The 72,089-nt window shown below is 38.5% G+C and overlaps 1 protein-coding gene and 3 pseudogenes across 3 annotated transcripts in view; 3 read left to right on the top strand and 1 right to left on the bottom strand.

Moving 5' to 3' along the window:
- LOC149011417 (AP-4 complex subunit sigma-like) overlaps positions 1–3,568 on the bottom strand; it is a 10,037-nt gene extending 6,469 nt beyond the window's left edge. Inside the window, exons 1-2 of one of the 2 annotated variants that reach the window (XM_089162892.1) lie at positions 3,335–3,568; positions 2,986–3,072 (exon numbers count right to left, since the gene is read on the bottom strand). In XM_089162892.1, the coding sequence (XP_089019018.1) occupies positions 2,986–3,072; positions 3,335–3,475 (228 nt within the window). In that variant the 5' untranslated portion in view covers positions 3,476–3,568. The remainder of the gene's footprint in view (positions 1–2,985; positions 3,073–3,334) is intronic. The other variant, XM_089162893.1, reaches the window with a different exon arrangement.
- A 21,903-nt stretch (positions 3,569–25,471) lies between these two features.
- On the top strand, positions 25,472–27,622 carry LOC149011416 (F-box/kelch-repeat protein At5g60570-like; annotated as a pseudogene).
- A 20,909-nt stretch (positions 27,623–48,531) lies between these two features.
- Positions 48,532–50,899, top strand: LOC149011415 (protein HOTHEAD-like; annotated as a pseudogene). The gene is made up of 4 exons (XR_016174561.1): positions 48,532–48,883; positions 49,015–49,596; positions 49,695–50,077; positions 50,165–50,899. The product of XR_016174561.1 is annotated as a protein HOTHEAD-like (transcript).
- Positions 50,900–52,344: 1,445 nt separating this feature from the next.
- On the top strand, positions 52,345–53,838 carry LOC149011414 (F-box/kelch-repeat protein At5g60570-like; annotated as a pseudogene).
- The last annotated feature ends 18,251 nt before the right edge of the window (positions 53,839–72,089 follow it).

Below are 72,089 nucleotides of genomic sequence, written 5' to 3'. Positions count from 1 at the left end.
ACTATTCCTATCCCCTTTCTTCTACAGACCCCCTTGTTATACTTATATGCTCTTTTTTCCTCGCCTGCCCCCTCCCCAAAAAAAAAAAACCCCGAAAAAGCAGTTATTAAATTTGTTCATCCTTATTGTGTTGAAACTGGCTGCAATTGGTCTCCCAATAGCTTCCCTTGTTTGAAGAATTATCATTACCATAGATCAAACTCTGGGACCAGTTAGTCCCTTGGATGGTCTTACTAAGATAAAATTATCAAGGCATTTAAGGGCCTTCCTAACTCCTAAGTGCATTAGTGTAGGGATGCCACAAGGCATTGTCACAGTGAAGAACACATTGTCACATTCTCTTCTTTATAGAACTATTTTATTTGGTACAAGTAGCAAATTTATAACTTTAATTAGATTCTAAATAAATATTGAAGACTCATAACAATGCAAGATATTCATCAAAAGAAATCAATGAAGTATATTACCATATTTTCAAAATCAATAAGGAACAACAACAATAAGACTTGTCCCAACTAAATGGGGTCGGCTACATGGATTATTGCCTTCCAATCAGTTCTATTCGAGGCCATGCTAGAAACAAGGCCTAAGCTATACATATTCAAAAGCAATAAGGAACATAAATAAATATATTCATCTCTAAAAGATTGAAAGGTTAGATGATTTTATCTTTCAATAAGACTTTTTGCATTACATGAAGCACAAAAGCAGCTTTCCAACAAATCCAAGATTGATTAGAATTGATTATATTAAGGGAGCTATGTTTCTGTTGAACTTCATCTGGTGTGCATGAAATCATGAATGCTTGCCAATACCGCTTTGAAAGAAAATATTATCCAGGATATCAAAAGAAATGAATATGTGACCACACTTTTGATTTTTAGCAATGTTTTAACCATATTAAGATTTATTCAACTTTTAGATTTAAGAAAAAAATGCAGCTTAAATTTGATTATATCAATGGAGCTATGATCTGGTCAAACCCTATTTGGTGTATGCAAATGTTTACCAATAGCACTTTGAATGAAATATATTTTCGATATCAAAACAAATTAAAGTTTTGCACACTTTTGACATTTAGCAGTGTTTTAACATATTATTAGCCTCATTGAATTTTCAGATTTGAGAAAGACAACAGCATCAGAAAACTGATAATTTCACCCATCAATGGAAGTCCAGTTTTTTCCCTTATACTGGGGGTTTTACATTTTATTCTTTTGAATCTTTTCTTTTTAACCTTTTATATATTGAATCCCAAAAGGGGGTGCAGATAAGTTGCTAAATGCTTCTTTTAGTGGAAGTACGCTTTGGGTTGCGTCATACACACATATATGTATGGGGTGTTCAATCCCATGGTTTATGTTGTAATTGGACAATTTAAAGACCTAAAATATAGGCAGTAAGAAGGAAAAAAAAGGGAGTAGAATTTGTACTGCCCATACTTCTTTTATTTTTAAGTTGTTTTGTGCTAGGTCCATTTTTTAAGTTGTTTTGAGATAGTTCACTTGAACCAGTTCAATGCGGCTCAATTTAAGTGCAAGTAATTGTTAGTAAGTGCTTTTCTTTAGGGGGGTGAAGTCGTTAGTAAGTGTTTTCATGGGCCTAGATTAGGATTTTAAAAATCCAGTTGTAATTTGAGTCTAATTTAGTTTCTAAACAACTCAAGTTTCCTAATAAGTTAAGGATTGGGTTAGGCCTTTCCTTTTAGCATAGAAGTCTTACATTTGAGTATTTGTATAAGGCCGTAAAGGGTGCATTATTGAACATGAATTTGACTAATGCAATTGCTCTGCAAGTTGTTATTACCTTCTTCCTCTATGTGAGAACTTAGTTTAGTGTGTGACCTAAATTAGATGGCATTAGTGTTGATCCAGTGTGGAGCCTGGAAGGTTCATTAGTGGGGATGATGTGGATACCCACTCGACTCTTTGGTGGTGTGAAGCCTATGAGCTCCTCAATCAAGCTCCCTCTTCATTAGGTTGAAGATAACCACATTTTAAAGATCAGATTTGGTTTAAATCAATCCAATCCTTGATTTTCCTACTGTCTAGTCTTAAGTTAAATAATCAGCAAGAGATATTCATCCCCCATCCCCAGTTCTACTTCTAAACTGCCTAAAAATCCCAGCCCTACAGTTCCCCTTTTCTTTTTCTGAAAACCCTAGCCTATCAAAACCCCTCTGCAGCCCCAATTCACCATTAGAGTCAACCCAGAGCACTGCCACCATACAACCTAGTCTTGATCCACTTTGCTGCCTCATCCAACCATCATAAAACCTAATTTTCTAGTTCATCCCTAGGGTTTCCAATTCAGTGATTTTTCAATTATATCACATCTAACCAACAAATCCTTTCATATTTGAACCCCTACATTAGTACACAAGCCTTCCCACTCAATCCAAGTCCCATCCCCATCAAACAGTTGAAACCATAGAATTGAATCTTAATTGTTTTAAACTGGAAGACCCAGTTTTCAAATCTCGCAATCCAACTACCATGTGCAATATTTGGATCAAACAACCCTCGATACCCATCTAGAACTTGACCCAAACCCCAGCCTAAAATTCTTTTTTTTCGGGGGAAAAAACACCCCAAAACACACCCTAATTTGCAGGACCTTCAAATTCAGCATTCAAGCCACTTCTGCAAGATCCCTATCCTTCAGTGAAAGATTCTCTATCATCTTACCCTTGGTTAGTGCAATATGGAATGTTTCTGGTTCAGAGATAAGTTGAATTGTTATGGATTGAATAAAATAAAGCCTTGATGAGAAGGTCTCATCTCAACGGAGCTTTGCCAATGCCACAGATATCCATGTGCTATCAACGTCTAGCATGTCATGCCAACCATGTAAAAGTATCAGAAGATGCATGCAACATCAGGCAACAACTACTTGAATCTCTTTTCTAGGGCAACCGTTTTTACAAATCACAAATCAACAGTGTAGTTTTGTCATCCTTTTTTGAGAAGGGTTTGGGGAATGTACCTCACCGTTGTCGACCCCAACCAAGAAAAACAATGATGCATATCGCCTATAGACAATCTTGTAATTCCGATGCTCAACAAATGAACACTGAAAACCACATGGTTTGATATTAGTAGCAGAAAGAGGAACACATCAGCAATGACAATGAAATAATCAAAATCCATCAAATTGAGGCACAGCTCTTAATGCCCACGACGAAGCAATGCAAACAACAAAATTCTACAACCCAAACTTGTAAAGGAACATCAACAAGTTGAAGGAAAAAAAGAAAGAAAAAAGAAACCCAGAAAGTAAAGGAGAGATCAAGAACATGGCAGAAAAAGAAAAGAAAAGAAAAGAAAAAGGGTACCTGGTTTTCGTTACGGGCAAGGCATTTCCTGACAATTTCACCCTCGAGAGCTCTTCTCTGTTCGACACTGAGGTACTCGTAGTACTGGGCAAGGCGGGTCTGCCCTTGCTTATTCACCAGCAGTACGAATCTGATTCCCATCTTCTTCCCCTGTTTCGGAGCTTTTTCTTGAACTGGCAAAGTAGCTATCTTGCTGTCTTGCTGGAAGGTTGTTCATAAAACACAGGCTTAAATGAGAACGTGTCTAATGAGATCCATCCAACGAATCTATATCGCAAGATCAGATTTAGGCCAACTACCTGGGCCGGCGGCTGCCCGATTCGCGCCCATTTAATTACTTCACATTTTGCCGCGCCCATTTAATTAATTCACATTTACGTAAGTTTCAGCAATTTGCATCTAGAGGTCGTCTTTCCATTAAATAAATTAAACTCTTTCTAAAAAAAAAAAATGCAGAGGTGCAGATTTAAATCTGGATTAGCAGTGAATCTGGGTTGTCCTTTTCTCAAACAAAATCCTTTTGCCAAGGGATAAAGGTTTGCTAGGCAATAGATGACAGTTTGGGTGTGTATGGTGCAGGCACCAACATTTGAGTGATAAACTCAATCCGCATTAATTAATTTAAGGGTGAAAGTTTGGCCCTGATAGCTCCGGATATGCCTGAGCTCAAGATTGTGTTTTTTAGGGCGAATGAGGCCAAGGGCAAACTCTTGATTATTATTTTTCCTAATCAACTTTTTCTGGGTCATTTTTTATTTTGGCCATAATCTTGATTTTGATCTTGATTCAAACCTTGATCTTGACTCTAATTTGATTTAACCTTAATATTGATCATCATATTAATTTTGATTCCGGACGAATTTGACCCTGAAACATTTCAACCGCATGACTTTTGATTTTTATGTATAATTATTTATTATTATTTTTTGTTGTCATTGTCATAGTAAAAATAGATGATTTATTGTTTTTTTTTAATATTTAATAGATCTTTTTTATGTGTGCACCTAAAAAAGACCCTAAACTTTTATTGGGTCTCTTTAGTGCAATAGTGTTTTCAAATATCAAACCTAAAGGAACCAAAATACCCCCCTCAAGTTATTTAATTTAATATTATATGATTAAAACACCATTTAATTATTTATAGTAAATTTTTTTTAAATAGATATTAGTTAAAGCTTAATAATCAAAATACCCCCGAATTTTCAAGCAATATTTCCACTCCAAGGAGTTCACTCGTTCAACCTAGAATTGCAGGTGGACTCTTCAAGTAGCTAAGAATAGTTAACCAAATTCAATATCAACTCCATGTAATCCCATCTGCTTTCCTCAGTGGACCTTATTCCTTTGATGACATTTGAAAGAGTAAGATTTTGCAATTCGAGATAAAAACAGGAAAATCTCCTGTTAATGATCCTTATCTATTAGAATCGCTTCACTCTGGAAGTGATATTCTATTTTGGCATTCATATAGAGCTTAACCTCCTTGGAGGTAAGGAAGGATAATCAAATGCCTGTCTTTGTTCTTGATCAACAGAGGACAAACGATCCTATGAATGTTTACTCCATCATTTCTTGTTTCTTTTTTTTTTTTTTTTTTTTTTTTTTTTTTTTTAAATATGGATCTTTACCAGTCAACCAATCTTATATTGGCATTTCCTGTTCCATTTTACCTAGATACTCTAGCACCAAGGAACTTGTCATAGACTGTTTGGGTGGGATCAAGGTGTAAGATGATGTAGTTGTATTTTTTGCCAACAAAAAGGTTTGCAAATTTGTGTCTTCAATTGGGTGTCAATTGCTTGGGAATTAAAAGCCACGAGTTTGGTTAGGTATTAGGATTTGTGACATAAGAATGGAAATATGATAAGTAGAGGGGGCTATTTTGGTTATTAAATATCCTAAGGGGTATTTTGGTCCCCAAGTTTGAAATTTGAAAATGCTTAATGGTGAATAACAGTGTTAATCTAGTTGAGACCCAGACATAATATATCGCACTAAGGGGACCAAACATTAGTTTAGGATCTACAAAGAAGAATCACACATAAAAAACTCTTTTTAATATGTTGAAGGGAAAATTACATGGAACCCTCCGATTTGCAATCAATTATATCTATTACCCTTAAAATGAAATCAATTACAAATACCCCATACTATTAATATCATCATTTAACTTTACTACTTAACAATAAAAGAGTATTTGTAATTAATCTCTTTTCAAAGGTAGTAGATGTATTGATTGTGGATCTAGGGGTTTATATGTAATTTTTCCTTTTTTGAATACAATTGTACATGAAATTTCTTGAAACCTTAAAGTTAAACTTGATCAGTCATATTCTATTTGCAATGGAAGAAGAACCATTGCTCTTTTTGTTGTCATCTCTTATTGTTACTAAAGATGGGTCAATGAAAGTCAATCATAATTGTATTAATTTTCTTTCTTTTTGAAATTTGAAATAGCTTTTAGTGCATGTTGCATATAAACAACTATTTAAGTTGTTCTTTTGCTTAGTGAATTGTTTTGAATTATCTAGATTCTTCAATTAGTTTAATATGTCTTGAAAGTAGTTTGTTCCATCTTATCAAAAAAATAGCAGTTTGTTTCACAATGGATGTGATTATTGATTACTTGAATGATTTAAGGGTTTCATTATGCTTAGTTTTGTTTGGATTGAATTTGTGAGTTATAGTTGTCTATTGCTTGTGTAGTGTAATAGGGGTACAATGCACATTTATAATTTTGGGGTTATTGCTTGGGTATTTGTCCAAAATTTCATGCTACATTGTATGATGATTAGATGTGAGCTATTCAAATGGAAGCCACAAAGGTGAATTTTAAGGGAATAATGCAATTGTGACGAATATATTGATGAACGCGTAAGTACACAAAGAATCTTTTTATATTTGTCTGTCCAGTTGTATTACTCATGATACTTCAGTCCTTGTTAGAAGTAAGCTACGTAAAATTATAGATATGATCATCTCAAGGATACGGTAGTTGTATTAATAGAATCATGGTATCAAACTAGTTTTTATAATTGTTTAAAATCAAACAAGTCGTGTTTGGAGATGTCCGGAATGAAGGTAAGACCTCCCCCATGTGTTGATTAGGGTTAGGTTGTGTTTGGGTTTCAACCCCTTGAGCAAAGCACCCTTGTATAGCAATGTACTAGGGGGCAGTTGCTTGAGGCGGTTGATTGAACCAAGTGATCACCCCAAGCAACTGTCAAGTTTTGCTTGCAGGAAAATAACATAATTTGCCCACTGTTCGTTATAAATAGCAACCCTTGCCCTATTAACACATTATAATATTCGGATGGCTATTTTGGGCGATTAGGCGGCAGTGGAGACATGCTGGAAGATAGGCGAAGTGCTTTTAGTGATCTGAAACCTCTCCCCCTCTGTTTTTGCTGTTCTGATTGAGGTAAGTGTATTCCCCTCTCACCCATTCTCTTCTTTCAGCTTTGGTTGGTGTTGATTTCATCTCCATCATGTTGGGGTGGCTTATTTATGATTAACTGGTTACCCTAATCAATGTGTTTGAGAAGATCCTGTCCGAAAACAAATCCCTGCATTCGTAAAATGGATGGATCTAATCAAGGGAAGGATTTTGGGCGATAGTTCTGTGTTAATTTTTGGGTTCTATGTTACCCCTTTATTATAGACCTATTATAATGAAATTCGGACTAAGATCATCCCAAAACGGATTGAAATCGGATGATCAAATGTCTGAATTTTGGAGCTGAAAACTGTCTGTAACAGGGGTGGTCACTTGACCCAAGCAACCGCCAGAAGCAACCGGCTGGTTTCCAGTGACTCTGTAGATTTGATTTTGGCTTTGATTTGACTCTTGACTCTTATACATTCTTGTAACCCTGTATATAGGTGTCCTCTATTTTTACTTAAAGTTTTATAATTGTGTTTGGATTGCAATTTAAAGGACTTCTACTAAATTACAAGGTAAGACATGTATTCTTTCTTATATGCAACTACATATACATGATGATTCAGCTGTTCTATTTACTATTCTTTGATCATGTAACTTGCTGTAATTGTATAAAGCATGTGAATCTTATTGTATACTTGCTGTTTGTGGTGTTCCTTGATGTACTTCATCTTTTATGATATTGCACAATTGTTTTGGTATGATGATGAGTGATGTAGTGTAGTTGTGATGGAAGGGGTATTCCATTGGGATATCTTGGTTGGAGATATCAGAGGGCTGTGGTATGGGACACATGCTCACTAATGCCTCTAGCACTATCATGATTACTGAATGACATACCTAGGAGAGTCTAGAATTGTATGGCTAGGTACCCCACATGCTATTACCCTTTCGGTAGGGGAATTGAAGCCGGGTGACCCGTGACAATGGTAACGTGACTCTGTTTCATCCTACAGCAAGAACCAGTCCCGTACGGAGACTCAGTGTTCTACTGTTGGTCATGCAATGGTAGGGTTGCATATGTTAGGGTGTGGCTCATGGATGTCCAAGGAGTGGACCGGGTGTCGTGAGGAGTCATGAGAGCATTCCGCCCCAACAATATGTGGATGACCATAGGGTTAAGGAGTGGAGTTCAACAACGGTAGCCAGTCCGTGAGGGTTCTCACTCCTAGGTTGCGAAGGATACTGAACCGAGTTGGTTGGTGCCATAGGGGAAGTATCTGGACTCCATATAGTATGTTACTAGTATGACTTGCATTGGATTAGAAACCTCGACATGCGCCAGTGCTCATGCCAATGGTCGTGGTAAGAGAGTGTTGACTTAAACCCCAGCCATGTTTGTGAGCCAGGTGTGGACTTACCCCTTTACCCAGGATCCCAACAGAGGTAACCAGTCCTTGCGGGATCAGAGTGACTAGACCTACCTAGAGGAGGGCTGGTGTTATATTTTAAAGCATGTCAACTGTTAGAGACTTGCACAGTTAGATCTTAGTAGGATTCATATTTCTGCATACCATCCATATCATTTCATATGTGCATTCGTGGATTGTATTGACATATATATGAATTGCCTGTTCCTTACAGAGTTTGTCAGAACTCATTCCTTTCATTGTATATATTATATGAGTTGTACAGATGGTGGCACAACATCGGAAGTTGGAGATGATTCGTATGAAAGAGCCTTCTCGTATGAAGCTGATGTGGCACAGACAGCGGTAAATGAACTTGTAAAGCATGAAGCCTCCTGCAGATGCTTGAAGTGTGCTTATAGCACCCTTTGATGGCCGACGGAGACAGATTGCCAGGATTTCGTTGATCGTATGGAGAAAGATTGGAGGACCCCTTTGCTTGCTAATTTAGAAAACCAGTTTTTAGATTTAGAAAAGAAAACCGGAAAGAAGATTATTTAGTTTATTTATTTTGCTTCCGCTGAACTCGATATTACATTTGATTCTTGATTCTTTCTTGGATATTGATTGGGGTATTTGGACTCTTGTAACCTTTTTATTAATTATTGAATTTATTCTTGTTCATGATTTTCTATACTTGCATTTATTATTATTGATGGGTAAGACCATGGATCCTGTGACAGATCGCACCTTGGGTTGTCGGGCGGGTAACCGAGACCGGCGGGTGGGGTGTGACACTCTACCTCTGCAACTTCTCATCCCCTTCTCCGGCTACCTCTACAACAATTTCCCTTCTTAGCCTTCATCTGCAATAGCAAGCCTCCTTCATCTCAGCCTTCATCTGCAACTGTCAGGGCACTGGAGTGATTTTTGCTTCAATCTGAAACTGCAAATCGCTAAGCATTTAAAAGAGATCCAGTTTGGGTAGTGGCAATGTTAAGATTTCTAAGAAGAAAAAGTTTTCATGGATGATACTCGTATTAGCTTTGCTTCTTCAGTTGCTCCTAGTACCTTAGAATGAAACATTTTAGCTTGAACAAGCAAGAATCAAGCTTAACTCGTTTAAACTTAGACTAAATTTTTGTAAACTTAGACCATCGTTGTCACTTCGAGAGAACCCTAAAAATTTAGGGTTTTTAACTTGCAGAACAAAACAAAGCAGGCAAATTAGAGTTGCAGAAACCCTAACTCATTTGAACATTAAAATCGCCATTAACCCTAAATATTTAGGGTTTTCTGTTGGCATATCATGAATCTCACATCTTTTGAACATTAAAATCACCCTTAACCCTAAATATCTAGGGTTTTTTCTGTCAGTATATCATGAATCTCGCATCTTTGGTTGGATTTGTACAGAGAAAGAGGCAATAAGAAGCTTGAGAAGAAAAATGACATAGAAAGAGTTGTTGTCATTTCTTAAAAGATTGGATCAATTCATGGCTTTGTTTCATACTATTCATCGTCTATGAACTCAAAAAGAGTTTGGATTTGTTTCACAATCGGTTAAATAATTGGTTGACTACATTTTCATTGTTGGCATTGTTGGCAAAGTTTCTTATATGATATTTATTGCTGACCAAGACAAACCTAAATAGTTTCTACTACTTGTACATGATTTTTTTTTTGTTGGTACAAAGGTGATCTTTCTATTGGGGAATTGGGGATGAAGATATTACATATGCCATCAGTAAGGATTGAACCCATTACCCATGACCTCTCCACTAAGAAATGAGGTTCTCAACCATTCCACTAATCCTCCATTGGCTACTTGTACAGGATATTCTCTGCAATGGAGCTCTCTTCCTTTTCACGCTTTAAAAATATTTCTGCATTTAAAGCCTTGGAAAGAATTCTAGAAGAAAGTAGTAACTAGAAAGTGCGAAAGGATATCATGGGGTGCATCCACCAGTCATTAGGGGAAAACAAAATATGTGGATCTACTTGAATTTTAGAAAATTTTGATTTATTTAGACCATAATTGATTAGTTAGACTTCAGCCTAGAGGTATGATAAAATATCAATAGTCAAGATTTAATCTCCCGAATATGTTTTTTTCCTAATCCAAGTTGTGATGCAAATGATTATTGTGATTTTGATTGCTCATGAGAAGAAATTTGAGGCCATGTTTCATCCGATACTTCTTTGAGTTTATTGGAATCGTCATCAATAGAGAAATGAAGGTTTTGGCAAAGAAAACCCTAATTCTGATTGGAGTTACCAACCTCCATATACAAATTGCAACACTTTGACAAACTAGAATCGTAGCTCTAAGCATTGTATCTTTCATGGCGACGACCAAATTGAGCTCTTCACAAATCACATCGAAGAAGTGGAGAAGGAAGGAAAGCAGTGATGGAGATGATGAAGAAATTAATGGAGGAAAAAAGAGATTTTGTTACAGGTGAAATCAGCCAAACAAACATTCAGATCCAACTACAGATTCATTGGATGAACAAGGAGTATTTTCTGTAAATTTGAAAAAATTAAAAGGTTTTGTAAAATAAACAAAAAAATTATCTCTCTCTAATGGGCAAAATGGTCATTTCAATTTTAAATTAGCAAAAAAAGTAACGGTGGGTAACTTGTAATTTCGAAAAAGGTCCAGTGTGGAAAGCATGTAATTTTTGCCGCTTAAGTGGACAAACAAGAGTTTTGGCCCATCTTAAGTGGACAACATGGAAAAAATTCTTTGTTTTTTCATTGTTATTGAAGTAATTCATATGGTAGTGGCAATTGTTTAACATTTGATGAAAACATTGGAGATCCATTCTTGTTTAAGTTTAGGAGCTTTCTATTTTATTTTTTGGACACAAATGTATGCTGAAGTTTCTTGGAACCTTACAATAAAACTTTGGTCATATTTGAGTTGTAGTGGAAGAACAAACAATGGTTGACGGGTGATGCTTTGACTTGCCAATTGCCCCTTTTGATGTTGTCCATTCTTGCTCTGAAGGATGGGTTATTGGAGGTCAAATCATAATTGTGTCAATTTTCTTTACTTTTGAAGTTTAAAACCATATACTGTATAACTTTTAGTGTTGCGGATAAACAAGTCTTAAGTTGTTCATTCTCTTAGTGAGTTGTTTTGGATTGTCTAGATTCTTCAATTAGTTTAATGTCTTTGAAATACTTTGTTCAACATTAGTTTTGATTGTCTATTGCTTGAATGATTTATGGGTTTCATTATTCTTGGTTTTCTCCAATAATTGGTATCAAAGTCATACCCATACAAGATTGGGATTGATATTTTATATATTTTTGCAATAAAAAGATCAGCATTATTAAAAGAGGAAAAAAATATATATTTCAAAGGAACCAAACACTCTCAAGCCCGCAACAGCAATTGGACTCAATACAGTCAACGTTCACCAATTCCTTATCAAATGGAAAATTTAGTCAAGAAAGCCCTTCCCAACTAGGGTCCCTCTTTAAGAAAACTGATGTAAATTTCACAATAGTAAAAGCATTAAAAAAAATGACTAATCAATATGAAATTGTGGTTGTTGCATTGCATCTCAACCAAGCTCTATATTGATATGGGCTGGCCAATCCAACACTTTATCCGACACTCTTTCATTTGCTACTGACTTCACCAAATATTTGCTATTGGATTGATCTCACAATCTTTCTATTGTTACTTGTAATCATGTCTAGATCTTACTTTGTTATTCTATAGAGACATTGGATTATAGAAATGATATCCACATGAATTGTCCAATACAATTTATGGGAAAATCATGAAAGGGGGGATGATACCTACTAAAGTCATAGATTCAAGTCTATCATGGTTTTACCAGCATAGTAAAACTAAATCTTAGAATAAAGTCTCTCATTTTAATGGTGTTTAGTCTGAAATGGGTTGGGTTGTGGTGCAACATCCAAGGTTATGCTTCTTCTAGTGTTGTTGTTTATTGTGTATTCTTTGAGTTGCTTCCTAGTAATAAATTAGTGTTATTTTATGCTTGTGAGTCAGTTTACTTAAAAAGGTCCATAGTAGGGAGATGCTCTCTCGACTAATTCTACCACTTAATAAGGAATTGGCAAGCGATGGGTGTATTAGGGGCAACTGTTGCAAGTTTGATTGTTAACATTCCTTATAACTCTTTTCCCCCTTCTTTTAATAAAGCTTATCCTTTTAATCATGACATTTTAGTTGTTTTTAATCATAGAGAAGAGTTCATAAATGTGACTAAAACAAGAAATGTTAGAAGATAATAATTGAAAATGAATAAAACATATATTTTTTTATATATTTTCTTTTTGGATGAATAAAACCTATTTTGCTAATGAGCATAACTTTTGTAAGTATTGGTACCTAGTATACCCAAATGGGAAAGCATGAAGCAAGACTGAGAAGTGGAAAGACAAGGTCTAGGCCATTGATAGCTACATATGAGGCATACTGGGCCCTATGCCAAAGAAATTGAAATTGGGAAGCCTGTATGGGAATCCTCAAGACTCAGACAAATGCCACTTGTGTGGATTAGACCAGGGCCGGATCCCCCCCCCCCCCGGATTTTTTTAAAATTTGTTATAAATTCCTTAATTTTCTGGTTTTTATGCTAATTCCTTTATTTTTCTTCAGCTTTTTCTCTTTCTACATGTGAAATGTCACTATTTGCCCCCCCCCCCCAATATTGAGAACCATTTTTAAAGGAAATATAATGGATATAAATGTCATTCCAAATTAAAAACTAGTTCTTCAATCCCTATTTATTCTCCCCTTTCTTCTCTCTCATGTTTTCTTCCTATTTATTCTCTTATCTTTTTATAAACGTGGGTTAAGGAAAATTTTTGAAAAAAAATCTTATTAGGTATTCAAAATTTCATTCCTAATTAAAAATTAACTCCTCAATCCGTATTTATTCTCTTCTCTCTCATATTCTCTTTCTATTTATTCTCTTCCCTTTCTATAAGTATGGATTAAGGAAAAATTGGAAAAAAAATCTTCTCCACAATTAGGTATTCTTTCTCTTTCTCAATTTATTTATCATTTCTATTTTTTTATTATTTTTATTTGATTTTATACTATTTGTTTCTTTATTTCTTCTACAATTTTTGTTATTTGATTTTATACTGTGAATAAAATGTCTATAGTTAGTAAGGTAAAACTACCATTGGTTTGCATTTACTAACAAAAAAAATTTTGGTTTGCATATGACTTTCTAGGGTTGAATTCATGTTTTTTTTGGCTTTAATTTATCTATATTTGTCAAAAAAAATTATTACTAATAATGAGCCCTACAAAATAAGCATTAGTGCTTCCCAACGGGAAGGTTATCTGGATTTTTATTCTTCGCCCCCCCCCCCACTTTTGAATCCTGGGTCTGCCCCTGGATTAGACTGAGGTATCCTCTATATAAGTGAAGCTCGGGTCTAAGATTTAAGAGTGAATGAAAGTAAATGAATCGAAAAGAAAAACTATTATGACAAATTGAAGTTTTTACTATAGAGAAAGATGAAATGAGTTGGTTGTTTAGTACATCACATTGTATGCACATTATGCATATTGCTTCATGGGCATGTGAAGCTCATTTACTTTTAGTGTCAACAAAAGCCTAGGTTCTGAAAAAAGGCAACAGGGTTGACATGAAGGTGATAGTTTCTTGTTTGGTTCAGTAGAATATAAGCTTATCTTGTGATGTAGGTATATATCCATCTCTAAGGAAAGTACAAGTATAATTGTAATTTAAGCTAGTAGTTTAGCACTATATATATATTGTAAAAGAGAAGGGTAGGTACCATCAGTTAGGGTGTTCCAATTTCCTCCTTTCTACCAACATTTTTTGCATTTTTATGGTAATACTTTGATGATAGGTTTAATAGGTAAGGTGAACTACCACGAGCCTTGGAAGGTTTTGGTGTTGTGGACCACACCTATCCCTGGAAACTTGGGTCGAGACAACCATTTAAGCAAGGTTGTAGTTCGGAGGAGTCCAATTATCAAGCTAGAAGAGAGTGTTTTCACCACCACCAATAGACACGCTACTGTTAGAGACAACACCTAGTGCAACCTAACATAAGGCTTTCCACAATGGGAAGTTCGAGCAAATTCCGTGGCTCTACAATGTCAAAAGGACGTTCAAGGATGACTTGATCAAGAGCTACACAATCTTCTGGCACCAGAGGAGAAATATAATTCTACCTGCATTACACAAATTCAAGTCGAGACTCCATGTAGGAGGAAGTGTGTGACATCCTCCACAAAACTCTAACTTGGTTGTGTTGTATGGTAGGGACTCAAGAGAGCTAGCACTGCTATGTTGTGGGCATTGAATATAAGTCCCACAATTTCGCTGTAGATATGGATGTGGATGACCCGGACCATGCAAGAGTGTGGGAAGAAGACCGCAGAAGAAGCACACGTTTTGATGGAATTGGGAGGTAGATAGTATGATTTTAGGAACTATAGATATGAGATGCTTTGTTAGGAAAATCTCACCTCCCTATAATAGTCTTTTATCTCCTCTACATACTCAAAATTATTGTAGAGACCTTGGGTCCAATCTCGCTTTCCTAGAGGGCCACCACCAAGTTACCGACCGATGCTATCAACTACCGCCTATGTTAGCTAGACAGTGTTTAATGCAGGGTAGAATGGTAAATGGCACCTAAAACCCTAAAGAGACCTACACTACGAGGTTGGGGCCTCATTTCATGAAAACACAGTAAGAGACTTGAGAGAGGAGAAGAGAAGGAGAAGAGGCTAAGGGAGGTGGATTGGTTGCCAAGTTTGGGAATCCAACGTGTGGAATTGGCAAGAAGGTATAGGAATACAGTACATCTCACTTCCCCCCCCCCCCACTTTTTTCATGTTGATTTCTTCAAATTTGGCCATAGATGGATTCATGGATGAAGCCATTAGTGTGGGATTGTGGGAAAACAAAGGGTTTTTCCCCATCAATGATTTCGTTGTGTTTCAAGGCCCTAGATTAGGCTACTACAATGATTGGAGAAATAGTTCAGTTAGGAAAAAGATTTGGGTTTGGAACCCAATTTTTAAGTGAATGAAACCCAATCTAAAATATGGAATGGAGGATTAATTGGTAAATTGGTTTAGGCAAAAAAGGGGTCTTTGAGTGAGGAACACTCCTTGGGAAGCCCACTAGAAATGGGGAAGAACAAGCCCCACATTCTGGGGTGGTATTCTTTTTGTTGGCACACTAGTTAATACAATCGGCCAAGGCTGTAACGACTAGCTGGTATCCCATGTATCAATTGGGTGTCTTGCAGGGGTCCAACCAAGCTGAATTTGGGAAAATTTTTGTTGGAAAAACTAATTGGATCAGGAAGCACCTATAAAAAAGGTGAGGAGGAAATGGATGCTAGACATAGGATGTAATTTCAATTCTTCCTTATGTTATAAATGTTATCAATGCTATGATATGAATATGAAACCATGTATGACATGCAACATGCACCCATAATATAATGCTTGGGTCCCACACTCAACCCACACACACACACACATTATGCTATATGTAATGTCTTATTTATCATTGGCACAATGCTTACATGAATGTGATCATGGGTAAAATGCCGGGGATGATGGCTATGGCCATTGCTTCCGAATGCTCATGCATCTTACATTATCATGCATGTTTACATATGCACACATGGGTTAGGATCTATCCTGGAGTGCAACCACCCTATCAATAGGGGTATTGAAGTTTGAATTGTGGTTTGGAGTAGTGGTACTAGTGGGAGCCCAACAGAAGGAATGAGAGCCATGAGGGAAAACTGATTACCCTGGTATACGATTCATGCCACTACCAAGATATTGGGCTTGAGGTGGTGGCATATAGTTGTTGGGGTGTATGTCCAAGATGGCAGGTGCCAGAGGCTATACACTCCAAGAGTGCGAGGGGAAATAGACCAAGATAGTGGGTTACTTGAGGGTGGTACCCCCAAGTCATGGAATGCAAACAGAATAGAAAAGTTGCATTGGGCTAGGTGAGTCTTGACACACACCAGTCTACTTCAATGGTCGTTATGAGTGGATGGGTGATGTTCATGAGAGATGTCGACCAGGTGTGACCTAATATCCCTTGACCCTGTTTGTTGTACAGAGTGTGGCCCTTATCCTATTTCCCTAGTTGTGTACGTTCTTTTCGTGGACTGAGAGACCATCCTTAAGGATTGGCATTTACTAAAGCATGTTACCAAAGATAGAGACTTGCATAACTTATATGTAATGGATGTAATGTAGGACAATATCATGTGCATTTGAATGTGCTTGTTTTTTCCTCACAAGTTTGGTAGAACTCACCCCTCAGGATTTCTTCTTTTATATGGAATCATAGATTTGGGATGTCACCTAAGGAGACAAGGAATAGACCAAAAGGTGGTTGAATTTAACATTCTGCCTAATTGTTATTAGTAATAGAGTTGGTCAATTGTAATAAATTAAACACCTTATGAACAAAGGAACTGATGTATCTTTCCCTTTTATATCTTACTGTACTTTTGCCGGTTATCTCTGTTGCATACACTACTTATGGTACTGCATTGGCCGATCTAAGGGGGGTCATGCTTGTGAATCCTGTGTTGGCTAGCTAATTTGAATAGCCCCTTGGTCAGAATTTTACAAAGTGTGATATGAATGTCAGATGATTTGTCAGGAAAATAACTCTAAACACAAATAGACCACCCAATGACGTGAAGTGAAGGAAGGGATATCCGATGTGACACCTCATCCTTTGCACGGGTGCAAAGTCATTAAATTTGTTTTAATGCACAAATTATTTCAATTGTCTTTTGCATTGTAACAACCAATCACAATACTTTGTCTTTGATTTGGGGAAATGCACCGTTTATTGGTTTGCACACACTCTACTACCACATCCTTCAAAATATAGGTTTAATTCCCTTCAAACTTAAAAAATGTTTTTCTTATAGTAATATAAAATTAATTAATATTTCTTTGATATAGCATTAAATTTGAAGTAATATGCGAATTTATTTCCACTTTTGCTTTTATTGTATCAACCAATCACTCTCATTGCTTTTTTTGGGAGACCGTGCCTTCTATCGGTTTCCATAATTTCAAGATTTTAACACTCACATCGATTGGGTTCTCTATATATACCAAGCCTTCTCCATTAACCCCCATGAGCACTTTGGATTTCAACAGAGATATCTTGCTATCAAGATTCATTGGGAGGTAACCATCCATCTCTTCCATGCCCTCACTTTTCTTTTTACCTCTTGTGTTTGATCTCATTTGTTTCCAGTTACCATTTTGTTGTTTTATTTTTGAAGCGATTAAATTCAAACTGACGATTCTAATTAGAACAATATTATATAGTTATTACATCATGATCATTGATTATTAATTTTATAATATTATTTTTGTTTTTCATTTTGGCAGTACTTTTTGCAGGAATTTACTATAAGAGTATGTATATATATGTTCCGAAACATGGGAAGTTCATCACATGAGAAGAAATGGAGGGTAACTTTCTTTGAGTGTTTAAAAAGCCAAGATATAATGAAGAAAAATTCTACAATCAGATCAATGATTTACCAGGTGTTTTATATAATTTCGCTCTTTCTTATAACCCATTCCTACACCAATTGTTGTTACTCCTGCTATGACTATTGTTATAGAAAACTATGTTGTTGATGTTGTAATTGTTGTTTTTGTTGGAGTAATTACTACCAATTCATGTCTATAATACCTAGAAATATGTGTTACCCACATATTTATGTGCTCCTTGTAAATTAGACCAACGCTTTGCATTGTATAGGGTCTATCTGGGCCAATGATACCAAATACTGTTGTCTCCAATATGGGAATTTTCAGTGCAGAGGCTCCCATGCACCCAAATGGGGTCTGTAAATGGTCATAATGTATGCTACTTTAACTCAAGTTTCTAGACTTCAACATTTGACCACTTAGTTACAATGTAGAAACCCTAACCATTGCACTGAGGCACGCCCTTATGATGCTCTTTCCTAGACTCACATTTTTGGCTTCTAATGGTTGGGCACTTGAAGTTTGTTAAGGTAAAAAGATTTTGGCTTTAGAACTATTCGTGACACCAATAGGCAATATCCCAACTCTGTTATCTTTGCCTCAAGCTCTCGTGCCCAATTTGTAGATTTACCCACTAGACTAATTTTGGTGGTGAGTCGAATGGACCATTTTTTGAGATTCATGATGAATGCAGAAGACTTGGGCCACTGTAATATTCTTTTGTTTTACTCAGTGAAATTTTTTTCCAGCTTGGCTTGTGGAATGTAGCACATCTCATTGGTTTGTCAAACACGTTACACCTTTGGTCTTCTTTGAACTAGTTCCATTTCTAACATTAATTATTTGGTGTCGATTCTAACACCCACTATACTTTTGTAGGGATCCCAGGAGGGGGAGTAATTATGCCGGCTACAGATGAAAGATCGTATGGTACCACGATCTTTAATTTTGATCATTAGTCATCTGTTAGCTAAAAGGTCTGGGTTTCAAGGACTTGTAGCTGCTAGAGTTTGATTTTATGTGTCGTAGAAGCTGTTCTGGTGATAGTATTGAGAGTGAGACAAAGACTATGATAAAGTTTAGGAATTGAGTCAACATCAGCGATGCAAGTTTATGACTCTTAAGAAAGTCCATTACACTATTAGATCTTTAGAAAGTCCTTTATATTTTATAGCAAAGAGCCACTCCAAACTCTTGTACATGACTTCGAAGATGGACGCTCACTGCTATTTTTTAGTGGATGACCCAAATGGTCAACCTGTTTACTCGATTAATATCTATAAATATGTACCTTTGTTCTCCTATTAGGTCATTGTAAGATTTTGATATTTCATCTTAGGCTTTGTGTGAGAGTTTTAATAACACCATTTTGGCGATTGGCTGTGAAATCTCCATTGTAAATTTCTTCCTACATAGTAAAAATTCTTCTTTGCCTGTGGACATAGTATACCGCTTTGTGTGTGAGCCATGTTAAATCTCTGTCTTCCTTCGATTGTCTTCAGTTTTTGTTCATGATTTCTTAATGTTGTTCAAGCAGTAACTTTGAAAAACATCCATATCTTTCTTCCTGCCATTCTTTTATACCAAACAAGCAATAAATAGGTCAATAGCAATTTGAAACAAAAGGCTTCTACCTTGCCAATTCATTGCCACTAAGAGATTCAACTAGACCTACCTCATGGACATAACCAATCCGTTTAGTCGTGTTGTTTGATGAAATAAATGAAAAAAATAAAAATAAAAATAGCAAACACTTGCAAGACCTTAGGGTTGGCACTTCCCTTCAAATGAAATGAATGCAATGAGTGGTCAGAATCAACTCTCCAAACTCTACCTTGAGATCAACACTATTACCATCTTTAGGAGGAGGGAATGAATCTCCAAAGGGATTTGGATATTAGGGAGGTTAAAAGGATATAATGATGATACAACAATGAGGGTTTACTCCTTGGAATCCGTATCTTTAATTGTCATAATGACCTCTATTTATAGCCAAAAGTTTTCGCCAAAATGGTTTGGACGAAAAAATAAAATGTTCAAATTTTGGACTCATGGTCAACCTTGGGGATCTCCCATCGATCAACTCATTCTAGTTGTTAGAAAGCCATCTTTCTCCACAATCAATTAATGGTCGATCTTGACCACCAACCGTGGGGCTCGGTGGTCTATTGGTTGATCGAAGGGCTTTCACGGTATGTACCACTCACAATGCTAGTAGTTGATCAAGCTTATTTAGATCATGGTTGACCAACATATAGACCATGGGACTTTTTAGGGCTTTTGAAAAATACTTTTGAAATTCCATTTACATCCCTAGAGACAGACCAAAGAGTCCCTTTTGCACATACGATTAGTTTCTAAGTGCCACGTTCCTAATCTACATGCATAGTCTTCAAGAGGTCTTTTCATCGTTCTTAAGCCTTGAACTTGCACTTCCACATGGGGATGGCCATTTTTTAGTCTTTCACACTTGAAAATCCATCTTTTCATAGTGCTTGGACAACTTTTGTGCTTTTATGTACGTTCTCTGCTTGGGTGTTCGGCTTTGTATATTAACATTTCTATATTAAACAGACAAGTAGATCGATCAAATCACATTAGATCTCAATTTTATGTGTTTGTGAACAACAAAACATTTCAAGGGTAGTTTGGTACTTTTCCTAACAATCTCCATGAGGATAGTTTGGTCATTTTCCAAATAGACAATTTTGTCAGACATTAAAAAAGTATGGTATATGGTGGCTGATCAAGAACATAGGATGATTGGTAGTGGGGGGAAGATTCAATTTTTGTCTAATCATTGGTTTGGCCAAGTCATTGTAGCAGGATGTAGAGGACTACAACAAGATTTTTTTATTTACATAATATGGTGGCTGGATTTATTGAAATGGGGACTGAAGAGTTCCTCAAGATCATGCTCTGAGTCTAAAAGGGGTGATTGAGGTGGCCCACCAGATTCGATTGTGATCAAATGATGAAGTGGATGTATGCCACTAAAAGAGATCTTTTGGTGGGGCTTGTTCCTCTAAATCGGTGTGAAATGTAATTTGAAGAAAGCATCCAAAGACAGAGCGGGTGAAGCTTTTTGGGGTATGAAGGTGCAGCCTCAGCAGAGTATATTTGGGTGGAAATTTCTACTTGGTAGAATTTCAGTGAAGAGTTTGGTTAAAGATAGGGGATTTCACTAATTTCAAGATGTGTATGTGCAAAGCAAAGGAAGAAAGGGTGAAACATTTGTTTATTGGTTGTCTATTCATGGAGAATGCTTGGGTTTCAGTTTTGCAATTGGTTGTGAACTACTTGGGAACAACCCTAGAGTCACCTTGAGTTAGCAAATTGGTGGAAAAGAAAAGAAAAGTCAATGTAGCTGTGGCCAATTTGGTGTAAAGGGTGTGTTTCTGTTTAAATTAAACCTTGTTAGAAAGGAGTTCAGGGTGCAATGGAGTGGTGGAATCGCAAGCAAGTAGGGTGTTTCAAGTAGATACAGAAGGACTAGCAGCAGCAACAATATGGTTGTTTGAAAGGCCTATCATTAGCGACCTAGTGTGTCATAAGAGCACTAGGAGTGTAGGTGTATGTTAACACTAGGGCACTACATCAGAGGTGTTTGACAGAGACCTTTGGAAGTCTAGTATAAATTGAATCTTGGTGGTTACTCATTAGGCAATCTAGGGTTGGCTGGCGTAGGGTGAATAATAAGGAACGACATCAAACAGTGGTGGTGTTCAAATCTTTTTTATGGATCAAGACAAATTCTAAGCACAATTTGAGGCATTAATGACAGGGTTTTGAAAAAGCTAGAGAGATCATAATTGATAAATATGGGTTGAGTGTGACTAGATGGCACTGGTTTGCTTGGTCAATAAAGAACAGCTCCTGTGGTGCGTTTTGCAATGATGGAGTATGAGGAGCTGTTTAGGGATGGTTACCTGGAGGATATACCATTGTTTTAGAGAGATTAATCCAATTTTAGATTATTTAGTAGGGTTGGCAGAAAAAGAACAATCCTTAGATGTGATCAAAAGATTGCTAAGGGTAACTTATGGGAGATGGAAAGGGATGCAAATGGGTGCCCTCAATACAGGTTTGGATAGGATCTTTAGGAGAGTTGTTCTAGTTTTTTTGGGTGGAATTAGTAGTCCACTTTATATAAGTTGTTTTTTTGGTATTGTATTTGCTTTTCATCATTAACACAAATGAACTTCTGCTAGAAAAAGAAAAAGCCTCTTTGATAAAGAAAATTTAAGTAGTGAACCTGATAAATCTGGACACAAATACACCGCCCTTAATGACATGAAGCCAAGGGAAGGGATCATCGGTGTGATACCTCATCCTTTGCATGGGGTCGGTTGAAGCACTCACACCTTAATTTTTGTAGCTTTTTCTCCTTTATTTCAATAATTAGCTTATTAGAATAATATAAAACATACACTTTAAGTTAAATCTAAGTATTGGACAATAAATCAAAGTGAAGCCAAACAAATACCCATCCTTTAATTGTTTCTTTTCTAATTTATTTTCTATGTTAGTATCTTAGCTAAGAGAATATTTGTGCACTCTCTCTTTTGAAGACCATTCAACTTCTACGGGAGATGGTTTCTCCTAGATATTCTACAAGGACAAGATCCACTACATTCATCCTTAAAGTGGTAAGATATTTATTTATAGTAATAGAAAATGATTCATTTTTCTTTTTCTTTCTTTTTAAAATAGCGTTCCGCAAATCATTAAATTTGTTTTAATCTGCAAATTATTTCGATCATCCTTTCCATTGTAACAACCAATCACTATACTTTGTTTTCGATTTGGGGGAATACACCATTTATTTATTTGCACATACTCTACTTCCACATCCTTCAATATGTAGGTTTAATACCCTTCAAACTTTAAAAATGTTTTTCTCATAGTAATATAAAATTAATTAATATTTCTTTAATATACTATTCAATAGGCCATTAAAGTTGAGGTAATATGCCAATTTATTTCCACTTTTGCTTTTATTGCATCGACCAATCACCATCAATGCTTTTTTATTTGGGGGACCGTGCCTTCTATCAGTTTCCATATATGTTGCTATACTTTTAAGATTTGAGCACTCACATTAATGAGTTACATCTATATAGTGAGCCTTCCTCATAAACCCCCCATGAGCACTTTGGATTTCAGTAAGTTATCTTGCAATCAAGATTCACTGGGGGTAACCATCCATCTCTTTTTTGCCCCCCGCCCCCCTTTTTTCTTTACCTGTTGTGTTTGATCTCATTTGTTTTCAGTTACTACTTTGTTGTTGTCAATTTTGACACGATTAAATTCATGAAAATGCATATGATAGTTAGGATTTATTTCATGAAAAAAGATTCTCTCTAATCTTAGGTCAGGCTAAATAAGCTGACAATTCTAATCCAAACAGTATAGTATATAGTTATTACATGATGATCTTTGCTCATTACTTCCATAATATTTTTTTTTGTTTTCATTTCAGTGTTACTTTTTGCAAGGGTTTAATTTAGGAGTATGAATGTACAGAAACGTGGGGAAAAAGTGGAGAATTACTTCCTTCGAGCGGTTAAGAATCAAAGATGAACTAAAAGAAAATTGTAGAATCGGATCAATGATTTACCAGGTAAGTTACATAATTTCACTCTTTCTTATAATCCATCCCTGCACCAGCCAATTGCTTCAAGTCCTGCTGTGATTGTTGTTGTAGATAAGTATGATGTTGATGTTGTAACCGTTGAATCTGCTGCTGTAATTGCTAGCAATTCAATCTCCATAATGCTTTTAAATATGTGCCGCCCACCTATTTCTACTTTATGATATGCTCCTCAGAAATCAAAAATTGAATCAACTGTTTGCATTGCATAGGGTTTGCTGTGCCAATGATACCAAATAGTGCTGCTCCAATAAGGGCATATTGAGTGAAGAGGGTCCCACCCCAGTGGGTTCTGGAAATGGTCATAATGTATGCAACTTTAACTCTAGCTTTCTCAAAGTGTCACATTAGGATATAAGACAGATTGAGTGGCATACCAACGTATAGAGCATAAGTGATCAAAGCCTGCATGAGTGAGATATTGTCTTGATGACCCGCTTTGGATAATTGTTGCGGCTTACTATGTGAGAAAGTACACAGGCTATAGGTAACAATTGGGCACCCTGTTTTTACGTGTCATATTTGAATGGTTGGCCAAAGTAGAATAAATCACCTTGCACTCCTACCAATCAAAACAATAACCGAAACCGAGAGGAGGAGGAATCTGCCTCATCTCACCATTAAGGGAGAGGTGAAGCATTTTAGCTAGATGCTCCTAGGTGAAGAAGATGGGACTTCCCTTCACACAAATTTGGATAATGAAATTGTTGTGGTCCTAGACATACCACATATTACTATAGAACTAGTGAACCAGGCAAGGATAGCAAAGCTTGTTTAGAGAAAGCAGGACCCAAGCAAGAGCCGTGAATTGCTCCTCCACATGATACAGGCAACAACAAACAACACTACATCACTCCCGTAATCAAACATAGCATATTCAAAAACAGCAAGGTATAAGTTGTAGGCCTCTTGATTCTGGAATAGGTGGGGCTTAAAAGCCATGGCACAATGCCCACGCCAAAGTTCTCTACAACCACCTCCTCGAGCTGCCATCAAAACCTAAGACGAGAGTCGAGGAAATGGGAAGGCATTGAGTTGCTGTAAGATAGCAAAACACATAAACAACTAGAAATAAACACATCTAAGGATGAAGTGAAAAAAGAAGAAGAAGAAGAAGAAGAAGAAGAAGAAGAAGAAGAAGAAGAAGAAGAAGAAGAAGAAGAAGAAGGAAATGCAAACCTAGGATCAAACAACTGAAGGATAGAATCAAAAAGGGGAAGATCAGGAACAAAAGGGAACCGAATGAATTTTGTGGAAATAGGCGAAGAAGGGAACTACAGATTACGATGATGAACCACTCTAAGATCCAAGTAAAGGTGTTCACTTTAGTAAATGCTTCTTGAACAAAAGAGGCGAAAGGGGAGGTGCTATAGTGAAACTAAGGCATACAAGAGGAAGGCAGTCGCATAAAAGAACTAAGATATAGACAAAAAGCCGGTCGGTCGGGGGTGAAAGCATCTACCATCTTATTTTTCCTGCAAAAAAACCTAACTACAATGTAAAATATGCATTGTAAGCCTGGTACTTCTAAACATAAATTAAAAGGAACTTATAACACGAGACTTGGCCCAAAATAACAATATTAATATTGGACCCAATTCTAAATAACTTGCAGCAAAAACGAAGTTATGATTGATTTGTTAGAACTATATGTCTAGACATCATCATTTCCCCCCTTTTGGTTAAGCAACAACTCAATAAGATGAGGGACATGGTAGGAGAGATGAGTTTCTTTTTCCTTTTCTCCACTCTCTCCCATTATTCTCTTCTTCTTGTCTTCCTTCTACCTTCCATCAACTGTTTGATAATACTGCTACTGGTGAAACGATGTCATCTTCCAACCCTCTGCCTGACGGGCCTCACCCTTCATCCTCTCCCGACCTTTGTTGTAAATCTTCCTCCATTAACCCAGCAGCAGCCAGACCCTGGAATTCCCTCTTTCCCTCTCCCTCTGGCCCCCTCCCACCAACTGCTCCCTCTTCTTTTTCCCCCTTTGACCCCGTCCCCTTCTCCTATTGTTTGCTGCCCCTCCTCTACCATTGAAGCTGGTATCCTCCATTGGCAATCTGTGGTCATTGGCCAATTCGTTGGTCCCTACCCTCCGTTTGGTATTGTTAAATCCTCTCTATCTAAATAATGGAAGTCCTCTCGTTTAATGGACTACTTCTTACTTGATTCCAGTATATTCCTTTTCAACTTCAGCTCTCTTGCCTGCAAATCAGAAGCCCACTTGCAGTTAATCCTGAGATGTGTGTTCTAGTCCATTAGTTTTTAATCATTAGTCTACTTCTTTCTAACTATTTCAGCACTTCTCCCCTTAAAAAAGTGGTTTGTCCTTAAATGTCCCATGCACTTATATACGAACCATACATACTACCATAGATATAAATGGCGAAACTTCATCAGTTTGTCCTAGTACTTCAGATGAAGTTGACATAGACTGTCAAGCATGCACGAAGCTGAAAAAGGAAATCCTGGCCTCATCAACAGGCACAATGAGGAAACCAGTTTAAGAACATGGTTGTTATTCAATCTGCTTTGTCACTGTAAAATGATTAAGCTAAGCAGCTGATCTTTCATTCATTTAGTTCATAGTGATAAATGTCTGTTTGGATATCTCAGCAAGACAATGAACTGGGGGCAATAGTCTAACTATTGAAGCATGATCTCTGGGTCCAAGAAAGGAAAAACTGCACTTACCAACATACTTAAGGTCTTTTAAGCTCTTAAAATCTTGAACATATTCTATTACAATGACTTTCTGCATAATAGCTTGTTGGTATTTCTGCATGCTTGAAATCTCAGAGATAAAAGATTCAAATTGCTTCTGAACCTTATAGGCAATATCAATTGTACAAAAACTTGGATTATTTAGCTTAGTTTTTTCATTTTAGAACCTACCAAAGACTGATATTTCTCATGTTTCCAAAAGTAGAACTTTAGTTGCACGGTAGCAATTGAATAATGATTTGTCTCCATGGTACCATGTAATTTTGATTTTCTGCTACCTCACATGTTTTATTTCTTGCATTTTGTAGTAATCAGATGGGGATTCCACTGGTCAGTCATCAGGTGATAGTCTTATACCTTGTGTTTATGATGACATTGCCACAGATATTCTTACTTGGGCAAGTAGATCAGATTACCCAAATCTTTACAAATTGAGGCAGCAGATGCGTGTCATTGAACAATGAGTTTATCTAGCTTGTGGCAATATGCCTTGGGAAGCTTTTGATCCTACAAGACAAAGGTGGATGAGGTTACCTTGCTAGAATGCCATACGATGATTACTTCACATATGCAGACAAAGAATCTCTTGCTAGAGGAACTGAGCCGCTAGTTTTTGGTCAGGAACTATCAGGATTTTCAACATGGATGTACAGTAAGCTCAATCATCGATGGTGTAGATGCCCCTTAATGAGTCTATCCCATTGTTTGTTTGGTTCAAGTAGTTCTGAAGAAGTTGCTAATGTTGCTGGAGGAAGTGACAAGATCTGTTCAACTTTTCAATTCCGAACTGGGTTCTAAGGAAAGTTTGCCAGATATGAATTTGCCTTGTAAACTTTGTTCAGGATTCTTCATGGATGATAAATTTTATGTTACTGGAGGAATTAACAGTCAATCTGACCGTCTAACTTGTAGGGAAGAATATAATATGGAGACAAGAACATGGAGGAGGATAAATAACATGTTCCTTGGTTGGGGTGGACCTATGTGGTCTCCTACCCTGATGGTGGTTGTTAATAATCAGCTTTGGGCTGCTGATCTAACTACAAATGAGGTGAAGAAATACGATAAAACAAATAATACATGGAATGTTGCGAAGAGATTCCCAGTCAGGGCCTGAACATGTCAGCAAGGAGTTGTGATGGGATGCTCTTGAGCTCCCAAGTTCAGGCATTAGGTTCCTGAGTTTGGATACTTTCTGTGTTGCTTTTTTGGTTAATTCGTATTGGAATCAGGAGTTTTGGTGTATGTGAGGCAACTGCTGTTGTAGGATGAGTGTTATGGTTCCTGAGTGTGTATTTCAATCTATAATTTTATTCTAATAGAAATCTGATCCCTTATTCAGAAAAAGAGATTACCAGTCAAGGTTGACTCTAACAACGGTTAGGGTTTAGCATTCAAAGAATGTGGTGACAAGTTTCTTTTGGTTGGTAGACATAAAGGCACTAATGGTGAAGTTATTGTGCTACATTTATGGTGTCCAGAGGACAAAAATGGGGGAAGACTTGAGTGGGATGTTCTTTCCATCAAAGAGCAAGCAGGTGGGTTTGAGTACAACTATGTCGTGATGGGTTGTTGATGCTTGTATGACTATCTTATATGAGTTGGATCTAAACGCATTGAGAAACTCAGGTCTTCTTTTATGGCGATTTGACGTTGATTGGATATTTTCTTCCTCTAAGAAATCGATGTTGATATTAAATTTTCTTATTCTCCAATTCCCACCCTTTCATTCCTTTCCTTATCCTAATTATTTTTAAGCATGTAAAGGTCTATATCCTTGATGTTTTTGAATTATGATGTTTTTTCATCCTAAACATTATTACAGTCCTTTATAGAATCTAAAAAGAAATAAAGAGATGATTGACCCTTTTCTTCACATCAAACTTCATGGAACTGCATACTTGGTTGAGAGTACCAGATGGACAAGCCTTCAGGCACTTCTCTCCAACCTAATTTGCATTGATCTCTATCAATTCCAAACACCCTCAATGGACGATGACGGACTGTGAAGAGTTCACCTTGAGTACCCATGCAACTCCACCTCTCCCCCCACCTTTCAAGAGTCTCAGAGAAGGCATCTGAAAGTAGCTAGGGAAGTTACCTTTTAGAGCCTTCCAAGTAATAAAGCCATGTCTTGGAATATGGATCCTTTTTCTTTTTTTTTTTCAAAGAAAAAAAAAAGAAAAAGAAAAAAGAAAAGACACTAAAGGATCAGACCTTTATTAGAGAAATAATGTTTAAGATACAAACCCAGGAACCATACCTCTCCACCCTACAACAGCAATTACCCCACATACACCCAGTCTCACTGGTTCCATTCAAAGAATAGAAAGAAACTAAACAAGCGAGAACCTGAACCGTGGGAGCTCTAAAGCATCCCATCACTATCCATCTTGACTTGTTCAAGAAAATCCCTTATAGGGAATGAAGTCTAATCCCTTGCTGTTGATTTCACAAGAAAGTTAGCGATTGGATTAGCCTCCCTATAATAGTGGGTAATCCTCCAATCTATCTACTCCACATAGTCTCAATCCATACTAGAGTTCAAATACACATCAAGGAATAAGAAATTCCTTCATCGCCAACACCACTGGCATAGAATCATATTCAATCCACAACTTCTCAATACTCATGGACTGAACGGCAGCCAACCCTCTCATCAAGGCCATGAATTCAGCCTCCAAACTCATTTTGACACCCAAGTACCCATGGAAAGAGGACAGCACTGCAGCACTCGAGTCTTAAATCAGTCCCAATATCCCTGCATGCCTAGGAAACCCTATGGCCAAACCATCAATGTTAAGTTTAAACTAGCCCCTTTCAGGTCGTTCCAAACCACCTACTTTGGCTCTACATTTGGTTTTACCTTCACACAAAGTGCTGCTCTTGACATCACCTCTTGGTCAGATCTTCCCAGCCCCCTTCCGCATTGTAAGTCTCAACCTGAAGCTCCAACAAGTTTGACCTAAACACTCAATCCACCTCGTCTACCAACTCTGTCATGCTTTCTGAAATTTCTCTCCAACCAGGTGAAGTATGGAATCAAGACAAAACACTTCAACCACACGTTGACTAAAGAGGTAGCCTTGTACCACCAAGCCCATAAGTCCTCCAATGAATGACATGGCCCCTATCTGAATGAGGAAAGGTCACTGAACTTACACCAAAGCACCCACAACAAATCACACTACATAAATAGATGTTCTATAGATTCCACACTCGAATCACATAAAATACAATAAGAAGCCAAAACTAGACTCGTCCTTGCACAACTGATTTTGTTGGGAGTCTCCTCATCAATAGTCTCCAGCCAAACATACACACACGAGGCTGCAAATTCACACCCCAAACAGCCTTATGACACTCCACCTTCGTGTGCTGATTCCTAAGGCTATTCGAAGTAGACTTGAGAGAGAATGTACCATTAGTTTCCAACTTCCAATGGCACCTGTCCATTTCTTTGGCATCACCCACTTCAAGCTTAGAGGACAACTGAAGAACATATCAAAGAGGGTTTGGCCCAGCTATAGGAAAATCCCACACCCTCTCATGCAAAAAATCTTCTACTCTCTGAGGACATCCCTGGATAGTAGCACCATCCAACTGGATATTTTCCACCACTATGAAAGGCACCATTTATCTGTCAACAAATTAATCTTTTAACCATTTCCTACAATCCACTATTCCTGAGAACAAATAAAGTCCAATACCTTTTTAAGACCAAGGAGGATCGAACAGCGAACATTGCATTTCTTCAGAGCACCACCCTTTGCAAGTAACTTGGCTCTCATAAATACCCCTATGAACATAGCATATTGCTTTACCTTCCAGGCAAGTTTGCACAAACAAGAGAGATTCACATCTATTAATCTTCTCAGACCAAGCTCTCCTTCCTTCTTTGTACAACATAAGTGAGCCCACTTTACTATTACTAACTTCCTTTGATTGATGCTTCCTTTCCACTCAAAATTGCGCATCCATTGCTACCTAAGACACAACAAAAGAGGGCTACCAGTATACAGAGAAGGTGTGGATCGACATGCAAGAGATCACTGACTTCACCATCTCAACCCTTGTTGCATGTGACAACAACCTCCTTTTCCTGCCTTGTAATTGAGCTTTTACTTTGTCTATGACTGGCAGAAATCTATCCGTTGTCACTCTTCCCGCCCAAAGCTCCACTCCCAAGTACCTTGTTGGCAAGGATGTTCCCTTGTTCTCAATAATTGCTTTATCCTCTGGTTTTTGAAAGGAGCCACCTTCCCAAAGAAAATTTTACTCTTTTCCACGTTGATGTACTACCCTGCAAAGAGTAGTACATGCCAAGAAAAGTTTGAAATTTTTTTGGAATTGTTACTGTCGGACCCTTGTACTTTGACTTTATTACTACTTTATCCCATGTACTTCCAAAATTACTAATCCAACATTTAACTTTGTCTACAATTACTAATGCCCCCTACCGTTAAGCTCCATTAGTTTACTAATGATGTGGCATCGATAGATTTTTTTAAAATTCCAAAATAACCCTAGAGTCATCTCTTTACTTATTTATCATTTTTTTCAAGTTATAATACTACCCTTAATTAACCATGGGAGAAAATTAACCTTAAATCAATTTTCTTCTCTAAAAAGAAACCACCAAATAAAGGAAAGATGTGATTGAATAAAATTCAAAATAGAAACTAAATATGAGGAACTATCAAATTTAATTTGAAGTTGGAAGTTGAAAATCACCTAATATATGCTAACCATTGTGCATGTTATCAAATTTCCTATTAATTAACATCTTATTTGCCAATTTGTTGTAAAACTTCCATCATTGTGATTGTGAAAATTTTAATTGGAGCATAAGAGTTTTAACAACCATAAGCGTGTGATCCCACCAGTCCTTGAATTAAATTCTTAGAAGAAAACAAAAAGGAAAATCATTTTAGGACAACTTCCTTTGAAGATGAACCTTACTTGAAACTCTATATGATTTATATTTTTTAGTGCAATAATAAGACCCTCATTAACAAGTATCACGCTGCAGTAGAGATCATTGTTATTTTGTTATTTTGTGTAAATTCCAAGAATTACAACACTCATATAAAGATTCATTTATTTTCTCCCAGATCACTGCTTTTGCTGTTAGAACTTAAATTTATAATGTGAAATAGTTCATTTTTACCATGATGCACATTTTGATGGAGTTAGGGATGAAGAAGCAAGATCTCAAGAGGTAATTCATTCACAAACTTTCTTGATTTGGGTTTTTATCATAGTGGAGACGACTGGTACTCTTTCAAATCCAAAATTGATTCTAAAATATAAGATCTTAAGGATATAATTGGCATTCAAGATAATTTCTAACAATGAGGTTAATGTCATCTTTTTGACTTCTTAATTTTAATTAAGGGAAAAATAGTATTACATCTTCAATGTTAATAGCCACATAACACCGTTACAAGTGAGGGGGCAATAGTAATTTCATAAAGAAGGATGTTTGATTAGTAATAAAACCAAACTAGGAGGGCAATAGTAAATTATCTAAAAAATTTAACATATTTCCAGACAGCATTATAGAAGAAAAAATATATATATCATCATAATAATAAGAAGGTAGGAGCAATCACCCCCTAGGACCGGGTAGTGCTTGCAACTCCTTCTTCCTCACCTTTTCCTTCAGATTCTTACATAGCACCTCTTTTGCTAGAATAACCAACATTGGGGACATAGGGTCACCTAGTTGCAAACCCCTTTCCACATAAAGAAACCCACAGGACCCCTAGTCAAGCAGGAACAACACCCTTGTTGTCAAGAAAATCTCCCTAATCCAAGCTCTTCATCTACTAGAAAACCCAAACTTTTCCAACTAAACAAATAAGAAATCTTATGATCGAATATGATAGGCTTTGCACATCAATTTTTAACCCCATCCCCCACCCCTAATTGAGTAGTTGAGTAACTAAGAAGTTTAGAAGCCATACATATATTTTTTGAAATTACTTTCCCTTTCTGAAAAACCCTTGTCCTTCAGAAAAAAATCTTATTCTGTTTGCAACGGATCTTTCCACTTCCTCTCTAGTCACTCCTTCATAATAGTCTGTCGACAACGGATCCTCCATTTGAATGGAGTCTTCATAACCTATTGTATAATCTAAAAGAAACATACCTATAAAGGAATGAGGTCAACAGAACTCAGTGAGATCAACTCAACAACATATCATGCATGCATTCACAAGTTCTCACATCAAATATATAAGATTAATGATGGTAATATAAATAATGATGATAATATAACTAATGAATGATTAGGATGTTATGATCCTAAATCTATCATGAAGTCTCTATGGTAAACATGCATTAAGTTAAACACCAGTCTCCTCTGGGTAGTCTTAGTCACTCTCACTCACAACACTCAAGCATGTCTTTTGGGTTTTTCGCGGTAGTTGGGTAAAGTCACACCAATCTGTGGCTGGGGATATAAGTCATCACTCTCTCACATCATCGTTTGGCTTGAGATTTATTGTGTGTCAAGGACAACTCTAGGCCCAATGCATAGTCATACGGTCTCATACTACATGTGGTCCGGATATCTCCCCTCATGCCTAGTGCCCTTTTGGTTCGATATCCTTCTTTACCTTGGAATGGTATCCTCAACGGGAGGCATCTGTTGGATCCCGTTCCTTAACCCAGTGGTCATCCACATATAATGGACATGATGGTCTCCATGTCCTCTCACAGGTTGGTTACTGGTTTTGAGTGCCCATGAGCCTTATCTACTATATGCAACCCTACCATTCCATGATGGTAGTGGGCCTGTTTGGTGCTCTTAGGACCCTGACATCATGGGTTAACCAACTTCAATACCCCTACTGGAAGGGTAGTAGTACACATAGGGTTATCTAGCCAAACACTTCTAGACACCTAAATTTCTCCATCGGATTGATAGTTATCATTCCCAAAGCCTTAGCTTCTACCCATTTAGTGAAATAGTCGATTGCTACTATGAAAAATTTCTTTCTCCTGATGCTACAGGAAATGGACAAAGGATGTCCATCCCCCACATAGAAAAAGGTATGGGACTGAGAATTGGAGTTAGCTAGTCAGCAGGTTGTTTTTGTATTAGAGCATGGATCTAACATTGATGATACTTCTTTACGTATTCCATTGCCTCATATTGCATTCGAGGCGAATAAAATCCTTGTCTTTGGATTTTATAAGAAAAGGTTCTCTCCAATATGACTTCCACAAATTACTTCATGGACCTTTGCTAGCGCATACTGTGAATCAGATGGTCTCAAGCTTTTCAACAATTGCCAAAATTTGTTTTTTTTTATAAAGTAATCCATTCTTTAAGACAAATTTTGCTGATCTTCTCTTTAAAGTTATGGCTTTTTCTTTATCATCAAGCATAGGATCATCCCTGAGATAATTTATTATAGGATCCATCCAGGATGATTCACTAGCAACTTCCATTACCTCAAGCTCTAGATATGCTAGGGAGTTTAACTCTTCAACATACACCGCTTGTGGGAGAGAGACAAATTTCGCTGAAGCAAGCTTTGCTAAGGAATCTGCCATTGTATTTTGACTTCTAGGTAACCTAAATATGTGAAATTGTATGAACCATGGTTTGCATTCAATCACTTTCTTCAAATAATAGATCATCCTATCATCTTTCGCCTCAAAATACTCCTGTGACTTGGCTAATCACTAACTCATAATCATTTTTGACCTCAATGTTTTGCACACACAATGATTTGGCTAAATGGAGTCCTGCAATTAAAGCTTCATATTCTGCCTCATTATTAGAAGCATGAAACATGAAGTGAAGTGCACTTTAAACGACAAAACCGACTGGACTCTGAAGAATCAATCCTGCTCTTGATCCTTGAGAGTAACTCGAGCCATCAACATGGAGAATCCTCTACCAAATATTTCACTGGGATTTCCTCAATCCATGGGTGGCGAGACACTCTCAACGACAAAGTACGCTAAGATCTGTGCTTTGATTGCAGTTTTGGGTTTGTAATCTATATCATGCTCTGTCAATTCCACTGCCCAAGACACCAATCTCCCAGTAAGGTCAGGCTTATGAAGAATTTTCTTCAACGGCCAATTAGTCAAAACAATAGGAGAGTGTGCTTGAAAATATGGTATAATTTTCCTAGCTACTACTATTAGAGCCAAGGCTTGCTTTTCAATTTCGAGGTATCTTGTGAAATCCCTCACAACCCTAATCTGGAAGTCTATGTTGTAGGTCCGAAGACCCCAAGTCATGGAAGAAGACAACTATGGACCCTCTCATTTGAACCCATTGGGTTTGACCTAGAACCAATGGAGGCTTATAATGAAGAGCCAATTATGGAAACCTTGAATGACTTTGATAGAAGATGTAGCTTGAGTGAAGATGGACTTTGAGTACTATGATGACACCTTCGGAAGGTCCTATAAAGTCAAGTAAGACTCTCTCTTAAGGTGGAAGAGGACCCAAGAGGAGTTTGTGGCTTTTGAAGACCAAAATTCAACATTTTACCAAAAAACACTGCCTTGGGCGACCAAAGCTAGTCCAAGGCAGAATTGTTACTTTTTGGAAAATTAGGTTTTTGGAGCTCTATATATTCAAACTTCAATCTAAATTGTACCACTTTGCCTCTTAGTTGTTGCAAAATGAGAAGAGCCCTAGAACTTCCTCTTCAAGGACAAGGTAGATCCCAAGCATCTGTGAGAGATTCCTCCATTGAATCTTCTTCTTCAAGGTTAGTATTCGCTTCTATTTTCTCTAGATCCATTATCTCTTCTATTTCAACCCATTGTTTTGATTGTGAGGAAGGTCTTATACTACTGTAATGACCTAATCTCTTATCCTCATAGTCTTAGAGTGAATTTCTATTCACTCTATTCTTTCCGTGGACTACACGGTGTGATTTCGATACTAAACATAGTTTAAACTTCACATGATCTACTTGTCTTGTTTGACCTCTAACCTATGCTAGATCTATTCTTAAGTATATTTTCGACCATGATATAGTGTTTTCTTATCCCTAGAAAGAATCCCCATTCATTCTAGTCTATCCGTGAAATATATGGATTGATGCCGGATTAGGACTATTATGTGATCCGATAGATTTCTTTCTATTCCAATGGCCATATTAGATGCTTAGATCATGCTAGATAGTATTCATATACTATTTTGAATTTTTCTATTAATTTTGGAGTGATTGGAACTTGAACAATGAGTTTCCGATCAAAACTTAAGGTTTTTTGTCCGCACACAGTCTGCTTGGTCGCCCCATCCGACCAAGCCAAGCCACCAAAGGGTGTCCTGATAGCAACTTTTCCTTGTTTTAACTCTGTTTTGTCTTCGATCATTAGGGTTTGTTCCTTATGTTCTATAATTGTTTGGGTAGGATTATTTTGGTGACTTCGAACCTATCCCCCCTGATCTCTTTTCTTTGGAGTTAGCGAATTGGATATAAGGAGAGTATGTCACTCACAATTAACATGGCTACATGCTTTGATATGTTAGAACTTGTATGCAAGTGTTAGATACTGTAATAATACTTTTTCTATAATGTTATACTTCAGTAATTCCAGAATATGTTTCATTATGTAAATTGCGTACTTGTATGAATGAGATTGATTTAATTATGAGTTGGACTTTGTTATGATATTTATGGAATCATGATGTGATGTGATTGACTAAGTGTGGTTGTGGATTGGGCAATGCCAATTGGACGTTTCTGTCATTGGACACTAATGGAGGTGGTATGGGATGCATTCCTATGGTACCCCTTGGCGCTTTCCGCACCTACTGGATGTCATACCTAGGACTTGTCTAGATGAGTTTGGCTAGGAAACCTCATCATATCTAACCCCATCGCGAGGGTATTGAAGCCGAGTGACCCATGGCAGCAATGGGGATTGTGGGCACTCAAGACCGGAAGCAACCCATGAGTGGATGCAGTCACATTGTGGGGGCCATTCATTGGTAGGGTCGCACATAAAAAGTCTGGGGTCATGGGGGTCGCACATAATAAGCTTGGGATCATGGGCACTCAAGACCGGTAGCCAGCCCATGAGAGGACATGAGAGCTGGTTGGAGCCATAGGCTACGATGACTCTAGGGAGGGTGATACCGGAATAGACTGCCTAGGCACGGAAGGGAGGCTATCAAACCGGAACAAATTGTCTAGTGTACGGAAGGGAAGTGTACGGAAGGGAGGTATCCAAGTCCGAGTAGATGTGAGTCAGTAGAGGACTATGCATTGGGTTAGGCATAACCCTAATATGTGCCAATACTCATACCAATGGTGTAGTGAGAGAGTGGTGACCTAAATCCCAACCATGGAATGTCTGAGACGGACGCCCTGACCCAATTACTACGGAGAACCCAAGATACTGAGGTGGTTGAGGGAAGGGTGACTGTGACTACCTAGAAGAGTATGGTGTTCTATCTTAATGCGTGTCTGCCACTAGAGACTAGCATATATATAGTTAGAAGCATACTGACATCATTGTTTCATATTATTTGCATCATGTTTGTTCTAAACTGTTTATAGTTGTTTATTGTGATTGAACTACTTGCTGAGTTCTATTGAGCTCACCCTTCAAGGATATGTTTATAGATGATTTTGCAGGTTTGGAAGAGATCCCTTGTGATGAGCACATTTATGTGTGAAATCTTAGGGCATAAAGCATACATTTTATACACTTAGAGTGGAGCTACCTTGGGTTTTATGTTATTTTTGTAGATTTTAGGACTTTTCAACATTTAAGCAAATATTTGGAGTTTTGGGTATGAATCATGCAATTTTACACGTCAAGAGGTCCATTCAAATTCTCAAATGTGAAAATTGGCCTGATCTAGAGCATGATGGGCTAGAGATGTGATTATGGGCCAACTCCGAAATATTTAAGAGATAAAGAAGGCAAATTTGATCTACGGCTGAGATTATAAATTATCAATCAAATCTACAGAGATATTATTGAGAGAGTCCAAATGGAGAAAGAGTCATTGCATACCTCAATATCTTATTTCCTATTTGTGATTTGAGTAAAGAAAGAAAAAGAGGAAAAAGAATTATATATAGATAAGGAAGAAGGAAAAATTCCGTTTTTGAATGTCTCTGTTCAATTTCGATCAAGCCCTTCATCGAACGGTCATCCGATGTTCGATCGAGCTGATTTTTGGAGGAGAGCTTCACACTTCTTGATCCTCAAATCCAACGGTGGAATTATGCATTTGATTTCTCTAAGTCAGTCCGATTAGTACATCAAAACGCTAATTGGTTGAGTCAGATAAAAACCCTGAGTTTGATTCAAATTCTGTCAAGATTCATATCCCATGTAAACTCTATAAAGGAGAGCATACTCCATCAAGGGAGAAGGTGTTTTAGAGCTTAGTAGAAGCACTCTTTCTTCTCTCTTCAGTTTATTTAGGCTTTCTCTAGTTTTCTTTGCTTGCATTTGTGAGATTTAAATTTCTAGATTGAATATTTAGGTTTAATTTTTCTATGTAATGCAACTCAAGTTCGAGTTTCAAGTTTTAAGATTCGTTTTTCTCTAGGTCTAGCAATTGCAGATCTAGATCATTCTAGATCTAGATCCGGTTGTTATGGTTGGTTGAGATTCGAATCATTTGTTCAATTCGCAAGTAAGTAATCTTCTTCAATAATCTTCTCTCCTCCCTCCATTCCCGCTTCTATCTACCCCTCCATATTCTTAATTTAGGATTTACTTTCAGCATCTATTTATTGTTCTCCCTTCCACTGGGTCCTTGATCAGAGATGCCTACAATCGTGCCTCTCTTTGGTTAAGGTTTCCTTTCCTTTTATTACTCTGTTATTTACTTTCTGCAATTTACTTTCAACATTTATTTATTGTTCTCCCTTCCCCTGGGTCCTTGATCAGAGATGCCTACAGTCGTGCCTCTCTTTGGTTAAGGTTTCCCTTTCCTTATATTGCTTTAATTATTTCTTTTCTGCAATTTCTTTTTCTCTAATATCCGTTCCCCCGATCGGTGGACTGTAAGCTACGGCAAAGGGTCCACGGTCAAAGTCATTATAATTATACTCCCCTTCTCGAGTTAACTATGTTCACTACTGCTGTTGAAGAGGATAGATACACTTGTAAGGCCTCACTTGGAATTTTGAATCCTTTAGAAATGTCGTGTAACATTGTTTGGAGAACTTCTGATCAGATCGACATCCTCCAATGCCTGACTCTGTTGCAAATTTCATTTTTAGGTGTCTTGTCAAAATGACAACACCTATTGCATTCAGAGTTGGTCTTCCCAAAATCATATTATATGCCGACAAATTTGTGACCAGTAAGAACTTTGTCACTGTTGTTATTGTTTGAGGATGAGATCCGAGCGTAATCATCAACTCAACAATCCCCTCAATAGTCTTTCTTTGCTTTCTCTTCTCTCGTCGATCCTCTGTTATTCCACCTCCTTGGTTGTTCACCATTTCTTTGTTATCCTCTATTCCTTTTCTAAACATACCGATTTAGACGTCCTTGACTGATTAGATGTTCAATTACATTTTTTAAAACAATTAAGTCGTCTGTATCATGCCTGTGATCCCTGTGGAATCTACAAAAGTTATTTTGATTTTGCTGCTCCGCTCTTAAGATCTTTGGCATTGGCCAATCTCAAGAATTTTTTTATTTTGAATCTGCATCAGAATTTCAGATCTTGAGTTCAAAGGCGTATATTGATCTAGAACTGATCGTGGATCATCTTTTCTGACCCGTTGATCATTTCTTGAATAATTCTTATTATTCGTCCAATCTTTCTGATCAGATCACAATGTTCCACTTTCTTTTCTCTTATTTCCATCACCAGTAGTTTCCTTCCTTGCTTACAGAATCTCCTTCATGCTTGCATATTGGTTACACCGTGATGTTAATTCTACAATGTTTGCCGGTTTGTTCATGATTAGAAATTCTAATAAGTTATTATCACTCAAACCTTTGAACATTGCGTCATAATCCACTGCTTCATTCAAATTCTTGATCTGAATTGATTCTTGATTGAATCTCTTCATGTAGTTGCAAACTGATTCTCTAGCCTTTGGCAAATTTCTGCCAAATTTGTCCACTGTCTTACTACTTTTCATGCTACTTTCAAAGCGTGATAGGAAGATTTTGGTTAAATCTTTGAAGTTTCCAATCGAATTTGGCTTTAGACTAAAGAACTAGGTTGTTGCAGGTCCTTTCAGAGAAGAGGGGAATGACCGGCACTTGAAAGCTTCTGATTCTCCAGCTAACATCATAACCGAGTTGAACTGAGCTAGATGCTCTAGTGGATCAGCACTCCCATCGTACGTTGTGAACACTAGGAGCTTGAAATTGTGTAGTAATGGAGTCATCATTATCTCCTTCGAAAATGGATTTCGATCTATGGATTCTTCCATATTCTCCTTGTTTTCCCTATTTGCCAGTCGTTGGATCTAGTTGTCTAGAATACAAAATCCAATCCATTATTGATTTTGGATTCAAGAACCCTCAAAATAGCTGCTAACTAATTTTGTAGCTTCTCTTTTCGATCTCTTAGGCTTCTCGAAATTCTACTTTTTCCGCTTTGTCTTGGTTGAGCTCTTCTATCTTCTCTAGTTGAAATGTGATCTTTTAACTCGTAAGGAAGTGGATCAAAATCCGGATCTGACTTTCTCCACAGCCTTCCTTGATTAGATTTGATATTTTTTTATTTTGTCTCAACTCTTGCTTTCGAGGATTTTTGTCAAGGATCGTATCAACTTGGGAAAGAGGAGTTCTGTATTATGCTGATAGTGTTGGTATTGGAGTTCCAATTAGTTTTGGAATTCTGATTTGTCGGATGTATGATCTCATCAGGTTTTGTGTATCCAAAATCTGACGTTGCATATTTTCCATTTGAGTTAAGATCTGATGTGAATCGAATCTGGGTTGTGATGTTGCAGCAGAAGCTTTTGAAAGCTATCTCTCCTGTCAATTATGAACTTCTAGGAGATGAGGTGAACGATCTCCAGGACCTTCTACTTTTGACGAGTAAGCATCACCGGAGCTGGTGGTGGTAATGTTGCTTCCTTCATCTTTCTCTTTGGATTTTTTCCTCTTAACTCTCTCTACCTAGTTTCTGCTGCTTTGTTCATTGGCATCTCCTCTTGTTTCTTTGGTGACAGTGTCATAGCTTTTGTTTTGAAAGTTATTCCCACAGATGGCACCAAATGTTGGTGCAGATTTACCAGGGGTTATGAACTGCGAATCCTACCAAACTCTTCAAATCTGGTCCTAAATCCCCTCTTACTTGCAAAGCTAAGGAAAGACTGTTAGAAACGGAGCCGATCAATTGGATCAGCATTCCGTCTCCGATGGTCAAGTCAGTGAGTGTCGAAGGATTAGGTTGTAAAGCTCCTGATAGCTTAAGGAATGTTTGAATGTAATTAAGGAAGGAAGATGCAAGCAACTTTTTAGTGAATTCGAATGTCTTACCTTCTGCATACACCTCAACCCTATTTATAGATCCTCTTTCTGACTTTGCCTTCTCTCATCCGTCGATTGAGTGTTATAGAACCGATGGTTAAGATTGGATCTTTGGATGGCTTTTGGGTTGATCCCATATTTGGTCCAAACCATAAGTTGGAACACGTTCATTCGGATGAACCAGGTCTTGGGTGATTTATTCACAACACGATCCAACTACAAATTCATTGGATCGAGTGAACAGGGAGTATTTTCTGTAAATGAAAAAATTAACCGAGGTTTTGTAAAAATAAAAAAATAAAAAATAAAAAAAAAAACTTACATTTCTCTCATGGGAAAAATGGTCATTTCAATTTCAAATTAACAAAAAAAAAAAAAAAAAAAATAGTGGGCAACTTGTAATTTCTGAAAAAAGTCTGTGTGGGCAGCATGTAATTTTTGTCACTTAAGTGGGCAGTCAAGAGTTTTGGCCCAACTTAAGTAGACAACATGGAAAAAACTCTTTTTCATTGTTATTGAAGTAATCCATATGGTAGTGGTTGTTGTTCAACATTTGATGAAAACATTGGAGATCCATTCTCGTTTACGTTTGGGAGCTTTCTATTTTATTTTTTTTTTTGACACAAATGTATGCTGAAGTTTCTTGGAACCTTACAATAAAACTTTGGTCTTATTCGGGTTGCAGTGGAAGAACAAACAATGACTAACGGGTGATGCTTTGACTTGCCAGTTGCCCCTTTTGATTGTTGAAAAGTTTGATTACTTTAGTCCCACATCGCCTGATGTGAGACTAGAAGGGAGAGGAGGAGGCTATAAAGTACGCCTCCCCTCCTCTTGTAAAGCACACCAAAACAACAGGGAATATCCTATTTAGAAAAGGAATATTCCTCCTCCTTATATTTATTATTTAAATATTGGAGTTTCTCTCTTGCCCGTGGTTTTTCTTGTTAAGGGTTTTCCATGTAAATTTCTGTGTTCCTTTTATTTGCTTCCACTTGTTGCAGCATAGTCTAATCTTCCACATCAGAAAAGGAAAATTCCTTAGGGGTTTGTTTGGTTGGTTTAGGGTGTAAATATCTACTTATAGTATGCTCTGTGATTGCCTTCACATCAGAAAAATAAGTAAGATATTGTTTTTCCATCCTACGGAGGTGTTGCAGAAGTCACTATTCACGTGGTTTCTTTTCGGGTATCCTAGAAAGGTGTATTGGGTGATTAAGTGCATGTCTAGGAAAATTTTGTCTAAGGAGTCTGGTATTTAAGCGGACCGCTTGTGTCCCTCCAGTCTTTCCTGAAAATTTTCCTGGTGCATTTTGATTCAACCATATACCAGTTGGAGATAACCTGAGAAGACAAATTTCACGTGAAATAGTGGGAGTTATTCTGCAGCCAACAACAGTTCGTGATAGAAGCAATGGCAGCAAAGATCGACATCGGCAAGTTTGACGGCACGAAATTCTCATTATGGAAATTGAAGATGAAGGCATTATTGATAAAAGATAACTGCCAGGAAGCCATCAGTGTTCGGCCGGCGGAGATCACAGATAACAAAAAGTGGAACAGAATAGATGCGATGGCCTTTTCCAATTTGCATCTAGCATTATCTAATGATATTTTAGCGGGCATAGAAGAGAAGAAAACTGCTAAGGAGGTTTGGGATCACCTCATCAAATTGTATGAAGCCAAATCACTTCACAACAAAATCTTCTTGAAGAGAAAGTTGTATACCTTATGGATGTCAGAATCTACATCAGTTACAGAGCACTTAAATACTCTGATTTCGTTATGTTCTCAACTTTCAACGTTGGGACATAATGTTTCACCACAAGAATGTGCTGAAATTCTACTCCAAAGTCTTCCAAATTCATATGACCCAGTCATCATCTATTTAACCAGTAATATCCTCTCTGATTATCTGGTATTTGATGATGTCGCTGCTTCAATTCTTGAAGAAGAAAATAGACGAAAAAGCAGGGAAGAGAGACAGACAAGCTCACAACAAGCGGAAGCTCTGTCAATAACGCGAGGAAGGTCAATGGAACGTGATTCTAGTGGGAGTCACAATCAAGGGAGGTCAAAATCTAGGGGTAAGAAGAATTTCAAGTGCTACAATTGTGGCAGAAGGGGACACTTCAAAAATGAGTGTCGATTCAAAAAGGGTGTAGATAAGGCAGAGACATCTCAAGGGTGCATTGTTGAAGGAGATATTCTTTACAGCGAATCAACAACTACAGACAAGGATAGATTGAAGCATACTGATGCTTGGATGTTGGATTCGGGAGCAACATGGCACACGACCTCTCGCAGAGATTGGTTTCACACTTATGAACCTATCTCTACAGGATCTGTGCACATGGGAAATGATCATGCCTTGGAGATTGCTGGAGTTGGCACCATCAAGTTGAAGATGTACGATGGTATGGTACGCACTATTCAAAAGGTGCGGCATGTGAAGGGCTTAAAGAAAAATCTAGTGTCTTTGGGACAATTAGATGAAATTGGGTGCAAGACACGCATCCAAAATGGAATGATGAGGATCGTCAAAGGAGCGCTAGTTGTAATGAAGGCTGAAAGAAGCGCTACAAATTTGTACAAACTAATGGGAGAAACGTGTCTGGAGGCAGAAGCATCACTTGCATCAACCGGTACTACAGAAGAGATGACAAAAGTGTGGCATCGAAAATTGGGCCACATGTCAGAGCAAGGGTTGAAGGTCCTCGCAAAACAGAAATTACTCCGGGGTCTCACAAAGGTTTCATTACCCTTTTGTGAGCACTGTGGTACTAGCAGCAACAGCAATATGGTCGTTTGAAAGGCCTATCATTAGCGACCTAGTGTGTCATAAGAGCACTGGGAGTGGAGGAGTATATTAACACTAGGGCACTCCATCAAAGGTGTTTGCAGAGACCTTTGGAAGTCTAGTATAAATTGAACATTGGTGGTAGCTCATTAAGAATTCCAGGTTTGGCTGGCGTAGAGTGAATAATAAGGAACGAGATCAAATGGTGGCTGTGTTCAAATCTTTCTTATGGATCAAGACAAATTCTAAGCACAATTTGGGGCATTAGTGATAGGGTTTTGAAAATCTAGAGAGTTAGGAATTGATAAATATGGGTTGAGTGTGACTAGATGGCACCGGTTTGCTCGGTCAATAAAGAACAACTCATGTGGTGTGCTTTGCAAAGATGGAGGAGTTTGAGGAGCTGTTTAGGGATTATTACATGGAGGATATACCATTGTTTTAGAGAGATTAATCCAATTGTAGATTATTTAGTAGGGAAGATTGCTAAGGGTAACTTATGGGAGAAGGAAAGGGATGCAAATGGGTGCCCTCAATACAAGTCTGGATAGGATCTTTTTGAGAGCTGTTCTAATTTTTTTGGGTGGATATAGTAGTCCACTTTATATAAGTTGTTTTTTCCGTATTTTGTATTTGCTTTTCATCATTAACACAAATGAGCTTTTGCTAGAAAAAGAAAAGGCCTCATTTTGATAAAGAAAATTTAAGTAGTGAACCTCATAACTCTAGACACAAATAGACCACCCCTAATGACATGAAGCCAAGGAAGGGATCATCGGTGTGATACCTCATCCTTTACGCGGGGTCGGTTGCAGCACTCACACCTTAATTTTTGTAGCTTTTTCCCCTTTATTTCAATAAATTGGTTAGCTTATCAAAATAATATAAAACGTACACTTTAAGTGAAATCTAACTATTGGATAATAAATGAAAGTAAAGCCAAATAAATACCCCATCCTTTAATTGTTTCTTTTCTAATTAATTTTCTCAGTTCCTTCCCAGAGAGGGAATAGTATCTTATCTAAGAGAATATTGTGCACTCTCTCTTTTGAAGACCATTCGACTTCTGTAGGAGGTGGGTTTCTCCTAGATATTCTACAAGGATAGGATCCACTACATTCATCCTTAAAGTGGTAAGATATTTATTTTATATTAATAGAAAACGATTCATTTTTTCTTTTTTTTTTTTGAAATAGTATTCAGCAAATCATTAAATTTTTTTTAATCCGCAAATGATTTCGATCGTCCTTTCCATTGTAACAACCACTACTTCCACATTCTTCAATATGTAGGTTTAATACCGTTCAGACTTTAAGAATGGTTTTCTTATAGTAATATAAAATTAATTAATATTTCTTAAATTCAATAGACCATTAAAGTTGAAGTAATATGCGAATTTATTTCCACTTTCGCTTTTACTGCATCGACCAATCACAATCAATGCTTTTTTATTTGGGAGACTGTGCCAGTTTCCATTTAGGCTGCTATACTTTTCAGATTTTAGCACTCACATTAACCGGGTTCCATCTATATAGTGAGCCTTCTTCATAAACCCCACATGAGCACTTTGGATTTCAGTAACTTATCTTGCAATCAAGATTCATTGGGGGTAAACATCCGTCTCTTTCTTGCCCTCCCCAACCCCCCCCCCCTTTTTCTTTACCTCTTGTGTTTGATATCATTATTTTCATGCTACCACTTTGTTGTTGTTCAATTTCGATGCGATTAAATTCACGAAAATGCATATGATAGTTAGGATTTATTTCATGGAAAAAGATTCTCTCTGATCTTGGCTCAGGCTAAACAAGCTGACAATTCTAATTTGAACAGTATAGTATATAGTTATTACATGATGATCTTTGCTCATTACTTCAATAATATTATTTTTGTTTTCATTCCAGTGTTACTTTTTGTAGGGGATTACTTTAGGAGTATGAATGTACCGAAACATGGGAAAAAAGTGGAGAATTGCTTTCTTCAAGCGGTTAAGAAGCAAAGATAAACTGAAAGAAATTGTACAATCGGATCAATGATTTACCAGGTAAGTTACATAATTTCACTCATTCTTATAACCCATCCCTGCACCAGCCAATTGCTTCTAGTCCTGCTGTGATTGCTGTTGTAAATAAGTATGCTATTGATGTTATAGCGGCGTTTGCTAAAAAAATGACGGCCGTCGTATGTAGCCTTATGACGGCATTTATCAAAAACGCCGTCATATGTCCATGGGATGACTTCACTTATACACAGGGCTTTGTACACATATAATATATGACTTTATTTGTATATCGTTTATAACGGCGTTTCCTGGAAATGCCGTCGTATGATTGTATCCTTAGATGGCAATGGTCTTATGGCGTTTCATGGAAATGCCGTGGTTGCCCTAATACCTTCCACCCGCGCCTATTTTTCACTTGTGGAAGACGAGCAGTAGAATGAAAAACCACTCATTCTCTCTCTCTCTCTCTTTCTCAATCCCTTTGTTCTCTGGATTGCTCGCTCAATCGAGAGATCGAACTCGAGTTGGAGCTTTCGTAAGCCTGATTCTAACCTCCATGGACGGCTGCTTCTCGATTCACTCACTCCTGCAAGCATTCTGAGAGATCGAACTCGAATAGGAGCTTTCGTCAGAGCTTTCAGCTGCTGAATCTCAGGTAAGGAGCTTTGTTCGGAGATTTCGTTAGATCTGAGACTCCCTCCTCCTGCGTCTAGTAGATCATATTGAGTTGATTTGGAAATTTATGTTTGTTAGAAATTTAGAATCGCACACCCATAATTGATGAATGATTATTGTGATAAATTTGTGTTTGCTTCTGTTGTTTGTTATGGAGTAATTTGTTCTTAATCTGGTTGGAGTGTATCACTTACAGAACTACATGAAAATGTGACTTATAGAGTTACAGTTGCAGATATTGAAATGAAATTTAGCTATGGTGTTTATGTTTTAGGAGCTCTGGATATATTTATTTGTCTTACATCTACTCTGTTCTTCCATGGATAACTCCAATGATATATTTATTTGTCTCCATTCATTTGTTCATTTTTTGTTTCTCCTACTATCGCATTTCAGTTTTGCTCAGTATGGAAACCTTGACCTAATGTCTCATAAATCTTGTTGCTCTTTTTGATATTTTTTGTTTCTGTTTTTGAAGTCATACTACATCTCTTTGGATTTTCTGTTCCTGATCTGGCCTATCTTTGAAGCATGTATAAAATTTTGTTGTTAAGTTAAAAAAAAAATGACGACTTATTCTATTAAAACACATGTTTCGCTTCAGACAGATTTGTAGACTCCCAATCTGTTTGGTAATTCAGTAGAGTGTCTGGAGTCTTGACAATGAAAATGCAAGGATCGTTAGTGTGATAGACATGTTTTTAGGCTCCCTGTGATGTTTTTCTCTACTCCACAACTTAGCTTTGCTTTGCAAGTCTTCTAGGTTGAACTTCTCTATAGAATATGCTTAGTTATTTTTTAAGGAATTTTCGTTTAGCTCTTATTAAAAGCCAGCTCTAATCAGTCTCATGTAGGTGGGAAAGGTTGAACTTCTCTAATGTTTGTTTTCTCTTCTGTTGTTCATTATGTGTTGAATTTCTTCATTCTGTTTGATAGCCAGAGATTACTAATTAAGCCATCCAAATCTACTTTTATTGGATGATTTAGTTGTTTACCATGTGATATTTAAGTAATGTCTTGGTTGATGATTTAACTTTTTTTCCTCATCAAGCCGCAGGTCAATGTGACTTTTTGATTTTTGTTTTTTGGATTTTGTTTGGGGGTTGGGGGTTGGATGCTCTGTTTTCAGTGTTCTTCCAAGTGCTAAAAGTGGATGGCAAATTAATGTTTATTACGAACTAGACATACAAATAGGCAATTGCCTGAGAAGTGGGGAAGTGTAATGCTTCAAACACCTATCACTCAATTAAACACCTAGAAGCACTAAACACATGCTGATATTACTGATTGCATGCCAGATAGATGGTGGATACGAACTAGACATACAAATAATTGTATATTTGCCATAAACAGCAGAAAAATCATTAGGGAACAAAGATCAAACATGTCTTGGCATGCCAGGTAAAGAAGCTTGGAAGTTACTTTATTTTGCAGAAATTGTCGAATTAGATCAATAGCAATATTCACATTTGTCTTTTGAAGTCTCTAATTATGTTCAATTCTCTTCCCATCAAAGTTATCATTATCATCTATTTCCATATCTTGTGGCTTAGTAGCCCATCTGGGATAATTTTCTGAACTGTGAACTGATTTGATGTTTGAATAGTGATTAGAAACTGTAGCAGCAAACAGAAATCAGATGCCCATGTAATCCAGGTTTGGTGTCAAACTTGGATCAAATGGAGCAGAGACTGTATGGTTCCAAAACAAGGAAGGACACTAAAATAGATGTTGAACTCCTAATTCTCCCTCCACAGCCAGACACATAATTGACCCTTCTATAAAATCTACACATGATATGCTCTTGGCTTCCAGAAGATCTTCTAGTATCATTCACACAAGGCAAAATAAGGGCTATGGCATTTTCCATGTGAATGGTTAGTGCTAGAATTTTTGTGTATGGTGTTACAGAATACTGTTGGTTGTCTTTTCAGGTAGGTGGATGGACACAAGTGTATGGCACTATCTTATCCTTTGCCACTATTAGAGGTGCTTCTCGTAAAGCTCCATTCTCACAGCTGGAGAGATCTCTTGCAGTGTTCAATTCAAGAGTGCTGTTTTTCTGGACGTTGATGATTCAGAGGAAATGTTACCCATATATTTTTTGGAGTACATGTTTGAAACATCAGATGCTAGGAAAATGATTCATGGAAGGCTACTGAAAAGGGGGTCTCAGACAGTTCTTGGTAACACTGCTAATGAGAGGGAGAAGGACATTAGCCAAGCAGTTTGAAGAATTCACACTTGGGATTGATAAAAAAGACATAGTCTAAGTTCGGTATCCACTTGGAGTGGGAAACTGATCCATAAAGAGAAGAAAGAGTGTCTCAAATTTTAGCTGTAGGGTTCAACGTTAGAAGAAGAAAAGTGAAGGCTTACAACATATATCAATGGAAAGTTTCCAACCTTCTGTAGCAGCCCATGAGTCTGCTTTTCATGAACAAAGAACGTTTCATTCACTTCTCGCTCCCTTTGTTTCAAATCTTATGCTTCTGTCATTTGAAACTCTTTGTTTTACATTCTTTCCCCCTGTTTGTGGAAGAAGAAGATGGTATCAATGGGACAACTTGTCGGAGGGTCTTTTCTCTCCGCCTTCCTTCAAGTGTCCTTGGACAGATTTGCCTCTCCTGAGTTGCTGGACTTATTACTTCGATGGGAAATCAACTTGGATGAGGTGGAATCGTTAAAACGGACGACAGCCGTGATTCAGGCTTTATCTGATGAAGCTGAAGTGAAGCAATTCACCAACAGGGCTGTGAAACTCTGGCTTGATCACCTTAAACAACTCCTATATGATGCTGAAGACATACTCGATGAGTATGCCACTGAACTTCTACGCCTGAAACTGGAATATGCCCGCCAAACTCAAGAGGTACACAATTCTGTTCTTCACACTCCTTCAACTGAAAGTAGCATTTCTTCTTGGTTGAACTTTGGCATAGAATCTGCAATTAAAGGCGTCAATGGCACTTTTGAAGGAATAAAAGACATTGGGTCTAAGGTTTATGGTATCACTGAAGAGTTGCTAGAAATTAAAAAGTTTGGATCAAAAGTAAGGGATATCGACCAGAGATTAAAAAGTGTAGCACAAGAAGGTGTTGCTCTAGGTTTGAACTCAAGCATTGGATTTGGGTCCTCGAGGCCCAAAATATAACTAACTTAGAATCCTTCGGTGACATTCTCGTTGATACATCTCCAACCTCATTTGCACAACAATTTATCTCTGAAGATGGCGTTTACAATGTCCGTGCACGCGTTTTAGGCGGCGGAAGCTACTTGAATGCGGAGTTTTACACCCGTGCCGGCAGTGACTACATCAGGGACACTGGATGGAATGCTAGACTTGTTAACCAGTCCTACCGTTGGGTTGAGAAGATGGTAGCCTGCAAGCCCCCCATGCTTCAGTGGCAATCTGCAGTCAGAGATGGATTGATTGAAGCTGGTGTGTTGCGTGATAATGGCTTCACTTATGACCACATTTATGGGACTAAGGTTGGTGGAACTATATTTGATTCTAAGGGTCATTGACACACTACTGCTGATCTGCTCAGGTATGCCAACCCCAAAGGTCTCACAGTTCTTTTACATGCCACAGTTCATAGGATCATGTTTAGAACCAAAGGTAAGAAACTAATAAGAACCCAATTTTCCTTTATGCATGACTTCATAAACGATAACATCGATCTTATCTTAAATAGTTAGCATTACATCCAATTACAGGGAAGTTAAGACCGACAGCAAATGGAGTGGTGTTCACAGATGATGCAGGAGTGAGACACAGAGCATACTTGAAGAAGGGAGCCATGAATGAGATAATCTTATCAGCAGGAGCCCTTGGCAGTCCACAACTGTTGATGCTGAGTGGGGTTGGTCCTGCCCAACACCTTAAATCCCACAACATCAAGGTGACATTGGACCAGCCCCTAGTGGGGCAAGGAATGGCAGATAATCCCATGAATGCCATCTTCATTCCTTCCACAAATCCTGTTGAAATCTCTCTGATTCAGGTTGTTGGCATTACTACCCTTGGAACCTATATTGAAGCTTCAAGTGGCAGCAACTTTTCTCAGACCAAAAGAGACTTTGGCATGTTTTCGCCTCAGGTTCTTATTCAATTCTCATTGGTACACCTCCCTTATTCATCTGTGCAATCTTCAAAAATTGACACAAATGGGAATTTCTTGTTGTAGACTGGGCAGTTGTCGACTGTGCCCCCAAAGCAGAGGACTCCAGAAGCCATAGCAAAAGCAACAGAAGCCATGAAAGCTCTTAGTAATGATGCTTTTAGAGGTGGGTTCATCTTGGAGAAAGTCATTGGTTCTATCTCGAAAGGGCATCTTGAGCTCAACAGCACAAACCCCAAGGACAACCCATCAGTCACCTTCAACTACTTCAAAGAAGCAAAGGATTTAGAGAGATGTGTTGATGGAATTAAAACCATAGAGAAAGTGATTGAATCCAAGGCCTTCAGTAATTTCAGATACTCATATCTCTCAATGCATGCCCTCATCAACATGACCTCAAATTTCCCAGTGAACCTGAGGCCAAAACATACCAATGATTCTACCTCGTTGGAGCAATTCTGCAAGGACACAGTGATAACCATATGGCATTATCAGAGTTTGATTCTGTTAATTTCTGCTCACCATCAGAGTTTCCTATTTAAATGTAGTTCTTCCTAGGTCACTTAAACTGTCAAGGGATCTAACCTAATGGACTTCATTTACATTTGTAAAATTGAATTTGGATTGATGGAATTGGATTTTCATTTGTAAAATTAGATTTGGATTGATGAAATTGAATATTCATTTGTAAAATTGAATTTGGCTTTTTGGAACGAATTTTTTTTTTAATTTAAAAAACCTATCCCGGCATTTTACAAAATGCCAGCATAATTAACATATCACGGCAACACTTTTAACGGCGTTTATAAGAAACGCCGCAACAGAACTATTAACGGCGAATATAAGAAACTCCGCAACAAGAACTTTTCATGGTGTTTCCTAGAAACGCCGCAAGAAGAACTTTTCATGACATTTCCTAGAAACGCCGCAACAAGAACTTTTAATGGCGTTTCCTATAAATGCCGCAGCAAGCACTTTTGCCGGCGTTTCTAGGAAAAGCTGTTAAAAGTGCCGTCATAAGTGACCATCACCGTCACTTCTATTTTGTGCCGCTATAACAATACGGCATTGGTTTTGCCGGCATTTTTTGTGGCATTTTTGAAGCGCCGGGGAAGCTTTATAGCGGCATTTTTTAACATTTGGCGGCGTTTCCAAAATGCCGCTGTAGGTCCATTTTCTTGTAGTGTGGGAGGTGCTATAGTGAAAGTAAGGCATACAAGAGGAAGACGGTCGCATAAAAGAACTAAGATATAGATGAAAAGCCGGTCGGTTGAGGGTATAAAAGCATCTACAGGCTTATGTTTCCTGCAGAAAAGCCTAATCCCATTCTACTACTAGTCTACGAGACGATCAATGAGACCATCGGCCGAGGTAGCACACTAAGCTTCTATCTTCCTTTTCTTCTACAAAAAACACACATCACAAAGTGGTACTTGTGGATGAGGCGATCAAGAGACCCATCGACTGGTGGTTCTCAATGCATTAATCGCCTCTAGGAGGAAACCTAAGTGGAGGGGGCCTACCATGAACAAAGAAGGTTAGGTACCCTAATGTATTTGTGAGACCTTAAAAGACTCCGAATCACACACCTATTAGGTAGTGAAGGGACATAAATGATGTAGAAACCCCAAGAAACGAAGTCTTACAGACCCCTAAAACTAACTTGGATAAGAAAAAAAAGGTACATAGAGAATCCTTAACCCCACGTTTGAGATACAAAACATGAACCAAGATTATGATGAATGAAATCTGACCTCATGTTTTAGTAGCAAATGCAGACCAAGAATATTAGAGATGAAAACCACAAAAGAATAACCTTGATAAATTCACTGGAGTCCATAGAAGAATTCAAAGCAAATTCTAGCCTCACTAGGTCTATAATCTGTTATCACTAGGAAACTGTCTTCTATATGATGAAAGGACCTATTTATTACTAACAGACAAAAGCCCAAGGCTCCTCTTCAGATACTTCTAAACATAAATTGAAAGGAACTTATAACACGAGACCTGGCCCAAAATAACAATGTTGGGCCCAATTCTAAATAACTTGCTGCAAAAACGAAGTTGTGATTGATTTGTTAGATTTTTCTGTCTAAATTCTTCATTTCACCCCTTCAACTTCTCCTATTGTTCACCGCCCCTCGTCTGCCACTTAAGCTGGTACCCTCCGCTGGCAATCTGTGGTCATTGGCCAATCCTTGTCCCTACCCTCCATTTGGTATTCTTAAATCCTCTCTATCTAAACAATGGAAGTCTTCTGGTTTAATGGACTCCTTCATACTCCTCCTCTAAAGTCCTCTGGTATATTCCTTTTCAACTTCACTTCTCCTGCCCGCAAATCAAAAGCCCACTTGCTGTTAATCCTGAGATGTGTGTTCTAGTCCATTAGTTTATATCATTAGCTACTCCTTTTTAACTGTTTCACCACTTCTCCCCTTAAAAAAGTGGTTTGTCCTTACATGTCCCATGCACTTGTATACGAACCCTACATACTACCATAGAGATAAATGGTGAAACTTCATCAGTTTGTCCTGATACTTAAGGTGAAGTTGACATAGACTCATCCAAGCATGCATGAAGCTGAAAAAGGAAATCCCGGCCTCATCAAAGAGCACAATGAGAAAACCAATTTAAGAACATCGTTGTTATTCAATCTGCTTTGTCACTGTAAATTGATTAAGCTAAGCAACTGGTCTTTCATTCATTTAGTTAATAGTGATAAATGTCTGCTTGGATATCTCAGCGGGACGATGAACTGGTGGCGATTGTCTAACTATATTTGAAGCATGTTCCTCTGGGTCCAAGAAAGAAAAAACTGCACTTGCCATCAAACTTAAGGTCTCTTAAGCCCTTGAAATCTTGAACATATTCTGTTACAATGACTTCCGGCATAATAGCTTGTTGGTATTTTTGCATGCTTGAAATCTCAGAGATAAAAGATTCAAATTGCTTTTGAACCTTATAGGCAATATCAACTGTACAAAAACTTGGATTATTTAGCTTAGTTTTTTCATTTTAGAACCTACCTAAGAAATATATTTCTCATATTTCCAACAGTAGAACTTTAGTTGCATGGTAGCAATTGAATAATGATTTGTCTCCATAGTACCATGTAATTTTGATTTTCTGCTACCTCACATGTTTTATTTCTTGCATTTTGTAGTAATCAGGTGGGGATTCCAGTGGTCAGTCATCAGGTGATACTGTTATACCAGGTGTTTATGATGACATTGCCACGGATATTCTTACTTGGGCAAGTAGATCAGATTGCCCAAATCATTCATGTGCGATATCTAGTGGAGTTCTTTACAAACTGAGGCAGCAGATGGGTGTCATTGAACAGTGAGTTTATCTAGCTTGTAGCAATATGCCTTGGGAAGCTTTTGATCCTACAAGACAAAGGTGGATGAGGTTACCTATCTAGAATGCCATACAATGATTACTTCACATATGCGGACGGAATCTCTTTCTGGTGGACTGAGCTGCTTGTTTTTGGTAAAGAACTATCAGGATTTGCAACATGGATGTACAGTAAGCTCAATCATGAATGGTGTAGATGCCCCTTAATGTGTCTATCCCATTGTTTGTTTGGTTCAACTAGTTTTGAAGAAGTTGCTATTGTTTATGGAGGAAATGACAAGAATGGTTGTGTTCTAAATTGGGAGTTTGGGTGTATGTGGGGCAACTTCATTGCAGGGATGAGTGTTATGGTTCCTGAGTGTGTGTATTTCAGTCTATAATTTTGTTCTAATAGAAGTCTGATCCTTTATTCAAAAAAAGAGATTGCCAGTCAAAGTTGACTCTAACAATGGTTAGGGTTTAGCATTCAAAGCATGTGGTGAAAAGTTGCTTTTGGTTGGTGGACCTAGAGGAACTAATGGTGAAGTTATTGTGCTACATTCATGGTGTCCAGAGGACATGAATGGGGGAAGACTTGAGTGGGATGTTCTTTCCATCAAAGAGCAAGCAGGTGTTTGAGTACAACTATGCCATGATGGGCTGTTGATGCTTGTATGACTATCTTATATGAGTTGGATCTAAACCCATTGAGAAACTCAGGTCTTCTTTTATGGCAATTTGACATTGATTGGATGCTTTCTTCCTCTAAAAAATCGATGCTGATATTAAATGTTCCTATTCTCCACTGCCCACCCTTTCATTCCTTTTCTTATCCTAATTATTTTTAAGCATGTAAGGGTCAAAATCCTTGAAGTTTTTGGATTGTGACGTTTTTTCATGCTACTACTAATTGTTAACGTTTTGAAATCTCATCCATTCATGATGGTTCTGAATAAAAAGAAAGAAAAAAATGAATGAATAATATAGTAGATGTGGTAGCAGAAGCACAAGCCCTGGAGGAGTTTGCTAGCATGGCCGAGCACTACCACCAGATCCTCCTCTAGAGAAGAAAAACAACACCTCCAATTCCTGTTGGAACCCAGCTCCATAGGAACAATCCTAACACGGGCACAAAGCTTCATGCGAGTCAACTTCCTCTCTATCACTCCTTCATAATAGTATGTCGGCAACAGAATCTCCATTTAAATGGAGTCCTCCTATTGTATAATCAAAAAGAAACATACATATAAAGGAATGAGTTCAACAGAACTCAGTGAGGTCAACTCAATAACATATCATGCATTCATTCACAAGTTCTCAAATCACATATATAAGATTAATGATGGTAATATAAAAAATGATGATAATATAAATAATGAATAATTAGGATGTTATGCTCCAAACTCTATCATGAAGTCTCTACGATAGACACGCATTAAGTTGAACACTAGTCTCCTCTGGGTGGTCTGAGTCACTCTTCCTCACACCAGTCAAGCACGTCTTTTGAGTTCTCCACGATAGTTGGGTAAAATCACACTATTCCGCGGCTGGGAATATAAGTCACCACTCTCTCACAGCACCATTTGTCTTGAGTTCTAGCGCGTGTCAAGGACATCTCTAGGTTAATTCCATGTTAAGCGGTCTCGTACTACATGTGGTCCGGATATCTCCCCTCATGCCTAGTGTTCTTTTGGTTTGATATCCTTCTTTACCTTGGAAAGGTATCCTCAATGGGAGGCATCTATTGGATCCCATTCCTTAACCCAGTGGTCATTCACATATAATGGACATGATGCTCTCCATGTCCTCTCACAGGTTTGTTACTAGTCTTGAGCACCCATGAGCCCTTGTTTACAATATGCAACCCTACTATTCCATGATGGTAGTGGGCCTGTTTGGTGCTCACAGGGCCCTGACATCACGGGTTAACCGGCTTCAACAACCCTATCAGAAGGGTAGTAGTACACATAGGGTTATCTAGCCAAACACTTATAGACACCTAAATTTCTCCATCTGATTGGTAGTTATCATTGCCAAAGCCTCAACTTCTACCCCTTTAGTGTAGTCAATCACTGCTCCGACAAATTTTCTTCCTTCATATGTTACAGGAAATGGACCAAGGATGTCCATCCCCCACATAGCAAAAGGTAAAGGGCTGAGAATTTGAGTTAGTTGGTTAGCAAATTGTTTTTAGCAAATTGTTGTTGTATCAGAATGTGGATCTGACATTGATGACACTACGTACTTTACGTAATCCATTGTCTCAAATTGCATTTGCAGCCAGTAAGATCCTTGTCTTAAGATTTTAAAGCAAAAGCTCTCCCTTTAATATGACTTCCACAAATTCCTTCATGGAGAGCTCTTCAAAAAAAAGAAAATAAAAGAAAAAGGGTATTTGGTTTTTGGTACGAGCAAGGCTTTCCTGACAATTTCACCCTCGAGAGCTCTTCTCTGTTCGAGAGTGAGGTACTCATAGTATTGGGCAAGGCAGGTCTGCCCTTGCTTATTCACCAGCAGTATGAATCTGATTCCCATCTTCTTCCCTTGTTTCGGAGCTTTTTCTTGAACTGGCAAAGTAGCTATCTTGTTGTCTTACTGGAAGGTTGTTCATAAAAAACAGGCTTAAATGAGAACGTGTCTAATGAGATCCATCCAACGAATCTAATCGCAAGATCAGATTTAGGTCAACTACTTGGGCCGGCGGCTGCCCGATTCTCGCCCATTTAATTAATTCACATTTTGACGCGCCCATTTAATTAATTCACATTTACGTAAGTTTTAGCAATTTGCATGTAGAGGTCCATGTCTTTCCATTAAATAAATTAAAACTCTTTCCTTAAAAAAAATGTAGAGGTCCAGATTTAAATTTGGATTGAGCAGTGAATTTGGGTTGTCGATTGTACTGGCGCTGTTCTCAAACAAAATCCTTTTACCAAGGCCTAAAGGTTTGCTAGGCAATAGATGACAGTTTGGGTGTGTATGGCGCACGCACCAACATTTGAGTGATAAACTCAATCCACATTCATTAATTTAGGGGTGGAAGTTTGGCCCTGATAGCTCTGAATAAACCTGAGCTCAAGATTGTGTTTTTGAGGGTGAATCAGGCCAAGGGCAAACTCTTGATCATTATTTTTCCTAATCAAATTTTCCTGGCTCATTTCTGATTTTGGCCATAATCATGATTTTGATCTTGACTCTAATTTGATTTAACCTTAATACTGATCCTCATATTAAGCTTGATTCCAGTCAAATTTGACCCTGAAGCATTTTAACCACATGACTCTTGATTTTTATGTATAATTATTTATTATTGTTTTTTGTTGTCATTGTCATAGTAAAAATAGATGATTTATTGGTTATTTTTTAATAATTAATTGATCTTTTTTATGTGTGGGTCTTCTTAGTCGACCCTAAACTTATATTGGGTCTCCTTAGTGCAATAGTGTTTTCAAATAACAAACCTGAAGGGACCAAAATACCTCCTCAAGTTATTTAATTCAATATTATATGACTAAAACACCCTTTAATTATTTACGGTAATTTTTTTAAAATAGATATTAATTAAAGCTTAATAATCAAAATACTCCCGAGTTTTCAAGCAATATTTCCACTCCAAGGAGTTCACTCGTTCAACCTAGAATTGCAGGTGGACTCTTCAAGTAGCTAAGAATAGTTAACCAAATTCAATATCAAATCTTTGTAATCCCATCTGACTTTCCTCAGTGGATCTTATTCCTTTGATGACACTTCTAAAGAGTAAGATTTTGCAGTTCAAGATAAAAACAGGAAAATCTCCTGTTAATGATCCTTATCTCTTAGAATCGCCTCACTTTGGAAGTGATATTCTATTTTGGCATTCGTATAGAGGTTAACCTCCTTGGAGGTAAGGACGGATAATCAGATGCCTGTCTCTCTTCTTGATCTACAGAGGACAAACGATCCTATAAATGTTTGCTTCATCATTTCTTGTTCCATTTTACCTAGACACTCTAGCACCAAGGAACTTGTCATAGACTGTTTGGTTGGGATCAAGGTGTAAGATGATGTAGTTGTATTTTTTGCCAACAAAAAGGTTTGCCAAATCTGAGTCTTCAATTGGGTGTCAATTGTTTGGGAATTAAAAGCCACTTGGAGAAATAGTTCAGTTAGGAAAAAGATTTGGGTTTGGAACCCAATTTTTAGGTGAATGAAACCCAATCTAAAATATGGAATGGAGGATTAATTGGTTAATTGGTTTAGGCAAAAAAGGGGTCTTTGAGTGAGGAGCACTCATTGCGAAGCCCACTAGAAATGGGGAAGAACAAGCCCCAAATTTTGGGGTGGCATTCTTCTTGTTGGCACACTGGTTAATACAATTGGCCAATGTTGTAACGACTAGCTAGTACCCCTGTATCGATTGGGTGTCTTGTAGGGGTCCAACCAAGCTGAATTTGGGAAAATTTTGGAGGTTTTTAATCACGTCACTTAATTTACTAACTTATGTATGTCAAGATTAGGTAATTGGCCGATATTGAAGCATAACGTTCCGTGTTGGAAACACTAATTGGATCGGAAAACACCTATAAAAAAGGTGACAAGGAAATGGATGCTAGACTTAGGATGTAATTTCAATTCTTCCTTATGTTATGAATGTTATGAATGTTATGAATGTTATGATATGAATATGAAACCATGTAAGATATGCAACATGCATCCATAATATAACGCTTGGGTCCCACACTCAACACACACACACACACACACACACATTATACTATATGTAATGTCTTATTTATCATTGGCACAATGCTTACATGAATGTGATCACGGGGTGATGGCTACGGCCATTGCCTCCGAATGCTCATGCATCTTACATCATCATGCAACATTGCATCCATAATATAACACATATGCACACATGGGTTAGGATCTATCCCGGAGTGCAACCACCTTATCAATAGGTGTCATACCCCACCCGCCGGTCCCGATTACCCGTCCGACAACCCGTGGGAGTGATCCGTCACAGGATCCACGGTTTTTGTCCATTAATAATAATAAATGCAAGTAAAGATAATCGAGAACAAGAATAAGTTCAATAATTAAATAAAATGATTATAGGAGTCCAAATACTCCAATAAAATAATCATGGAAATAAATAAATGATCAAAAGAATATAAGTTCAGCGGAAGCAATAAAAATGAATTAAATGATTTTCTTTCCAGTTTCTTTCTCTAAAGCTAGATAGTGTTTCTGTTAGGTTTTTTATTAAAATCTATATTATCTATATATTAAGTTTCAAAATTAGCTTTTGCATTTCTTTTATTTAATTGTTTTGTTTGTGTGTGGGACCCTTGAGGTAAGGGTGGTAATGAGGCACCATGAGTAAAGGAGGCCCTTCATGACCTTGGTTATGAGGCTCTTCATGACATTGGTCATGGGTCTTAAAGGTCTTGATCATGGTGATGAGGTGGACTTACTTGAATGGTGGAATTACTCAAATTCTAACTCTTGACATTCATTTCTCATTTCAACTTCATGACCATTCATGGCCATTACCATGAGTGGGGGTTAAGGTCTTTGAATGGGTTAAATCCTATTCATTCCAAAGAAGTGAATATGAGAATTACTTCCCCAAGTAGTGGGGATGTTAGGTCAAGGGGGTTTATTCACATTAGTGGAGGAGGGACAAACCATTGATTCTCCATTAGTGGAGAATTGATTCTCCCCTTGTGAGGAGGTGTGGTTTGGGCCTATATAAACCCAACCCTTCCTTGCATATTGTGTGCTATTGTGACTCTCCTCACTCACATTATTTGTTTTACAAATTTCATTTCTTTCTTGAGTTGTCTAAGTGTTGTGCTCTAGCTTTTGGCTCCTTTAAGGGACTAGAAGAACTACCTCATCTTCTAGTTTGAGGTTGCTTTATCTTGGAGGTGGTGGTGCGAAGAACCCTTGGTAGTAGGGTGCATCAATTACCTTAAAGACAGCATCAAGGTGTGACTCAACCTCATCAATCAGTGGTTCGTTCGGTTGCTACTTCAAGCTCTTCAAATTTGCTAAAGATCTTCATCTCTCAATTGTATTGCAATTTCACTTTTATATGTTTGAAGAATTTGTAATACAATTACCCCAACAGTTTCTCATGTATTTCAAGAAAAGGAGTCCTCTAGTTCTTCTCCATACGATAGGCAAACTGCCTGTCAACCTGTCTCCTCCGCCCATCAATGGGTGCTATAATAAGCGTATTACATGAACTCGCAGGAGCTCCCACATAGGCTATCTCCATTTCCCATTGTCGGTGCCACATCTTCTTCATACGAGAAGGCTCCTTCATAGGAAACCAATCCATCTTCCGGCGTATATCCTCCATCTGTACAGGCTAATATAACATAGACAAATAAAGGAATGAGTTATGGTGAACTCAGTAAGAACAACAATAATTCTCATCCATATGTCAAACCATCAGAAATGCATATATGATATGTATGAGTGCAAAGTATGAATACCGCTAAGATCTAACTATGCAAGTCTCTAACAGTTGACATGCTTTAAGTTATACACCAGCCCTCCTCTGGGTAGGTCTAGTTACTCTGATCCGGCAAGGACTGGTTACCTCTGTGGGGATCCTGGGTAAAATGGAAAGTCCACACCTGGCTCTAAAAATATGGCTGGGGTTAAGTCAACACTCTTTCACCACGACCATTGGCATGAATACTGGCGCATGTCGGGGTTTCTAATCCAATGCAAGTCATAATGGTAACATACTACATGAAGTCCAGATACATCCCCTATGGCACCAACCAACTCGGTTCAATATCCTTCACAACCTAGGAATGAGAATCCTCACAGACTGGTTACCGCTATTGAACTCCATTCCATAACCCTATGGTCATCCACATATTGTTGGGGCAGAATGCTCTCATGACTCCTCACGACACTCGGTCCGCTCCTTGGACGTCCATGAGCCCAACCCTAACATATGCAACCCTACCATTGTATGACCAACAGTGGACCAGTGAGTCTCCGCACGGAAAGGGTATAGAATCAAATCACCATCGTCACGAGTCATCCAACTTGAATTCCCCTACCGAAAGGGTAGTAGTATGTGGGGTACCTAGCCATGCAACTCTAGACTCTACCTAGGTATGTCATCCAATAGTTATGATAGTGCTGGAGACATCAGTGAGCATGTGTCCCATACCACAACCTTCTGATATCTCAAGCCAAGATATCCCAATGGAATACCCTTTCCATCAGAACCACAATACATCAACTATCATCATACTACATTCACAATTGACAAAGTATATGTGAAGATAGTGCAAACAACAAGCATACATTAAGATCAGCAAGCTATTCATGGTTACTACAGTATAATAAATGAAAGAACGGTATTAAAAGACACTGGACTAGCATGTTCAAGTCATTACATAAAGATAAGATTGTATGTCCTTACTCTTAAATAAGTAGAATTCCTCTGGATTGCAAACCAGAAATAGTTATAAGACTTTTATTGGAAACAGAGGACACCAATAAACATGGTTACATTAATATGTAAGTCGAATGAATCAAATCGGACAAAATCCAAAAGTTACAAGCTCACTGGAAACCAACTAGTCGCTTGGGCCGGTCGCTTAGGCTGAGTGACCGCCCCAAAAACAGTGAGTTTCAATCCGAAACTCAGGCTTCTAATCATCCGTTTTCAATCCAATTTTTGGATGATCATAGTCCGAATTTCAAATCTAACACTCCCACAACCAAGGGTGACACGAAACCTAACAATTGACATCAATTTGGTTATCCAGAATCCTCCCCTTGATTAGATCAGTCCTTTTCACGAAAGCAGGGTTTCGTTTTCGGACCTGATCTCATCAAGATCATTAAAAAGGTAGGAACTGTAATAGAAAGATCATGAACAACCAAAGAGGAAAACTAATCTACTTTAATCATAGCTAAAGGTAGAGTATGAGTGAACAGGGAATCACTTACCTCAACCAGATCAGCTATAAAAGACAGTAGAAGCTTCTTGAACACTAACTGCACTTCAGATCACCTTCCAGCACGTCTTCACTGCCGCCTAACCACCAAAAATAGCAATCCCGAATACAATATTCGTAAAATAGATGAGGGTTGCTATTTATAGAAGTCTAGGGGCAAAATAGGGCAAAACCCCGCAACCAGGATTAGGCGGTTGCTTGGGGCGGTCGCTTGGTCCAATCAACCGCACTAGCAACCACCCCCTAGTATATTGCTAAACAAGGGTGCTTTGCTTAGGGGGTTGAAGTCCAAGTACAACCTAACCCTAATGAACACATGGGGGAGGTCTTACCTTCAATCCGAACATCTCCAGACATCACTTGCCCTCCAGAAGTCCAACTACCAAGCAAGGCAGGCTCTTCAACAAGAGAATCCATATCCATGGGTTCAGGGTATGGATCATGGATTTCTATCCGGACACTCCACAAATTTACTCGGCTAGACCTTCGGGTTCTCGGACCTACAATACGGATCCTAGGTTAGAAATACAGGGGTTGTTACTGTCACACCCGACCTGCCGGTCTCGGTTACCCGCACGACAACCCGTGGGTGCGATCCGTCACAAGATCCAAGGTTTTAGTCTATCAACAATATTTAAGACAAATAAAGATAATTAAGAGCAAAGACTATTCAATAACTGAATTAAATGAATTAAAGGAGTCCAAATACTCCAATAACAAAAATAAAGGAAAGAAATAATGAATAAAATGAATAAGGGTTTCAGCGGAAGTAAACAAAAAGTTATATCAATTTCTTCCCAGTTTCCTATTCTAAATCTGAAAAGTGTTTTTCATGGATCTGAAGGTAAGGTGTTCTCCAATTCAACTCTATTCGCCGAGCGAACTTTCTGACCACCCTCCGTCTTTGATCATCAATAGGTGCAATAAGCGCACTCCATGCAGCTGCAGGAGCTCCCGCACACGCTATTTCCATCTCCCACTGACGGTGCCACATCTTCTTCATACGGGATGGTTCCTTCATAGGAAACAAGTCCATCCTCCTGTATAGTTCCTTCTTCTGTGCAGGCTAATAAACAATACAAAATAAAGACGTGAGTTCTAGAGAACTGAGTAAGAAACAATCACAAATCCCATCACTTATCCAACAAATGTCAAGATACATAAATAATATGAATGAATGCAACATATGAATGATACTATGATTTCTAACTATGCATGTCTCTAATAGTTGACATGCTTTAAGTTATACACCAGCCCTCCTCTAGGTAAGTTCATCACTCTGATCCGGCAAGGACTGGCTACCTCTGTAGGGATCCTGGGAAAAAGGGAAAGTCCACACCTGGCTCTCAATTCCATGGCTGGGGGTTAAGTCAACACTCTCTTACCATGACCATTGGTAATGAGTACTGGCGCATGTCGGGGTTTCTAATCCAATGCAAGGTCATACTGGTTACTTGTCTACATGAAGTCCAGATACATCCCCTATGGCACCAACCAACTCGGTTCAGTATCCTTCGCAACCTAGGAGAGAGAATCCTCACGGACTGGCTACCGCTGTTGAACTCCACTCCTTAACCCTATGGTCATCCACATATTATTGGGGCGGATGCTCTCATGATTCCTCACGACACCCGGTCCGATCCTTGGACATCCATGAGCCCTACCCTAACATATGCAACCCTACTATTTATATGACTAACAGTGGACCACAATGTCACATCACTGTCATCACGGGTCACTCGGTTTCAATCCCCCTACCGAAAGGGTAGTAGCATGTGGGGTACCTAACCATGCAAATCTAAACTCTACCTAAACAATGCCATCAAATAGTAAAGACAGTGATGGAGACATCAGCAGGCATGTGTCCCATTCCACAGCCTTCTGATATCCTTAGCTAAGATATCCCAAAATAGATACCTCATCCATCATAACCATAAACCAACTACCATCAATACATAACATTCATAATCAACACAATATGTATATAAGTAAGACAAATAGTAGTAAAGTAATATGATTTCTATATAAGACATATAAACAGCAGCATATATAAAGAAATATGAGTTCAATTTTACACTAGATTGACATATTATAAGTCTATTCAAGAGATAGGATGAATTGTCCTTACCTGCATATAAGTAAGATTGACCGTAAAAGAAATCCGATAACTATTATATGACTTTTCTTTCAAACAGTGATTACCTATACACAGGGTTACAGTAACATAGAAGTTAAATGAATCAATTTGAGTCAGATCCAAAAACCATTTGGTGTCTGTTTACCAGCCGGTCGCTTCGGTTGAGTGACCGCCACTAGTGACCGCCCCAAAAACAGTGAGTTTCAATCCGAAACTCAGGCTTCTGATTACTCTTTTTCAATCTGGATTTCGAGTAATCTTGACCTAAGTCTCGAATCTAATACTCCCTAAGCCAAAAGGGTGAGGAAAAACTAACCATTACCATCAATAGATTACCCATAACTCTCCCCTTGACTGGATTAACCTTCTCACGAAAATAGGGTTTCGTTTACGGTTAATTCATCTCAAGTAGATTAAAAAGAGAGTTAAAAGATCCAAGGGGGTAACCACAAAGACGAGGGGATGGGTTAACACTAATTTAACGGACAAAGAGAGTAAAGAACAAAGGATTAATTCATTACCTCACCAGAAAGTCAGAAAAGGAAAGGACTGATCTCCAAGTCACTGCCAGCACTCCAGAGTCTCCTTTGGAACTTCCCCGCAGCCGTCTAACCTCCAAAATTAGCAACCACGAATAAAATATTCGTTACTTGGACGAGGGTTGCCTTTTATAGAAGTCGGGGGCAAAATGGGTGGTTCCCTCAGCCAGGGGTCGCTTGGTTTAATGGTTTAATCGACCGCCACTAGCAACCGCCCCCATGTAATTTGCCATACAAGGGTGCTTTTGCTAGGGGGTTGATACCCAAGGCCAACCTAGCCCTAAAGAAGAGATGGGGGAGATCTTACCTTCATTCTGGACATCTCCAAACAACACTTGACTTCCAGAATTCCAAAATCTAACCAAGGCAGGCACTTGAGACAAAGGATCCAGATCCATGGGTTCAGGGTATGGATCATGGACTTCAATCTGGACACTCCACAAATTCACCCGACTAGACCTTCGGGTTCTCGGACCTGAAATACGGATCTCGGGTTAGAAATATGGGGGTTGTTACATTCCTCCCCCTTTAAAAGAAATTTCGTCCCCGAAATTACAACGTATCTGAAGGTCCAAAACGGTGATGATACTTGGACCGCATCTCAATCTTCTTTCTCCGAAGATGCTTTCTCAAAAGAGTGATTCTTCCATCTGATATTCACCAAAGGTATAGTCCGATTTCTCAGCTGCATGTCCTTCTGATCCAAAATCTCATCCGATTCTTCATCATACGTAAAATCGACACTCAAACCTTCCGGTTCATGCAGGAGCAATTGCTCTGCACTTGTCAAGCATTGCCTTAGCATAGATACATGAAAAACATCATGCACACCAGCAAGAGACTGGGGCAGAGCCAACCGATAAGCTACTGGTCCAACCTTTTCAATAATGTCAAAGGGACCAATATACCTAGGGCTGAGCTTTCCTTTAACATTAAAACACATGACTCCTTTCATCGGCGAAACTTTCAAAAACACACGCTCACCAACTTGAAACTCAAGGTCAGACCTTCTTTTATCCGCATAAGACTTCTGTCGAGCCTGAGCAGTTCTGATCCTTTCTCTAATCATATCCACCATGGTGCCAGTGGTTTCGATTAGATCAGGGCCAAGAACACGCCTTTCCCCAACTACATCCCAATACAGAGGAGTTCTACAAGTCTTTCCATACAAAGCTTTAAACGGGGCCATTTCAATAGTAGGACTAATAAGCTCGTTATTATAAGCAAACTCCACCAAGGCTAGGTGGTCATCCCGATTACCACTCATATCTATGACACATGCTCTAAGCATATCTTCCAAAATCTGTATGGTCCTTTCCGATTGGCCATCGGTCTGAGGATGATGAGCAGTACTCAAATTCAACTGAGTACCCAGAGCTTTCTTCAGAGTATTCCAGAAACGCGACGTAAACCTCGGGTCTCTATCTGACACAATGCTGACAGGAACACCATGCAATCTCACCACATTATCAACATAGAGTCGGGCGAACTTATCCATAGAATAGGTGATCTTCATTGAAATGAAGTGTGCCGATTTGGTTAATCGGTCCACTACCACCCACACTGAGTCACTCCCTTTTCCGGATCGGGGCGGACCCGTGAGAAAATCCATAGCAATGTCTTCCCACTTCCAACTAGGTACTGGAAGAGGTTGCAGAAGGCCAGACGAAGGCTGTCGGACAACTTTCACACGTTGACAAGTTCCACACTTAGCAATGAAATCTTCCACATCATTCTTCATGCCAGACCACCAAAAATACCCTTTCATATCATGGTAAAGATGGACTGATGAGCATCAGTCAAGATTTCGCTTCTAAGGTCTTCCATAGCAGGAACACAAACTCTTTCTCTAAAAACAAGAGCACCATCAAAGGCTAGGGAGAAATCTTCCACGTCCTTAGTCTTTGAAGTGATCAAGTCAATCTTCTTCTTCAATTCTGGATCAGTCGACTGTAGAGCAACAATTCGGTCCCTCAAACTCGGTTGAACTGACACAACTGCCAAAATGGCACTAGAACTTTCTGACAAAATCTCAAGTCCAAATCTTACAACGGAGAACAATAAGGGCTTACTGAGAGATTTCAAAACCAAACTTCCTCTATTACTCTTTCTACTCAAGGCATCAGCAACCACATTAGCTTTTCTTGGATGATACTGAATATCACAATCATAGTCCTTTACCAGTTCTAGCCATCTTCTCTGTCTCATATTCAACTCCTTCCGAGTAAAGAAATACTTGAGACTCTTGTAGTCAGTGAAAATCGATATCTTTTCACCATAAAGATAGTGACGCCGATCTTGAGCAAAAACCACAATTGCCAATTCCAAATCATGAGTAGGATAGTTATACTCATAGTTCTTCAATTGCCTAGAAGCATAAGCTACCACCTTCCCATGCTGCATGAAAACGCAACCCAAACCAACTTTAGAGGCATCAGTATACACTGTCAAACCTCCAGAGTCATCTGGTATTGTCAACACAGGAGCGTTAGTTAACCTTTTCTTGAGTTCTTGGAAACTCTTTTCACATGCTTCCTTCCACTCAAACTTGACTCCTTTTTTGGTAAGCTTCGTCATAGGTGCTGAGAGTCTAGAGAAATTCTCAATGAAGCGCCTATAATATCCCGCCATACCAAGAAAACTTCGAATCTCGATGGCCGACTTAGGTCAGTCCCAATCAGCAACAGCTTGAACCTTCGCAGGGTCAACCTTAATACCGTTAGCAGAAACAATGTGACCTAAGAACATAACTTTAGGTAACCAAAAGTCACATTTGCTGAACTTAGCAAACAACTTCTTTTCTCTCAAATGCTGCAAAGCAAAACTCAAATGCACAACATGTTCTTCTTCGCTCTTTGAATAAATCAGAATGTCATCAATAAATACAATGATAAACTTATCTAAGACATCCTGAAATACTCAGTTCATCAGATCCAAGAATGCTGCCGGTGCATTAGTAAGACCAAAAGGCATAACTCAGAATTCATAATGCCCATATCTAGTCCTAAATGCAGTCTTGCATACATCACTGGACTTCACTCTTAACTGATGATACACAGATCTCAGATCGATCTTTGAGAACACAGAGGCACCTTTCAACTGATCAAACAAGTCGTCGATCCTAGGGAGAGGATATTTATTTTTAATCGTCAACTTGTTCAATTCCCGATAGTCTATGCACATTCGCATACTACCGTCCTTCTTCTTCACAAACAACACCGGGGCTCCCCAAGGCGAAACACTAGGTTGGATAAACCCTTTGCTTGACAAATCAATTAACTGAGTCTGAAGTTCCTTCAACTCATTCGGAGCCATCCGATACGGAGCATTTGACATAGGAGCTGCTCCAGGAATTAGATCAATTGAAAACTCTAACTCCCTCTCTGGAGGCAAACCAGACAAATCATCAGGGAAAACATCAGGAAAGTCCCTGACAACTTCAATATCAGACAACCGTTTTACACTTTCCGAGACATCCACAAGAGAGGAAAGAAGTCCAACATTCTTAGTCCACTGCCTGACTTTCACAGTCGCAGCCACTATCTTCTTGCTCAACTTCCCTTGACTACTTTGATATTCAAACGGACTATCATCCTTAGGATAACTGCGCCATACTTAGATAACCAATTCATTCCAAGTATCACATCAAAATTACACATGTCCAACTTGATCAAACGGGCTTCAAGGGTTCTACCAGCAATAACGACGGAACAAGATTCAACCACTTCATCTAATCTAACCACAGATCTGGTAGGAGTACTAATAACTAGTCCTCTTTCCAACTTTGCAAGTGTGACAGGAACACGACTCACAAAAGAAGATGCTATGAATGAATGAGATGCACCAGTATCAAATAATCAAATGAAGGTAGATGATACTGGAATAATACCTGTCACAACATCGTGATCTGTCTCAGATTCTGAACCAACAACACTGAACACTTTTCCAGTGGACCACTCACAGGAGCTGCTGAAGAAGGATATGCAGGTCTCTGGTTATTAACCACTGGACGAGGGTTAGCATAGATCAGTCCAGTACCCTGACTACCTGCAACAGGACACACCGGTGCACCACTAGAACCATAGCTCGAAGTAGAGCTAAAACTGGAACTAGCTCCTCTAGGCTGGAACGAAGGGGCAGTATAAGGAGCAGGCCTAGAGAATCTCCGGTTACAGTAACCCAAATGATTCCTATTCGCAACAGAACGCTGGAGCAAATAATTCTCTCTCTCATTATCTTCTACCTTCTTCGCATTCTGTACCATCTCAGCATAATCCACAATCGAATGAATTGCCAGGTAAGTCTTCAGTGACGGCCTCAAACCTTTGAAGAACATCTTTGCCTTCTCACAATCACCTTTGAAAGCAGCAGGGGCAAAGTAGAACAATTCTTCAAACTTCTTCTGGTACTCCAGAACAGTACTAGGTCCTTGCATGAGTGCCATGAACTCAACTTCTTTAGCATCTCTCACAGACTCAGGAAAGTAATTCTTGCAAAATGCTTCCTTGAAAATTTCCCAAGTAAGAACCGGGTGCGAAGCTTCCAAAATAGGTTTGGTAGCATTCCACCACGCATCAGCTTGATGCTGCAGTCTCTATTCTGCACATAGAATCTTCTAAGCTTCATTGCAATGGAGGTTGCGAAAAGCTTTTTCCATCTCTCGGATCCACTTGTTAGGGAACAATGTATCCGATGAAATACTAGTAAAAGCAAGGATCTGAAGCTTCAAGAAATGCTCCATCAACCTTGCATGCGGACCAGGGGCAAAACCGTCCACAAAAGGACCAGCTGCAAAAGTACCAGCTCCATTAGGGTTAAGAGCTGACTGGGCATTTTGCTGGGTAGTCGCAAAACCTTGCACCATAGTAGTAAATTGATTCTGCTGCTGATGCATCATGTTTCCCAGAATATTCATCACATCCTGAATAGAGACTACTTGCGGTGCCTGCGGAGGATTTCCGCCAGTAGAAGGAATTTCAACTCGGGGAGGCTCAGTTCCATTGTTTACTACAGGTATCTCAACACGGTTCTGATTCTCACCACCTTCTTCTCCAACTTGATCATTAACAGCATGATTCCTTAATTGAACCATTCTGCGAAAGAAATTCCAGAAATTAGCAACACTAAATGATCCAGTCCGGAAGAGATTCCACAAGTCAAATAACTCCACAACATGGCCAACATTCACAAATAGAAGCAGCAACAAGCACAAATTCCAAAAATCAACAAAATAGAGCCAAAATCCAAAAATCTGTGCAACAGTAACTGGACCGGTCACTCAAATCAATCGACCGCCAGTAGCGACCGCCCCAAAATACGTGCGACAACAACGTTTCAAATACGGTTTTTGGGTCTCATTTCACTTCTACACTGCTCCAAACACATTTTGGGCTCTGGGGATTTTGTGCTAAGGGTTAGGGAAGTATTTTGGAGACTCCGTTGGCTTCGGATCTACTTCCCACGCGATGCTTACACACTACACAGGTAATCTTCTCACAAAACCCTTCATTTCTATGGTTTGCATGAAAGAACTACAATGTGCAACTATTTTTAGGTTTTCTTTTGTGCAAAAATGTTTCTGTTACTTCCTATAACATGTCTAGGCATAGATCTACTATTCACTATGCATTTTTACACTAATAGGTAATTACCGGACATCTCATGGCTTCTCATTTTGCATCTTTTTCGCCTAAAAACAGATTTTCTTGCTAGATGGCTGCCCGCGGAGGTAGGAGAGTACCCATTCGCGGCCGAGGTCATGGTCGAGGTAGAGGTGACGCACATGACCCAGTCCATCCAGACTACTTTAGATCCTTGGAGGCACGGGAGAGCTGTACTTTGGCCACTTTAGTCAGCGTCCGATCGAGCATGGTCGACCAGTAGTGACTTCAGAGGTAGCACAGTTCCAGATCGAGAGTAGATTTGCGGTTGTGGGATGGAGAGGTACCTTGTTTTTGAACGAGGATGCCTATCCAAAGCTAGTCAGGTTATTCTACAGCAACCTGACCTTCCACAAAGAGCTGGATGGAGAGCACGACACTAGGCTAGTGATAGAGAGCCAGGTGAAGACTACAGACATACGCTTCACAACAGAGGAGCTGGCTCACATCCTAGATGTTCCATACATCCATAGCGACAAGAGATGGTTCGAGCCAGGGGCTGAGTCAGACGATGTCATTCACTGGGAGGAGAGAGCTCTCGTCTTCTCGAGCATTTGCCCACAGGAGTGCAGCGGGGTAGAGTCAGTGACCGAGCTGCATCCCTCATGCAGGATCATCTCCCGGATCATAGCATGAAACTTGCTGCCTAAGGCATGTCATCCAAGTGAGATTTCACTCATGCAAGCTATGATGACCTTCTCAGTGTACACCCGCTACCGGATAGACTTGGCTTACATAATCCAAAATGCCATGATCTATCGAGTGACTCATCCGAGGGGAGCAAACCTTGGATATGGGCGACTTCTGACGCGGATCTTGGAGCACTTCGAGGGAGAGGAGGCTGTCCCGGTTGAACATGGTTGTACGATAGGTCACAAATTGGTTGCTCAGATGCACTTACTGGGCGGACCAAACTCACCAGAGATTCCAACCGCGCCGGAGGACATGGATGTAGAGGCTAATGATGAGGATCATGCAGACTCGCCACCACCTTCCCAGTTCGAGAAAGGAGGCACATCCAGGACTTAGGATACTTTGGAGGTTGCAACACCTTGGGCTAGAGGTCTGTTCACTCGGATGGACCAGTTTGAGCAGGGGCAGGTAGAGATGAGGGGCCAGATAGCAGAGTGCCTTGACATACTCCGCCATATGAGACTAGCTCCACCACCACCACCACAGCAGTAGATAGGCTTAGGTTTTGATTCATTTTGATTCAGTCCTGACTTTAGGGTTTAGATATGTTTATTGTAGTTTTTATTCAGCACATGTTAATTTCCTACCATTTTGTAAAGCGTAGAGCACGCTCCAAATTATGTAAAGCTTTATCTTATTAATGAAAAACAGTTATGTTTGTTGCACTTATATTATTGTCTCTTATGCACTTTCTTGATAATTATAATGTGAGAATGTATTTCACTTGACTTATAGTAAGTTATTCAAAAGATAATTCACTTACTTTCTCAGTTTGTTTCTAACGAAAGATGTTCTATTATTCACTCTAATTCTTTTGAGTCACTTCTGGATCTATGACTCAAATTGCTCATCTAACACTTGTATTAAATATTATTGACTTCATAAACCATGGCTCTAATACCACTCTATCACACCCCACCCATTGGTCTCGGTTACCCGCCCGACAACCCATGGGTGCGATCTCATCACAAGATCCAAGGTTTTAGTCTATCAACAATATTTAAGACAAATAAAGATAATTGAGAGCAAAGACTATTCAATAACTGAATTAAATGAATTACAGGTGTCCAAATACTCCAATAACAAAAATAAAGGAAAGAAATAATGAATAAAATGAATAAGGGTTTCAGCGGAAGTAAACAAAAAGTTATATCAATTTCTTCCCAGTTTCCTTTTCAAAATCTAAAAAGTGTTTTTCATGGATCTCAAGGTAAGGTGTTCTCCAATTCAACTCTATTCGTCGAGCGAACTTTCTGACCACCCTCCGTCTTTGATCATCAATAGGTGCGATAAGCGCACTCCAAGCAGCTACAGGAGCTCTCGCACACGCTATTTCCATCTCCCACTGACGGTGCCACATCTTCTTCATACGAGATGGTTCCTTCATAGGAAACAAGTCCATCCTCCTGTATAGTTCCTTCTTCTGTGCAGGCTAATAAACAATACAAAATAAAGACGTGAGTTCTAGAGAACTCAGTAAGAAACAATCACAAATCCCATCAATTATCCAACAAATGTCAAGATACATAAATAATATGAATGAATGCAACATATGAATAATACTATGATTTTTAACTATGCATGTCTCTAATAGTTGACAAGCTTTAAGTTATACACCAGCCCTCCTCTGGGTAAGTCTCATCACTC

The sequence above is a fragment of the Hakea prostrata genome, chromosome 7, assembly GCF_041222555.1.
Source record: "Hakea prostrata isolate BN-2017 chromosome 7, UWA_Hpros_2, whole genome shotgun sequence".
NCBI lineage: Eukaryota > Viridiplantae > Streptophyta > Magnoliopsida > Proteales > Proteaceae > Hakea > Hakea prostrata.
The sequence above is the reverse complement of the archived record's forward strand: the minus strand, read 5'-3'. Positions and strand labels throughout refer to the sequence as shown.